The 67,585-nt window shown below is 37.8% G+C and overlaps 1 protein-coding gene and 1 long non-coding RNA gene across 3 annotated transcripts; one reads left to right on the top strand and one right to left on the bottom strand.

Moving 5' to 3' along the window:
* The first annotated feature begins 17,206 nt into the window (after positions 1-17,206).
* On the top strand, positions 17,207-17,476 carry LOC307151772. Its single transcript, XR_013819930.1, has 2 exons — positions 17,207-17,242; positions 17,368-17,476. It is a non-coding gene; the product is annotated as an uncharacterized lncRNA (long non-coding RNA).
* Positions 17,477-28,310: 10,834 nt separating this feature from the next.
* LOC307151529 (ubiquitin carboxyl-terminal hydrolase 46-like) lies at positions 28,311-46,767 on the bottom strand. 2 transcript variants are annotated; one of them, XM_079859623.1, is made up of 13 exons: positions 46,605-46,767; positions 44,050-44,143; positions 43,736-43,888; positions 39,064-39,160; positions 38,842-38,972; positions 38,477-38,547; positions 38,166-38,288; positions 36,627-36,722; positions 36,247-36,375; positions 33,776-33,919; positions 33,643-33,665; positions 33,485-33,537; positions 28,311-29,293 (listed from the first exon to the last, which is right to left on the bottom strand). In XM_079859623.1, the coding sequence occupies exons 2-13, from the start codon at positions 44,108-44,110 to the stop codon at positions 28,848-28,850; spliced, it is 1,527 nt and encodes a 508-aa protein (XP_079715749.1). In that variant the 5' UTR covers positions 44,111-44,143; positions 46,605-46,767; the 3' UTR covers positions 28,311-28,847. The 2 variants fall into 2 exon arrangements, with proteins under 2 accessions (XP_079715749.1, XP_079715748.1); XM_079859622.1 differs by lacking the exon at positions 46,605-46,767 and adding an exon at positions 46,324-46,528.
* Between the last annotated feature and the right edge of the window lie 20,818 nt (positions 46,768-67,585).

The raw sequence follows: 67,585 nt of genomic DNA, 5'->3' as shown, positions 1-67,585 counted from the left end.
TGCCAGTGAGTCCTGCTGACTTCAACATTCACACGAGTCTCTGTACATGAACATGGTAAAGTGAAAATCAAACACCTTGGAAATGAAAGGTATGTACAATGTTTTTAGGAATGGCACAAAGGTCTCTGTCTTTGGATCATTGTTTTCAATAAGTGCTTTTTTGGCATTTGTTGTGTTGTAAATAAATCCAAACAATTTAAAAGCCATTCTTTTTTAAATCTCCTCATTTACAGTATTGTGCAAGGTTGCTCAGAATGACAGGGCCTGATAGCTCCTAATAGGGCCGTTAGGGGAGGGTCTTTGTCTTTCTCAGGTGTGAAAAGCTTACATATTAACATTTTCCTATTTACATGTTGTGATCTGTATAGTCACAGCGTGTACAAATAACAAGGCTATATGAGACAGAGACCATTTTTAATCATATAAATACTGGGAACTATATTCTCACTAGGCATAGGAGCACAGCTACTTGGGCGGAGTGATTAGCGCAGCACACGAGACGCCCTGTTGATGGTTCCGTAAACTAAACAAATGTGACTAACTAGCTAGTAGCGAATGTGACTCGTGATCATGGCTGACTTTGAGGAATTGTCAGAGGAATTTTACTGTGTATCAAACCAAGATCCAGAACCATATAGTTTTGAGCCAGAATACACAGACGAGGAGTTACAAACTTTGGAAGCTGTAAGACAAGATGCCGAACAGATTGATGTCGAAGGGAGAATCAGAACGAACATGGACTGGTGGTGTAAATGTGGAACATGCCAACCTATGCCGACAGAAACCGAGTGCCTTTGTTGTAATGAATGGGACCGGGTATTGCCATCAATGTCAAGGCTTGATGACAATCAAAATATTTGCGTCACTACCAAGGAAGATTTCTCTGCCCTAATACACCCGGCAGTTGTCGTTTTTTTTCCCATTGTGACAAGATCAACTGGAAGAAACGCCCCATTAGAGATGGGACGGTATGAAAATTTTATATCACGATTATAGTGACCAAAATGATCGTGATTATCAATATTATCACGGTTTTGTTAAAACGAGATGAAAGTGTTCAAAAAGACCTGATGCTCACACTAAAAACAGTTTAATATTTGAAAATCAACAAACAACAAATAAAACAAGCAGCTCTATGCACTTTTTTAAGCAAGATTATATTCTGTGGCATTTCCTTCCTTATAATGACCGTCGTCAATAGCAACGCATTATAACACAGCGCACATCCATGTATCGCAACGGACGCGCTCTCTCGTTTCATTCACTGTTTTGTACGCTGTACAAAATGGATTTATAAACAGGTAAGATTTAAAACATTAATCTTAATTCAATATGTCCCCGTAATTATGTGCTAAAAAAAAAATAATAAGTGTACAGTGCTTAAGTACCATAACATGATTATCCCTTAAATGTCACTCTTAATAGTCTTGTTTGAACTTGATCGTTTGTCTTTGGCTGAAAGCCACTTGCTGCAAACATTTCTAAGCGGAAGCTTCACGTTTATTTCAAGTGAGTGAGATCAAATATTTCAACTCAAACCAACATTTTGTGCCCAGACGTAACTTAGTTTTGGTATTGAGGTCAAAGTTAACTTGCTTGCGTTCGCTAAGTTATAAACAGTGGGTGATGGTCACACAAGACGACTCGGCAGATTTGAAGTGTTTCCCCCCTATTGTAGTGACCATCCTCGATTAAGTTTCACTCAGGACTTTTGTAAAAGCCAAAATATGACCACACCTCAGATTTGGTCCTCTTAAAAGGCTGAAAAATCTCCCGAGCACTGTCACTGCCTTCCGCCATTCCTTCTCGAATAAAAAAAACAACATTGCGCGCTACGCCTGTGACTGCGACTGTTGTTGGCTTACACAGTGAGTTATTAAAATCGCGATAATCAAACACGGTTTTAATGATAATTAAATTTTAAACGATAATACTAACCGTCAGTACATTTTATCGTGGTTTATAGTGAAACCGGTAATCGTCCCATCCCTACGCCCCATGCCGAGTGAACCTAATGGTCAGCTACCCATGATTGTAAACTATAAATTTACTATCTAGTAATTGCTGACTCTATTACTCCAACTCTGAGCGAACTCTCTGCTCCTCACCACAGGGCATCTCGTGTGCTGCGCTAATCACTCCGCCCAAGTAGCTGTGCTCCTACGCCTAGTGAGAATATAGTTCCCAGTATTTATACGATTAAAAATGGTCTCTGTCTCATATAGCCTTGTTATTTGTACACGCTGTGACTATACAGATCACAACATGTAAATAGGAAAATGTTTGCATTATTTTGTCACTTATTGGGATTAGTATGCTACCTTATCCATTTACATCCAGTCTTTGTGCTAAGCTAGGCTAGCGGTGGGTGCGTCAAATAACACTTACAGAATGCACAGAAATGAAAAAGGTATGTATGGACTTATCTAACTCTGGGGGATACTGTGAATAAGCTAAAGTCCCAAAAAGTCGGAGTGTTCCTTTAAGAGGGAAAGGAAGCCACTACATTAAGTAAAAAAAAAACTCCCAAGAAGGACATGCAGGCATGCGGTAGGCCCAATCAAGGCCTACATTTGGAATTGACAGCTTTCAAAGGATTCTGAAACTCATCCAATGCGTGAGTAAACAAGGGTGAACTTATTTCTAAGAGCTGTGGTTGAGAATTTTGGCTTTGATCAAAGCATGGTACAAGAAGCTGATGCTTATGTGTACATTGTGGCCTGTTGATTCTATGGAAAGCTGGATACTTGATTGTGCTTGTTTGTGTCAAACATGGCTGATGAAATGTCCAAACATGGTGTGTTGAACAAAGAATTGGGTCCCTCAGTTCTATGCGTAGGGGAAAGCTTGGTGTGTGCACACGTAGGATGAATGAAGTAAAGGCATTGCTTGCTGATGGTTGTGATGTGGAATCAATAAAAAGAAGTGCAGAGAAATTTTTTGTGTCACTTGGAGAATTTAAGACTGCCCACCCACATAGCAAATTTTTTCTGGCCCAGCTCCGGGCCACACAATCACTTTTCCCTCGGCCCAAGTACCGCAAAGAATGACGGCCCTGAAGTGGCCCAGAACTGGATTAAAGACAAGGGTCACACATGGGCCATAACTGGCCCGAATCTCAGCCAGTTAGTCACCCTCAACTGGCCCTGAACTGGGCCAAAACAGGTTTTATTATTGGTATCAATTCTCAGCCATAAGTTAACCATATCGACGCCACCCTTTAACCAGAAACCCCAAAACTGAGCCATAACCCAGCCTAATCTTACCCAACCCATGTGAACAAATAAGGCACAAGAAAATTTAATTCTCAAAAATAGTTTATTTAACAATAGGCACAAGCCAATAATAATAAATTATTATTATTTTCTATTTTTTTAGTACATTCAAAGCTTAACATCTTATTACCACCTCAAAGTGCATTTAATTTCAAAATGTTCTGGTCTGTCTTAAACAGTAGTTTACTTATTGTATTAATGCACAAGCCCCCTATTTTAGTTGTAATGCACAAACACTATTTTAGTTGCCTGAACAGCCAACTATGTACAACATTTTTCAATTCTAACTAAATTAATCTATCAATGAATCTAGCACTGAAATTTAAACATATTATGATGTAATTTTACTCTCAACAAACATAGAGCAAATAAAAAAAAAATTACTTAAAACAAATTTGCACATAAGAATGTTTGTATGTTTGAGGAAGAAAGTGATGCTATTTAGGACTGTCCTCAGGAAGTAAAGTACAGCTCTGCAGCCCCTCTCTTCTCCTCAAGCGCTCCTTCCTTCATCTCTATCAGGAGCAAGCTGAAGCCATCTTTGTATTGTTGCTTCTATCTCCTGATCAGTGGCATGTGTCGGATGATTTTTTCCTCACAGCAGCTAAAAGACAAAATAGTAAATTAATAAATAGCCTACATATACAAATATTCATCCACCTAGCTGCTACTAGGTAACAAATTAAAATAAGGTTGCTTAGGTAAAACTTTATACAGGAAATGATTGCTTATAATGTGGCACTACTGAATGACCCGCAGGCCGGTTAAAATGGTGTCGATATGGTTAACTTATGGCTGAGAATTGGTACCAATAATAAAACCTGTTTTGGCCCAGTTCAGGGCCAGTTGAGGGTGACTAACTGGCTGAGATTCGGGCCAGTTATGGCCCATGTGTGACCCTTGTCTTTAATCCAGTTCTGGGCCACTTCAGGGCCGTCATTCTTTGCGGTACTTGGGCCGAGGGAAAAGTGATTGTGTGGCCCGGAGCTGGGCCAGAAAACAATTGCTATAGTTGACTAGAAAAAATAGCTATATAGTATTTTGCTAAATATGTGCACTATATTACATTTGTATTATATTTTTTACTTGTGTCATAATTGTTGTTATAATGAAAACCAAATTATATGGTAACATTATATAACTGTTAGCCTAGGCAAAAGTTCACTTCAATAAAGAACAAGAAGTTGACATCCGAGTTTGAATTCATGTAGCCTAAGTTAACGTTATTTAAAAAAGCTCCAAAAAAGAGATGTTCTTCTATTTTTTAAAGATTGCCATTACATATCCTGCCAAAATAACCTCCGTAACGTTACCCGCCACGGTCGATTTTTAATCGAGGTTAAGGTTAAATAAAAATACAAAAAAAATAACGTTAAGAGAGCTGTAAACACATCGCAGGCTTGATCTGTTTCGGCATGAGTGCAAAAGAGAACCCATGTGGTTGCATATCTGCTGTATGCATTACATCTAATGTTAGGTCGTACACAATATATAGACTGTAAAAAAAATAATAAAATAGGGTCGTGCACAAAATAACTTTAGCTTCTTACCTGAACAGCGGTTCGGTTGTCAGACGTCTTCTTCACCCTTCAGCGGGAGAAATTTCAAACGACGCATCACGTGAACCTCATCCACCAACCAGAAAGCTGCCGTTACCGTGGAGATCGCACCAAAATAAACAATAGTTCACTGCACAGTTAACTGTACATATTTAATATATACATATATATATATATATATATATATATATATATATATATATATATATATATATAAATATATATATATATATATAGTTTTAACATGATTTTGTGGTGCTTAAACTAATGAGTATGGAAAACTTAGACTATTTTGTATGTGATTAAAATAAATAATTAAAAAAAATGTAACTCAATTGTCATGTTAGGAATATGTATATTTTGTTCAGGTCAAATGGATTTTTGAATTTTTAAATGATTTTTGAATTTTGTGAACACTGCTGAAAACTAAATGCTATATTTATTAATTATTTATAATTTTTTTCTGGACATAGCTTTTTTTCACTGACTCATAAGTCAATTCATATTATTATTGTTATTAATTATTACAATCTTTACATCTCTTTCGTAGTTTTGATAACTGCACCATCCATGGACAACACTTTAAACTGTTTTATTTCTCTCATGAAAAATTGTGGTAGTGGGGGGGACAATCCTTGAATATACAGTAGCGGCCTAAATTCTTATAATTGTCCAGTACACAAAGTATGGCCCATAATTGCTACACTGATCTGGGCCACACACCTCCCATGCACAATCGGCCCAAATGTTGTCTGTCGCCATGCAGTGCCATCATTGCCACACTTGGCCCACAGTTGGCTAACATCATCTGGGCCACACACCTCCTATCCACAATCGGCCCAAATGTTGTCTGCCATGCAGTGCCATCATTGCCACACTTGGCCCACAGTTGGCTGACATGATCTGGGCCACACCCCTCCTATCCACAATCGGCCCAAATGTTGTCTGCCGTCATGCATGCAGTGCCATCATTGCCACGCATGGCCCACAGTTGGCTGACATGATGTATGCCAGTGCCGGCAACACGCCAGCAGTGCCATGATGAGGCCACATTTGGGCCAAGTCTGTTTGCTATGTGGGCATAGGCTCGTGCAAGAACAACTATCTGATGATATCAGAGAAAATGTGCGCATTGACTGGTTTGAGCCTAAAATGGCTACATTTGAGAACTTCATGAGTGAATATGAGATGTGGAAAAATGTTCAAAAGGATCCACAAACACTTATCGAGCCAAGTGATAGTGTTTCGAATGTGTCCAAGAGGTCATATAAATCTCGTAGTTCTCACAGCTCAAGTATATCATCATCGGTATCATCAATGAGGATAAAAGTAACTGCTGATAAAGCAGCCCTTCTTGCTCGCAAAGCTGCATTAAAACAAAAACATGCCCTAGAAATGGAAAAGGCTGCTTTGAATATGAGACTGGAAACAGTAAATTTGGAATGTGACATAGCTGCAAACGATGCTAAACTGAAGGTCTTTCAAGTCTACAAGTTCGATCTGTTAATTCCCAGCAATCTTATGAACCTAAGGACGGAATGAATGAGTATCTTGAAAAGTACGGCGCCGAGAATTCTAAGAAGACATCAACGAAACAGGATCAAAAATCACCAGGACCCTCGCCATCTTTAGAATTTGTTCAACTCAGAGCTATCCCAAAAACTCCGTTGCAAAGAATGTTTCAACCTCCAAAACTCAACCAAGTAGCACACTGAAAGTCCAGTGTTGAGGATGCGACAGCAACATCTGATAATCCTGTTACAACTTTTCAAAATCCATCTGTTAGTTGCACAGACATGGGGCTTACAAATATGAATCTTATGAGACTTTACTATCTGGAAAAATTTACTTCTGGCCAGTCAAAGGAACTTGTCCAAAGCTGCTTGCATATGGATACGAGAAGGGGTTATGCTGAAGCTAAGAAGCTCCTCAAATGTCATTTTGGTGATGAAGTGATAATCACCAGTGCTTATATGGAAAAGGCCCTGAGCTGGAGTAATATCAAGACCGATGATGGAAAGGCCCTTAATGCTTATGCACTTTATTTGAGAGGCTGTTGCAATGCTGCAGAAGACCTTCCTAACATGTTTGATCTTGATTTGCCTTCCAATCTTAAACAGATTATATCCAAACTCCCATATAAACTACGTGAAAAGTGGAGAAACACAGCATGTGACATTCTTGAAAGAACACACAGTAGAGCCAAATTCCAGGACGTGGTTGCTTTTATTGAAAAACAGGCTAAGATACTTCAAGACCCTCTCTTCGGCAATATTCTAGACCCTACTTCTGCAACAAAGGGCATTAGGGCCGAGACAGGGTCTCGTCCTTTCAAGTCCGGGAGTAAGAAAAGCTTTGCTACTTCCATATCACCACTGATATCCTGTACGAAAGAAATGAAGAGCCATGAGGCTATAGGTGTTGCATTAGAGGCCCCCTGCTTGTTTTGTTCTGGCAATCATGCATTGGAAGCATGTCGTCAGATAGCGTTAAAGCCTCATGGAGAGAAGATCAATTTTCTAAAGGGAAAAGGACTATGCTTTGCATGTCTTCTAAAGGGGCATATGAGCAAAGCATGTAGAAAACGTCTGAATTGTAAGACTTGTCACAAAAGCCACTCAACAATTCTCTATGTCGAAAGTATGCCCCTCAAAGAGCAACACACTTCACAGAAGGATAACGGTTGCAGTAACTTAATTACAATTGCCATGGTGTCAGCAGAACAGGCGGAGGTTGGCTCTTTAGACTACAAACTTGCTATTTTGCCAATGAAGATTAAGGCCTGCAACAGGAGTAACATAATAGAGACTTATGCTTTTCTTGATCCTGGAAGTTCTGCAACTTTCTGTACATAAATTTTAATGGAAAAGCTGCATGTGAGAGGGAGGAGAACAGAAGTTCTACTTAGGACTATGGGACAAGAAAGACCAATATATACATACAAATTGGATGGGTTGGAAGTAAGTAGCCTCGACAGTAACAATTTGCCCCTGCCAGAGGTTTTTACTCAAGCTTTTATACCAGTTGGTAAAGAAAACATTCCTACTCAAGAGAACATTCAGCACTGGCCATATCTCAAAGAGATCAGTTTGAATACCATTGAAGCGGAAGTCGGTTTGTTGATTGGAGTTAATGCTCCAAAGCTTACAGAGCCATGGAGGGTCATTAATAGTCAAGAAGACGGACCCTATGCAGTCCTAACTCAATTGGGATGGCTTATTAATATACCCTGCCAGTCAAAAGTTTGGGATCGGTAAGATTTTTAATGTTTTTAAAAGAAGTCTCTTCTGCTCACCAATACTGCATTTAATTGATTAAAAATACAAAACAAGTAATATTGTTCAATATTTTGACAATTTAAAATAACTGTTCAATATGATTCATATATATGAATATATGTAAAGATGTAATTTATTCTGTGATCAAAGCTGAATCATTACTCCAGTCTTCAGTGTCACATGATCCTTCAGAAATCACTCTAATATGATTTGATGCTCAAGAAACATTTATGACTATTAGCAATGTTTAAAAAAACGTATGTAAAAAATAAATTCAGGATACTATCTATAAGGAGCTGTGATTGCAGACTAAAATAGCTGAAAGCAGCAAATCTTAGCACCATCCTAGCTGCAAGCTGAACACACCTATATTGCAGTTACTGGTATAGACATTATGGGTGGAAGAAGAGGGTAAACTAAAGAAAGTAAGGCGAGGGCTACAGTTTTTCAGATATTAAGAAAATGCATGTTTCTTTTAGTGTAACTGTTTGAACTTTGAGTGACACGGTCAGATAGGAGTTATCTGAATTCCTTTACAACTGCATACATATCTTTATGACCCCATACAAAATTTACAGTTGTACCAGAATGACTCAAAGGGCAGGTGAATGTTTGTATGGTATTTATTTTCTAAATGATTAACAGATGGTAGTGAGCTACAATGATTCATGTTTAGTTGTATAGAAAAGTTTTTTGGCGTAGGCCCCACCGTTAATCCAAATCCTGGGGGATGAAGATCAATGATGAAGATGAAGATGAAGATTACAAACAAATCAATGTCAAGATGCAGCCCACATACATGATGAAGACAGGACGCAAGTATGTTATGTAAAGTTCTTTAGTGCGGTCTCATAATTGCAATGTGAAACCAAACCAAAACTTACCGAATGTATCAAATGTATCAAAACATGAACTTTGGTTCAGACCTTGGTGCGGACTTTCAGGTGTGAAAACAACCCTAAATGCCCTCAGCACATGCGTTAAAAATTATCCGACGCCGCCCCTGACTGCAAGAAACAGTTTGCAAGAAACTTTTTAACTGCAAGACACTAACGCGTTGGCTGTTGTCTACTGGCTATTTAAATCTAGCGGGTTTGTCTCGTGCATGGTCTCGTGTCGCAAATACAATGACACTGGTAGTGACGATTCTCTCTGACCAATCAGTGATCTTCAGTGTTTTCACGTCACATTTTAGTATCGGTAGTATCACACACATATGTGTGTGTGTGTGTATATATATATATATATATATATATATATATATTATTAATAAATTAGCAAAACTTGGCCACAAAATATTTAATATTCAATTATTTTAATGATCACAATTAAAGTTTTAATTTTATTAAATTGAACAAGCGCAAAATTCAGCATTCAATCAAATATTCAAAAAGACTTAATAATAATGTTATTTCTCTCTATAGGCGCGTTTACTACGAATATGGCGATCGTCAACTTCATCTTTGCCAGACACTGACAGAAAACACTATTTTATAAATAAAAATCAGTGCACGCGTCCCCGGATTTACAAACGCACATCTTGCTTGTTGCACGCACATTATGTCGAAATAACGAGATATTATGTTGAAATAACATTATTATTAAGTCTTTTTGAATATTTGATTGAATGCTGAATTTTGCGCTTGTTCAATTTAATAAAATTAGGCCTATATAGGCTATAGCCTATATATATACTATTAATAAATGAGCAAAACTTGGCCACAAAATATTTAATATTCAATTATTTTAATGATCACAATTAAAGTTTTAATTTTATTAAAACGCGTGCACTGATTTTTATTTATAAAATAGTGTTTTCTGTCAGTGTCTGTGCATGGCAAAGATGAAGTTGACGATCGCCATATTCGTAGTAAACGCCAACATTTTCTTGGCTGACCCAAATCTTAATGAGAGTACCTGTGGCCTCTAACTAATTAAGCCCTAGTCTCAGGCTGCATGTGAGATCACATAATTCCCTGCTATATAGATGAAAAACCGTATGTGACAGAAGAAGTATGTCTGAATTATCATAACTCATAAAAGAGTAGGCTAAGTACTGTTGTGGCAAATTCAAAGTTCTTTTTGGTTCAGGTCTCAAAAAAGCTTTCTCGGAGTCGAGGTTCCAGGTCAGAAGAATTTAATTTATTGTACAAACAACAAAGGAGAAGCCAGCTGGACATCTGACGTTATAATATTCATCATTCATTTTTATACCTTTTTCATATCATCAAGTCTCCAATGGGTACACTGTAAAAAATGATTTGTTGACACAACTTGACTTAGTCAAGTCATCTTGTTGCATTGACTCAGTTAAGTTTAGCCAACGTTAGGATTTAAGTTCACTCAACTTTTATGTATTTGTTGAAATAACTTGCAATAAATTGAGCCAACATACTGTATCAATTAATAAGCATTTATAATTTTTAGTTAAGTCAACTGAAAAACATATTGGTTGAACTTAATTTTTCATGTTTTCACAACCATTAACCAAGTCTAATTGACATAAAATAGTCATTTTTCCTCAACATCATAACTTAACTATTTGAGTTTACTGGACTTCATTGCTTGCTTTAACAATTAGTTCTAGATATCTATCTGGAACCAGATTTTTAATGAAATCAACAACTGCAAAATTGAAACTCTCAGCATTTATTTTTTTAAATAGATGCATTGCACCCAAAAGACACAGACACAGAATTATCTTGCAAAGATAAAAAAACACCACAAGAAAAACCCTCACATATATACAGCTCACACAAACAAGTGCAAACTTCTCTATGCACAGACCCATCTTAGAGCCAAAATAGTACAAATAACTCTCCTTGTCATTATCAGATATTTTCATTGCAGGAACAAGTGTACATGAAGAATTCACAATAAGCTGTATTAAAACCTTCACAGATTAAACTATTTAAAAACAGTGTCTTCAATTCCCACTCATAGAAACATGACAAGGAAAGAGCAAGCAGGACAAGGTAACAAGAAAACAGTCTGTTTGAAAATCAAGAATACCAACAACTTGCTCTTCAAAGAGTGAACTCTTGCGTTGCAAGAGTCTGATCCAACACCAATAAACAGGCGCTGTATCACTTCAAAAGTGAATTTCTTTGGGTAGTCAAGGTTTAATGCGTACACCAGGCCCATCAGGTTCAGAAAAGCATTAGGTACATCACTCAGGTGACGCATTACCACTTCTTCCTCAATCACCAGGACAACGTCATTGTAGAACGCTGACTGAGGTTCCATCACATTTTCCACAACCAGTAGGATTCCTATCACCACACTCTTGATCACTTCCTCTTCAATGTCACTGGGCTTTATAGAATGCAAACAAAACAAGGTACTATTACTTAAAACCAATTACACAAACAATTTACAGTCCCCAGACCCCTGTAATTTTTCCTTGTTTTGCCTTAAAGGTTTCAGCTTACCTCACATATCTTCATGAATTTTGAAGGAATCTCTCGCATGTACCACAGCAGGCCAAGCAATGCTGCAGTCCTCATCCTTTGGTTTGTTGTCTGTAAATTAAAGGATGGTTAAAGTACCAGCTTTATTGGTTCAATCCTTTGTTTTTCTTTATTCGTTTATCCTTTCTCCACCTCCCTCTGTCTTGTTTTTAGAAAAAATAAAAACATTCATTTCAAATTTGCACATTTACACTTGTACACTTTTGTTGTAAATAATTTACCAGTGATGTGGTGCAACAACAGTTGTTTGTTACCTTTTTGTTCAGCACCAAAATAAGATTTAATAGTGGGTGTAACACGCTCATGGCACTTAAATCAGTGTCTAAGGGTGCTTTCACACTGGCAGTTTAGTTTAGGGGGCTTTCACACTGGGCTCGTTTGCTGCGGTACGAGCCCGAGCGCGATTGTTTAGCCCTTGATTAGCTGGTTCAGGTGTGTTTAATTGGGGTTGAAGCTAAACTCTGCAGGATCTTGGATCCCCAGGAGCAGGATTGGGCACCCCTGCCTTAAATGAATTGGGGTTGTAACAACACTTAAAGGATTTAAAAGGATAGGTTACCAAAGATAATTGTCATTTACTCACCAACATGCCACTCCAAATACATGCAAAAATATTAATAAATGAACAATGGCTAGGCTGTTAAGCTCTATAAAGGACAAGTCAACACTATAAAAAATGCAGTTAAAAGTAGTGGATGAGTTATGTTGCCTATTTTAAAAGTTTTTAAACTTTGTGTAATGAACTGATCATATCAGTGTTGATGTTACTACGACATACTACAACAACAACATCAAACCTCATTAGTTCTTGTGTCATGACATTTGATCAAAAGACTTGCAAGAACCAATGCAATGAGGCTTGATATTTATGTAGTAGCTAATACAATAAAACATTATTGTAAACAAAGACTGAAATGTGTATGTTTTCATCATACAAAGAGATTGTATGATTGCAGAAGACTTTGAATATGACATACAAATCGTATAGGTTACTTTTTAGACAGTTACTCTGAAGTCATTGTATGAAAAGATGTCACTATCACTAGGTTTATGATGTGAGTAAGTGAGTAAATGATCACAGAATTGTCATTTTGGGGAGAGAAAGACTGCTTTAAAATAAATTGACTCACATCCTTATCAAGGTTCTCCAGTACTGAAGTCATTTCTGGAATGTCCTCATAACGCTTTGACCTGAATAACTGTATCAGCTTTGAGAGATGACCATCTAGGCCTTCCAAAAAGGACTTGCTCGGGTCCTTTGACACAAGCCTGGTGAATTCTTTACTGATCTATAAAAACATAAATACATTTACAAATTTAACAAAGATGCCAGGGTCTCAGTGACAGTCTTAAAACATTAACAAGTTAAAACATTTTAATTTCACTCAACATTAAAATAGGCAAAATAGGAAAATTATGATTTTTGTCATAATCATGCAGCTCTAAAACATCTTACTCCCCAAATATAATGAGGAAAAAAATATCAACACTTTTTATTTCTATGGCTGGGTGATGCATTGAATATTAAACTGATGATGTTGCTGTCAATATAAAAGTGAGCAATGCTATACATATAGCTTTTATTATGTGATGAGAATAATGTTTTCTACAAATAACGTTCTGATTTCATGATTCTTCAGAGCTTCACAGGTAACACAAATTACATATAAGTTTAATAATGTGATTATTACACTACAAAAATGTATTAACTTATATTAATAACTTACATCGCAACTTACCTTATAGGCCTCCAGAAGACACGCCGTTTGTACGTGCTCAAAAACATTCATATGGTAGCTGCTAGCCTATGTCATTTGAAAAAATAACAACAGGGTGTTTAAGAAACATAAGTCAATCAAGCATTTTATTTGTCATGTTAAACAAATATGGACTGGCGGCGCTGCTTCAGATATAAACTTAACGTTAACGTTATTGGTTATTAGGTGTTTCTAACGGTAATGAGATCCGACTAAGAACACGCTAAAAATAACTTATATGTACACTATTTTATCTATTTATAAACATTAACTTATAATGACGACTTCTCACGTCTCGACAGCAGCTCGGTGTCTCTGTCGAGCGAGCAGAAATTTGCCTGGCAGTGCGTGTGGCTCCTGATAACTAACGTTAATCGAGTTTGCCAAATGCTAATCAAAATGTGCCTGGAATCAAAACACGGACGAGGTGCGCTAACGAAACAAGCCTAATTTAACATGAAAGAAAGCACAAATTAGGGTATACTTACTCATTTCATTATTTGCAGTCCATAAAGGTCCACCTGTACTCGTTCAAACGCGGGCTCCTTCGTCTTTTCTTGCATCAGCAACTTCTCGTGCAGAAAAATGGCGATGGCGCGTCTGCCTCAAATTCGTTCAAATAGTACGTCACCATGACGTAGAGTTTCTGGCACATGCGCATTACACAGAAAGTTGATAGAACCTATGCTTTGTTGTTATATGAACACGTTATTTAAAGTTTTCCATTTCCCTTCAAGTTGAGGTTGTCATAACTCATCCTATTGTGTAGTGAGACACTGCAAGTTGACAGAACATGATTTTACTAGTCCACCTGACTAAAACTCAGAATCACTTTTTACAGTGTACCCTCAGACCTATCTTTCTTCTTCAGTTACGCCTGGTGACCTTGGCACAGTTAAACATGTCTTCTCTATTGGTCAAACCTCACACAATGGTGCTCTGTTGGTTCAGTATTTTGACACTTTGCATTGCTGATGCAAGCTGGTTATTTTCCATTCTCTCATCCTTTCTCAGACCCATTTTGTCATGCTTGTCATTTTCATTACATCATACTTAGACATGAATCAAGGAAATTCTCCAACATATCACCCCTTTGGGACTAATCCTAGTCCCACCTTCTTTTCTGTCCCAGAATGTATCTTCATGAACAGGCTTCTCTCCATTATCTTTCAATCATGGCCAATATGGACCATCCATCTCTCTTATCAATAGGCCAACTCACGAAGGTACACCCTGGAGGAATAGTGAGACCAAACATCTCCGCCCCCATTCGACTAGAGTGTAGTAAAAGATCCCACCTTCCTTTTCTATTATCAGTCTTGAAGGGATAGATTACTTCAAACATTTGATTTTTCAACATAATCAGCATATTTCAGTGTATAGACTCAAAATTAAGATTGTTTTCAGCTTAATCAACATATCTCAGTGTAAAGACTTGAAGTTAGGATTATTCCACGGTGCCAGAGGAACTGCACAGGCGCTTCCGGTGGCCTGGAGTGCTATCTGGGTTGCTCCATCGCTGCCAGAGGTGCCCTGGGCACTATCTGGTGTTGGAGCAGACAGCAGGTTTTTAAACCACCAGTTGAGTCTGCCCTTGCTGGTCCGGCAATTGGCGACCGCGCTTGTAATTAATTTCTCTGTTTTCCTGGTGGAAATATCTCCCAGTAGTCTTATGCACGTACTTCACTTTTGATTCATAAAAAAACTTTAAAATATTAAAAGTACTCTGTTATAAGAGTAAAATGATTAGTAAGTGATAAAAATAGTAAAAAACATTCTTATCTTTTCCTTTTATATCTGGTTGCATTACCTCGTACCACGGGCAATGACCTGCTTCAAACCTTGTATCGTCCCCTCTCATTCACATATTCATGTTTGTGACTGTTAGTGTGATTATATTGTTGTATAATATCAAGAAAATGCAATTACCTGCCTTCCTGTTTATTATAGATGCCTTTTTGTTACACATATTTAGCCAGTGTATTGGATATAATGCATTGCATTCAATGTTATTATTTATTTTGTTTGTAAAAGATGGCTTATATTGTTTTGGCATAGATGTACAGTAATTGGTTTTGTATGTATATGTGACTGTGCCAACTCATGTTAAGAGGAGCAGAAAAGTGCGATTATGTGTGTGCGCTAGAGGACTCCTAGAACTTTAAATGGACTCAGCCATCTTAGTTGAGTTTACTGTAGTTCAAGGACATGAAGAGGTGGACCGCTTGCACATGCCTGGAGAAGGATCTGGGAAACTTTGGAGGAGTGTCAACCTAACGTCTGTTGAAAACAACAGGAGTATAAAAGACTGAATGAACTGACTGCCTCTCGGGATACTGATACGCCAGAGCCCCCGACGCCTAGAAGCCCAGAGCTGAGGACAAGAAACCCCAAGCAGAAGATAAGAAGCCAGAGCTTACTACACCTTTGATTCAAAACGTGATTATTGTATTTTATACTAAAATGATAAAGTTCTATTTGCCTTTATATTTTTGTTTATTATAAAAAGAAAAGTAACCAATTAAAATAAATTTAATTGATTACAAAATCTGCCTTCTGAGATTTAGATTTATGATGCTGGAAGACTTTTAATGAGAACATACCACAGGGGAGTCTTCTGACCAAATTTTAAGTACCTTTTGAATGCTTATGGTTTAGGTCAGATTTGACTTTCTTTACCTTACCTGAGAATAATAAATAAATAGGTAAAAGGTGTTAAGAGTAAAGTATACACCGTAAAACAATATGTAAAAATATTCTCAGTAGGATTATAAGTGTAAAAAGAAAAAGGAAAAACACTCAGGAAGGGGTCCTTCATAAAAATCAGAGAAACAATTAAAACCCGTCTAACTAACTCCCTACTCTACTCATGTTCTAATGATCTGTCTAATTTTACCCCAAAAATAAAATACAGAGTGTTACTACCGCCCTTTCTATTAAAACAGAATCAAACTGTTAGAAATCAGAAGTAACAAGGTACCCCATTCCTTACTCCTTCACCAGACCTCCTTACAGGAAGTCTTCTAGCTCGTCCAGTCCTGGCCCAATTTGGTGCACTCTTGTGTTTGTGCACCCGATGTTAACTCCAGATGGTTTGACTGACACATTAATCATCTGTTTGGCGGCCACGTTGGTTAGCATGGATCTGAGAAAAGGCACAACACAGCAGAACAACAAAAGAAAAATGACAACAGCCACAGCTATTATTATTCCCACCTGAATGAACCATTCTTTCCAAGACCCAAATATAGAGTCAAACCAGTATCCAACGTCTCTTATCTCCCCACATTCTCAGCAACTTCTTGTCTCAGATCCTTCAGCTTCTTCATGGCCCTAGTAAAAGCTCCATCAGAGGCTGTGTTATTCGGAATAAAGGTGCAACAGTCAATTCCAAACATCACACAAACCCCTCCTTTTTCTGCCAGTAGCCAATTCAGAGCTTGTCTGTTTTGCCATGTCATTTTGCTAGTGTATTTTATCTGAAGGCCTAAGGCATCCATTGCTTGATCTTAGTCTTAATTGTTCTGTTGATTGTCAGAGCTAATCTGAGATGGTATGCCGAATCTTGGGATGACTTCTTTGGTTAAAATTTTATCAGTTTCTGCTCCTTGGTCTGCTGAGGGTTCTGCTTCGACCCATCTGCTAAATCTATTAATGAAAACTGTATCTGTATCTTTTTCCTCTTACTGATTTTATCATGTCCACATAATCCATCACTAGATGTTTGAAGGGTCCTTCTGAAACTGGGATAAAGCCTTTTGGAGTTGCTGTTCCTTTTCTGACATTATTCTGTAAATCTTTGTCTTTTTTATTTTTCTAATTTTATTTTTCTAATACTCTCCCCCCTTGCACAATGGTCAAAACCATGCGCATCTTAAATTAAAATAGTAAAAAGGGTTGCTAGTGTAATTATTTGTCTTGTAATACCTCATTTGTCCAATAGTCTGAAGTTGAGGGTTTTGCTTATGCCTTCTTGACTAATGATATAGACTTAATTTTATATTCAATTATCTATTCTAAATTTCAAGGTGCGAATACAGCTAATTGTAAATTGGTAACACAACTCTGATGACAAAAGCTACTGAATGTAGGCAATATGTCATTCCCCATGTGACAGTGTCTAAATGTTTTGAATAACACAGCTGGTCGATATCAGTTGCCATTTGATTGTGTTAAACACTGCTGTCATAAACCCCAAATTTTTCAATATCTAATAGATAAAAAATTCTGGTGGGTCTGGACATGCTGTCGTTTGAAAGAACCATAATCAATTTATCTTATCTGTTCATTTCTACTGTTCAGTGGACAACATCATCATCATCTAATTATGCATTTACCCCTAGTTGGTTAATGCAGTAGTCCCTCACTATGCAGTCCAGCGTCAGTTGTAGTTAATTATTGAGTCATGCAAACACTTCCCCTCCCAAGGCCTTTTTTTTTTAATGCTTACAGCTGGACTAATGTCTATTGAAAGAAAGCAAATAGAGAGTGTCAGCTGCACAGAACATAGAGAACTGCTGTTGGACCAGTGAATAATCAAAATACAATTAATATGGCCAATCAATGAAATTTGAAGCGGTCTCTGTAGTGATCATTGAAAACGCATCACCTGTGCCCACTCAGTAAAGGATGAAGCCCTTCTGCTTGGACCAGCGATCAGTTGAACTGGTTGGGCTGCTGTCTGAGTGTTTCCCTCCTCATCCGATGCATTTGATCTGTCAGTCTTTGTTGGCATTCAAGGGTCTGGTGTCATGTTGGGACATAGTGGTTTGACTCTGGATGCTGTTGTCTCTCTGCCTCTCCTCAGTCTGGCTTTTGGCCAAGCCATGGAGGAGGCAATTTTGCATGATGGCAGGATGTTTTTCTTGGTTGTTTCTGCATCAACACAGTCTTTGTCCATACCAACCCCTCAGAAGTTTCAGCTTCCTCTTTCAGAGGGGATGAAGGCCCACCAACCAAATGCCTCTTCTTTTCTCTGCAGTCGTGTCCTTATGTTTCTTGCTCTCACTTGTTGCACAGTCCAGTTGCTGTTGGTTATGTTGGGGTAGCCGTCCCAAAAGCTGTCTGGTGTCATCTGGAAATTGAACACTCAGAGATCCGTGTTAATCAGATTCGTCCTTTATAAATTCTTCAACCATCTCTTTCAATTGTCCCTTAATTTCAGAAGTATCATCTGGTTGATAACAGCAGTTTCCCCATGCAATTTTAATAAAGCAAGTTCTCCTTTGCAGAAAAGAGCAAGAATTTTTCTTCTTTGCAGAATGCAGAAAATAGCAGTCTTTCAGTCTGTCTGAGTTGCCTTATTTTCGGTCACATATATAGTATTTTTATCACTCGTCATATCGATCCCTACTCTCTCAAGCATTTTAGGATTAAATCAATGAGTCTCATTACTGTAAAATGTGTATAATACAGTATGGCTGTTAAAAATATCGGTTTAGCTTGGTCACCCAATCCTGCTCATTCAACACAATGCACAAGTTATTTTAAGTAACGCAATCCAAAGATCTCAATTTCTGCAATGGCTCAAATTTAAAACTGTCTCCCAGGGATAACAAGATGCATCATAGGCTACGTCTTTATATAACAGGTCAGTCATACCCACATCTAGCATGTCTATCTCTCTCTATATATTTTTATCTCTAAATGTCAGATATTTCTATAAACCTTTTTATCAATTATTTGATTTTCCTCTGGGAACTACACAAACCACTTATACTAAGGAGAAAACTCCAGTGTTTTTGATGGCCACCAGTTTGCACAATCCTCCATATCAATCCCTGTTAGGCCTGCTTATTAATTTAATTCCCCCATAGACCGGTCAACTAACATTTAAGCAATTTTTATATTTTCTTTCAGGTTAATTTCTTAGCAATTATTTTTATTGGTGTTTTCTTGGTATTTGTGAAATTAGTCTACTTTTAATTCTGACTGGATTAGCAGATTTCACCAATCTTACTTGATCTCTTAGTAAACTGTGTTTGAATACCTTTTTATTTATTTATTTTTACAAATGTTTCAGTTGGGCTTCTTTCCCCATTTTTGGAGGGTTGTCCTATAGTATCTCTGCAAATGTAATATTTTGATCTTGGTATCTCTACAGGTGTTGATGCCATTATAATCTTTATTATCAGTGTGTTTCACTCATTTCCAGTATTCCTTACTAACCCCAGCTTGCATCTATTCTTAACTAGTTTTCAGCAAGATGGTCAGGCATTTATTAAGATATCTGATTAGTCTTTCTCAGGTATTTCAGAAATGCAGTTCCTCTATTACAGGTCCACTGGTGGGGATGACAGTTACAAATAAAATCTCTCAAAGTTCAGTTCAAAGTGTATGTTGGAAATGGTTGCTCCCTCTCTGGTTTATAAGCTAGTCAGAACTAGGAAAGGTGAACTCTTTCTCTCTGTCTCCCTCCTTTCCTTCCTCACACACACACACACATGCAGTCTCACTTTCTTTTTGCAGCCCGTCCTCTCTCTGTCAGAGGCAGCCCCTCCTTTCTGCATCTCTTTCTCATATCACAGTCACTGTTTACTTTTGCTATATGAGAGAGAAAGTGTTCTTTCATAATTCTAGTTTCTCTTTATAAATGAATATCGTTCTTTTTCAAACAGTCTTAATCTGTGCATTTTACGCGCACACACACATTTAATTTTTTCTTGTAACAATGAAGAGGCAAAGCCAAATTATTTCTAATACAAATTTTTTTTGAGATTTGTCTCCGCGTTTCCACTCCTATTTGTCCATCGTTGTAACATTCTCAGTTGTTACTGACTGCTCTTTTTTGACAACTGACTGCACTTCTGTCTTTTTCATGAATTTCTACCAACATATGACTGGTATGGTTGGGGTTGCTCCTCAAAACTACCACTACCACCAGTTTTTCCAGTGTCCAATTATCTACCTGTGCTGGTCTGATTTCTCCTCCCTGTCCGACTTTAACGGTTGTGTCACTTTCCCACTTTTCTGGCCTTGAGCTCACTACCATATACATGTTCCTCAAAATCAAGGCTCCTCCGAAACCCCGAGGCCAAGTGTACCAGGCATTTCTTTTCAGGTATGGGATGTGCAATGGATTTAGCTTTATTTCTCATTTTGTCAGCAATAAATCCAAAAGGGTAGTTTTGGGAAGGTCAAATCTGTTCAAGTGTGGTCTCAGAGCTTCAAGAGTTAAGGTATTTTTTTTTATTTTTTTTTTTTATTTTTTTATCATATCATGCCAATCCACTAAGGGCCATTTTCGTTCAACCTGGTACAAATTTGTTATTCCTGTCAATTTTTTAAAAAGCTCATCCTTCCCTTGGTCTGTTAACTCCTGTCTCTGCCCTTCATTATCTATGAACTCTTTTTCTAACCAGAAGTGATTCTCAATACCTTTGGTTAGTATTAATGCTTCTTGAAAATCATTCTTCTTTCCACAATCTAGTCTCCTCTGCCTCATAATTATCTCTCACTCTAGACCACATTTGTACTTTTTTCAGGTGTCAAAAGGTGAAAAAACTCTCTTGTCACTTCTCTCCCTCCTTTTTTCTTTATCCCAATACAAACGCTTTCAGTCTGCTATAACGTACACTCATACATACAGCCGCACACAGAGCCACTCACACACACACAGTGCCACTCTGACACACGTACACTCATACACCCGGGATTTCATACACACAATCACACACACTCACACAGTGTCACACTCACACGCAAAGCCGCTCTCACACACTTATTTATTATTTTTCTTGTAACAAATGAAAAGACAAAGTCAATCAATCAAACTTTTGACAATATGGGCTGTTTCCCTATCCAAATTATTTTCCTGTCATCAATTTTTGTTTTATCATCCATTAAACTTTTAATAACACTGATTCAAAAATTATTTCTTGTAAGAGTTTTATTTTATGTGCCTTTGTCTCAGCTTTCTCAGCCTAATTTTCTCACTGAGCGGTGCCAAGGTCACTTAAATACAATTGTAACAATTTCGGGACAGTGGCTCAACTGTAATCTTTCTTTTATGCAGAGCACAGAGCTCAGTTAACAAGCACTTTCTCTGCGTCTCCGTCCTTTCTATCAATTCTGCTCAAACATGGCTATATAATTTTCTAACTTTTATTTTCTAGCACTTTTTTTTTTTTTTAGAAAAACAAATTATATTTTATTATATTATAAAGGTATCATTACTATTATCAATGCTAATTTTCTCCAAAACGATTTATCTCCTTCTACTTAAGATGAAAAAGCATTTAGACACAAACAAAAAACACTTTTCTCCTCACATAAAACAGAACAGACTAACAGATCACGTGCTTATCATTTCAAACACACTTTTCACGTAGGGCGTTGCTTTGCACGCACACTTACAACATATAAGACAAACAAATCACGTGCTTCTCGCGTGCAACGCGTCTTCTGCGTTGGGGACACGCGCCTCTCGCGTACACAAATAATCGCACCTTCTGCGTTTATGGACAATACAACATATAATCTTGCAAACGCACTTTTCGCATAAAATACTGTGACGCACACATGTACAATGCACCTTCATGCGAATGGAATACGCACTTGTTTGGACAGACAAACAGATACTGCATGCACTTTTTTCTCAAAACCTGGAACCTACCCTCCTGTTTCCTCCCTCCTTTTATCACTTTTAGGTTCTTTTTGGTGGAGTCTTTTGTTTAAGGCCGTCACCAACCGGGCGCTAGCTTAACAGGGGCAGCACAAAACAAATATAAGCAAAATTTGCTTACCTTATTTTTATGGCACCTTTGTTTTGTGAGGCCTCTGCCAGCACGCCCACCGTGGTCACCCCTCGACCCCTTGTCCCTCCTGGCTCGGCTCGACAATTATGTTGTGGCAAATTCAAAGTTCTTTTTGGTTCAGGTCTCAAAAAAGCTTTCTCGGAGTCGAGGTTCCAGGTCAGAAGAATTTAATTTATTGTACACACAACAAAGGAGAAGCCAGCTGGTCATCTGAAGTTATAATATCCAGCATTCATTTTTATACCTTTTTCATATCATCAAGTCTCCAGTGGGTACCCTCAGACCTATCTTTCTTCTTCAGTTACGCCTGGTGACCTTGGCACAGTTAAACATGTCTTCTCTATTGGTCAAACCTCACACAATGGTGCTCTGTTGGTTCAGTATTTTGACACTTTGCATTGCTGATGCAAGCTGGTTATTTTCCATTCTCTCATCCTTTCTCAGACCCATTTTGTCATGCTTGTCATTTTCATTACATCATACTTAGACATGAATCAAGGAAATTCTCCAACAGTACCTACTTAGATGACCTACTACGTCTTCCGGTTAGATTCTGAACTGTGTATATAATGGACACTTTACTATCCCATGAGGCCATGGGAGAGGGTTTATGAACGACAGTGAAGAGACGCAACTGATGCTGGTAGGTCACATGATAGTGACAACATGGCAGATGTAGTGCGTCCAGATTATACTCATACTATACAATCATACTATTTAGGACATACATTTTAAGCGGTCGTGAAGTAATTACTTATTCAAAATAAACTCAGACGTTATAATTTCAGACGCAGTCTCAATGTGTTTGGATGTAAGAGATTAAAAGCTTGGGTGATACTTTAACCCTTTCATGCATGAATTATGATAACCTCAGTCAGGATTTTTTTTCCTATGTGTTTTTATTGCTCTTAGGGCATGAAAAACAAGAATTTTTATTTCATTTTATTTTTGTACAAAATAAAGAGATCTTTAGATGTCCACTTGAGTGACAGCATGCGGTTATGGTTTAAACTGAATATATACTGTATTAAATAAGACAATAATCAAACAGATAAAGTATGTAAATTTAACAAACTAATCAATACAATTATGTTAAATCATGTGAAAACTATAAAAAATATAAATGCGAAATATTGCAAAGGCTTCATACAACTTCATACAGGTTGCACTTCGCATATCTATGATATCAGAACATGAGGACGTGATTCCATCAGAGTTTTCTACAGCCTGTCAAGGTACAACTGTGGAAACCACTCAGATGCTCCTCCAGTGCACCAGAGTATGGAGATTTACCCTTATTAGCTGATCATTCTGATTATGTTCAAGATGGACATGAACATTTCTATCATAGCCCTCCTCTGAGAAAACCTAGCGATACGTTTTTTTTCAATCTCATCTGAAATGATCAGAGTTGGGGGTAACGCATTACAAGTAACATGCATAACCCATTCAGATTACTTTTTTGATGTTACAAGTAAAGTAATGTGTTACAAGTAACATGCATTACCTAATCAGATTACTTTTTGATCTAACAAGTAATTAACTACAAGTAATGTGCATTACCTAATCAGATTACTTTTTGATGTAACAAGTAATTAACTACAAGTAATGTGCATTACCTAATCAGATTACTTTTTGATCTAACAAGTAATTAACTACAAGTAATGTGCATTACCTAATCAGATTACTTTTTGATGTAACGAGTTATTTTGGTTAAGCCCACCACAAAGTTTTTGTTCACACAACTTTGTGGTGAAATTGCAAAAAATAAAAGGATAAGGAAACATGCAAATGGGTTTTCTGAATTTATTAATGTAATCACCATGACCCTAGACCAGGGTTGTAATAGTATGAATGTGCTATATAAATACATTTGTCTTGCCTAGAAAGTAAAGAGACCCAGATCAGCAAAGACCCTGTCAATCAGAACACAGCTATTTTATGTAATTTAGCCATTCACTCAGGCATTCAAATCTGATCTTTCCTAAAAACAAAAACATATTATCTAATATTTATCTGAGAGACATACATGACTGTCTTTAAAAATATACATCTTGATTATCAGATTTGATGTCAGCATATAGTGTCCATCATTCAATGTATAATAAATGTACTGTATGTCATAAGCGTCAGGCTACATTAATCCGTATTCATTTGAAAATGGTGTTTTCATTTTAAAATATAATCCGTTCACACTAACATTTTAAAGCATTTTCCAAAAGTTTCTCGTCCACACTGAAATGTTGGAAAACGCCAAAAAATGATCTTGCTGCACAGATGTAAAACATAATAAAAGCTGAATGCGATGATACAGAGACGAGACAAAGTTCACGCTATACTTCTAGCACAATCATTTTATTAGCAAAATATCCCACCGCTTTCATCTTGCATGAATGTAATATGAAGTTTGTACAAATTAACATTCTTTTGCAACATGTTGAATGAACAGCACAGAGCATGCAGATCATTCAAAGGTTTGTATACATACACTAGTGATATCACTGAGCTTGTGTTTAGATTAGGTAGGGTGTCCAGTGGCGTCACTAGGTTTTCCAGGCCCCGTCGGTAGGAATCACAGAGGCCCCCATTGTCACAGTGTCTGGTTGTGTTTCCCCGTGTATCCACTAGATGTCCTCCTTTTCCCCACGGTGTCATGCACATGAACTTCAACTCCCACAATTCCTGTCTGTGTATTACACTCAGGTGTTAGTAATTGTAATCACCAGCTGTCTCTCGTTTTCCCCTCGTCATGCATGTATTTAATGCCCTGTTTGTCTTGTGTTCTTTGTGGATCAATGTTGTATGTCACGCCACTCCAGTTCTCGTGTTTTCGTGCCTTGCCTGTTTGTTGTTTTGATATTGTCTGTCTGTTGTTTCGATATTGCCTGTCTGGATTTTCGACCCCTGCCTATGTTTGGACCTTGATTTTTGGATTGCCCTGAAATAAAGCCTCACCACACTGCATTTGGATCCCGTGCTCTTTTCTCTCTGTGCGGTCGTGACAGATTGATCCACCAAAGATGAAGGGATCCAGCAGTTCGGTGGTTGAGGCTCCTTCCACCATCACTCAGAAGGAGAGGAGGAGGAGGTTTCAGGAATTGATGGGCTTACGCCAACGGGGTCAAGCTGTAAGTGAATTTTCTAAAACCTTCTTCAGAATGGCACAAGACCTAGGCCACAATGACGCCTCCCTGAAGGATATCCTTAATGGTTGTTTGGATGATCCATTGCCCCAATGGGAAATGAAGGGGCTGGAAATTTTGGATTTTGTGAGGTTCACGATGTATCTCCACCATCGAAGCCAGCGGGATACAACAGCCTCCCACGCATCATTGCTGCCCAGCTCAGAGAACGCTTCATCGCTGCACAGCTCAAGGAAGGCTTCATCGCTGCTCAGTTCAAAGAAAGCTGCATCGCCGCTGCCCAGCCCAGAGAGTGCATCCCCGCTGCCCAGCCCAGACACCGCTCAAACCCCAGAGCCCAGCTCAGAGCCTGCACCTCACCGCCGTAAGCGACGGAGGAGGAGGAAGACCCCCGATTCCCCCAGTGCCCTGGAAGTCGCTGTTGCTGAGAGGGAGGAAGCTGAGGAACCGGGCCAACTCCCTTCTGAGCTTTTGTTTTGTTCCTTGTCCTGTCTTGTAGTGTCTGGGAGCCACTCCGTTGAAGGGGGGTAATGTCACAGTGTTTGGTTGTGTTTCCCCGTGTATCCACTAGATGTCCTCCTTTTCCCCACGGTGTCATGCACATGAACTTCAACTCCCACAATTCCTGTCTGTGTATTACACTCAGGTGTTAGTAATTGTAATCACCAGCTGTCTCTCGTTTTCCCCTCGTCATGCATGTATTTAATGCCCTGTTTGTCTTGTGTTCTTTGTGGATCAATGTTGTATGTCACGCCACTCCAGTTCTCGTGTTTTCGTGCCTTGCCTGTTTGTTGTTTTGATATTGCCTGTCTGTTGTTTCGATATTGCCTGTCTTGATTTTCGACATCTGCCTATGTTTGGACCTTGATTTTCGGATTGCCCTGAAATAAAGCCTCACCACACTGCATTTGGATCCCGTGCTCTTTTCTCTCTGTGCGGTCGTGACACCCATGGGAGATCGATATGTGCCCTGCAATGCCTCTGGGCCCATACACAGTACTCCTTTCCCCCCCTAGTGACGCCTGTGAGGGTGTCTTAAAAGGGTCATATTGTGCGTTTTCATGTTTTCCTTTTTCTTCAGTTCAGTGTGTTATGTAGCTGTTTGTGCATGTATAAGATCTGCAAACTTACAAAGCTTAAAGTCTTCCACAAAAATATATATATATATATATATAGATATATCTAAAAGAGATCCAGACCTAATTAAAATGCCTTGATCGAATTCTCCCTCAATGACCTACATCACTCTGTGAAAATAAGGCCGTCCAAATGCATATGCAAAGAAAGAAGGCATGGCTTCAGCTGTCGTAGTAGTAGTGTTGTAGCCGCCATGTTTTGATATGCTGTGTGTTTGCAGTCAATTTATTTGGCCTTCCGAAAGTGGACGCAATCAAGAATGAGTGGTTAAGATTTAATTACAACACTGTTATAAACATTAACTAACTTCACTTAGTTAGTTCACTTCACCAACGCTTTTCCCTTTATCCTTTCACATTTTATTTATTTTCTTACATTTTTTACACCGTTTTATCGAGGTGTGGCGGATGTTGGTGAGCCTGGGTCAGGTCAGTTTGTTTCTTTTTATTAAATGGATTTTGTTTATAGCAAAGAATACACAACAACATTGATTTGGTTTAATAAACTTTATTTAAACTTTCGTTTGGAGTTAAGTGCGCACACTCTTTAACGTTTAGTTTGAGTTTATTCTTACCGGTTTTTTGTCTGTTTGTTTCATCGGAGTCCCGTGAGCCGGTGCACCATCAAAAGGGGTTCGGGTGGAAACATCGGACATATATATATGGTTCCGGCCAATGATCGGACCGCGACCATTCTGGTTTCTGCTCCGGGGGAACTCCAAGGACTATTTTGCTTTTCTTTTTGTTGTTTATGTATAAGAAGTACATTTATTAAGTGGAGTTATTTCATAGTATTATTTGAAGTGTTTGTTTATGTATATTTGATGTTTTCATATTTGTTTATTGTGAGTAATGGCCATTATATGTCTTTGTATTCCCCTTTTTGTGTTAATTGGTGCTGGACACCAATGTATAAATTTGTTAATTGTTTCAGTGTGAGGGAGTAGTGTTCTGTGAGAGAACAGGTCCTGTAGACCTTAGACCTCTGTAAATGTTTGAGAGGCAAATGCAGTGACTCACCTTTATTGTATGTTTTTTTGTTTGTTTTTTATTTTTTATTTTTTTGTTATGTTTGGTTTACCTCAGTTGGGTCAACATTTGCTTTACTTTTGTAACCCCATTCTGTGGAAATAAACCCCTAAACGTTTGCAGTAGCCTGCTGCCTCCGTGTTCCTTTTCCTTTACTGGTCACATCCATCACACAAGGGCTAAATGAACCAAATTATTAACGCTTTTACAACAAAAATAAAACATCACTGAACTTAAGCTGGAGTGTGACGCTACTTTCTTTCTGGTAACAAGCATTTTTTCCTGTTATCTCTATAAGAAACTTATTGTAAAGTGTTACCGAAACGTTATCAACAAGATGATAGAAAACTATAAATTTCTTGTCTATTACTTCCCACTGCTATTCCAAAAACGGAAAACACTGCAGTTAAAATAGCTTAATATGTGGGACTATGTTGCTGTCTGTGTAAACTTCTATAGCAGTTAATGAGAAACATTAACATTTTTTTTTCTTTTTTTGTGTGCCCATTTGCTGAAATAGCAAATGAAAGATTCCACAATAGTGTTTTCACAACATTCAGTAAAAAATAGAGAGAGTTTGATAATGGCAGTTACCCCCATCTCTGGAAATATAGTTTGACAGGCAAGTAGGACATTTTTTGGTCTTGAGATTTCTACAGAAGCTATATGTTATGTATATATATTTTTAAATATTTAGACCACTTCTATTATTGATTGCTATCAGGATGTGAAAAGAGTATCAACCAGAATAACAAAAAGTGTTTATGAAAAACATTGCCTACCCTTACTGTAATTCTTAAAGTAAGTTTTGTTGTATTTTTTCTCTGGCATCAATTCTTCCATCTTTTTGTTGTTAGTGTAGAAATGCTGTAGATGATATTCAGACCTTGCACTCTTTTTCACTTTTATATTGTAAATAAACTTGTTTATTATCATCATCCTTGTTCGTGATTTGTGATATTCAAAAAGGCTGATCTTAAACATCAGGACCAAATGAAGCACTTCAGCAGGTTATCTCAGTTACTGTGAAAGAAATGTGTTGTACTGTAGAAATGCACGCCCTGCCAGACTTCCTTCAGCTCACTTTATTTCCCCTCAAGCCAAACGCTTCTTGTAAATCACGTGATCCTCGGGGCAAAAGCAGTTTCTCTTCTGTTAATAATCTACAGCAGAGAGATCACAGCACTGACAACAACAACTCTCTCAATGCTAGCCACTGGGATTTAGAGCACTGCACAACGCTTTATTCCAGACGACTCATGGCTGTTGCTTTAATGAAAACTTTAATGAAATTAATTTAATTATGAAAAGAATGTAACTCTAATAAACCATTAACCAATACTTACCTATTCTAAAAACAATATCACCAGTAAAAACAAGTTTTGATTTAATTATATTTGTATGATATTTCTTTATTTTATATATTCTATCCACAAGTGTCAGTCTATGACTTAAAAACTAAGATAAAAATTAATACACAAACAAAAACAAGACTTAGAATAATTAAGCCAATACAAATAATCTTTCTGGTAGAATGTTTTCTTCTAGGGTTTCTACAGCATAGAGCTCGTACAGTCTCTGTTTCTGAATCATTGTATTTTCTGGAGTAATTTTCTACGGTTTCATCCATCAGTCTTTGTGAGGACCTTGTTTCAGTCTCACAGTTGTTCAGGGGATCCTGTAGATCTTGATCAGCGCTCACTGTAGACTGAGACACATGATTATCTTCATCAGGACTGTCTGTGAGTTCAGTGTGTTGATGTGCCTGAACGCAGGAGTCTTCAGGATTTATCCAGATCTGACTGCTGGTACTGTTGGTCTGAGGACCTTCAGATTCATCTGATGCCATAAATGTCAGGTTAATATCAGCCTTTTCCTGCAGAGCATTTGCTGAAAACAAATGAAAACAGAAAGAGAAAAACAGCTTAATCAAAATATTTGCAGATGCTTCTGTTGAAGTCGGTTCATGGTATTTCAAAGTCTAGCTCATTTTACAAAATCAAATGAATGACAATTACAGCATAATGAAGTATATGTAAAGAAATCTTTCTTTTTTTTGTGTTTTTTTTTTTAAAGAAAAGACACATCTGAATCGAGCATCTGTAACTGACCAACGGCAGAGAAATGAATGGAAGAAACTGAGTTTAATTATCCAGAGAAAACAAAAACGGAAGTGTTTTCAATCCAGAAAACATTAAATCTGCATATATCATATATACATACTGTACTATAGGCTAGCCATGCAAATTTATGTGTGAGTTATTCTTATCACTGGTGTCAGGATACAGTTATCAAGTAAAATACTTGTTATAAAACAGATAATTCCAGTCCTTGATTCTGATTGGCTGAGCCGCGTTTGAAGCCGTTGTAAATGACTCCACAAATAGGCCGGGAGCCAGGTCCACTCCTCAGGATGTTTTTTGCTACCTTTTTTTCACTATTATTTCCTATTATCTTATACCTTGGGCCATCACAAGTTGATAACGACCACCCCCAACTCGGCCCCGTTTGGTCTCAGGGGCCAAAAAACACCCTTTTTGAGTAAAGCTTTTGGCGGAATGATGTAATTGTGAACATTAAGGTACTGCAGCTAAATGGTCATATAACCCTAATATTTTGCATGTGTATCCTGACACATAGGGGAAACTAGCAGAAAAAGACAAAAAAATGGCAGTGATAATAAAATGCTTGAAAATGATCACTTTTGATGACAATTTGTTAGGCGGACAGACATTTTTTTGTGTTTTGGGGTATGTTGAGGGTGATATTTGACAGCAAAAAAGCAGCAATCCCCATAATCTTTTCCTGCTAGTTTCCCCTATTCCCACACTGGATGCGTGGCGTGTCCGTTTTTAATTCGGCTCCCATGTTAACAGGTTAGAGCTTGCACACTGCCTGCGTGAGACGCGCGGAAAACACGTGCATGCTAGAAATAGAACCGACGCCTATTTTTCAGTCGACACGCAATAAGCGTGTTGGAAGCGTTTCCAGGCAAAATAGAATAGGAAAAGACGTTTATATGTCATTTTGTACACAAATACATATTAATTAATGACATTTTGATATTTGAAAGTCTATAGGTTGACATAAATTCAGATATAAATGTAATTAATTCAAAAAAATAATAATAAATAATTATCAATTTTCAAATATTGCACCTGTCAAACATATTCTATTTTGCTGTCAATACTGTTGACGGTGTCCTTTATCGGTAGGTTTTATATATCCCATTATTTTTGCCTATATATAATTTCATGTCATTTTATTTTTTAAACAATCGAGTCCTGGTGTCCAATACAGAGGTCATAGCATAACATATGAATAAAATATTTTTTTTCCCCATTTGTTTCTTATGCTCTTAACAATGTGGTCACATGAAAAAAAATATGACACACTACAATAACAACGTAGTGTGTATTCTGAGTGACGATCCAACATCAGGTAGGCTAAATAAGCTCTTTAAAGCTACACAAATTTGTAAATGTTATTGAAATAAAAAGACAACCCAGAAGACAAGAGCCTGGTCTGTCGGCGGCCTCCCTCTATGTCACCTACAGCAGCAGTCAGGCACGGTTCTGGTGTGTAAAGACACAGAAAAAGCGACGCAGCCGCCACGCAGCTGACACGCAGCTGACACGCAACAGAAACGCCACGCTCACGCCACGCAGCCAGTGTGTCACCGGCCTTACTGCGCAACTGCAGTTCGTAACTCTCTGTTGCTGCATGTGTTGCTTAGCAACCTATGGAACTATAATGCTTGGCGGAGGAATACATGTGTTATAACGTTATATTTTTTTGTTGCTGGTGTTTATTTTATGAATAAAATAAATATTAAAATTAAGATTTTTATGTAGTAACCGTTTTATAAAAGCAATAAGCCTCTTGGTAAATGGTAAATGGACTGCATTTATATAGCGCTTTCACAGACCCATGGCCACCAAAGCGCTTTACATACAGCCTCACATTCACCCATTCACTCATACATACACCGACGGCGGTGTCAGCCATGCAAGGCGCCATCCAGCTCGTCGGGAGCAGCTGGGGTTAGGTGTCTTGCTCATGGACACCTCGATACTTGGTCAGGTGGAACCGGGGATTGAACCACCAACCTTTCAGTTTGTAGACAACCTACATGAACCACTGCCGCCCCAGAAACCGTGTTTTACAGTGGATTTAGAACAGCCAAGGCCAAAACGCGTTTGGTGTGATCGGGGCATAAGAGGGTTTTAGGCATTCCGTTCAGCGTCAAACAACGGCCCTCAGCTGTTCTAAATTCACTGTAAAACACGGTGTCATGGCTTATTGCTTTATTTTACTTTATTTTACAAGAGTCTCTCTCTTTGGCTCTCAACGAAGGCGGTCGCATTTTCTTACCCTCCTCTCCCTTATCTCCCCTGCTTTGCTCCTCTCGTCTCGTCTAGTCTACTGTCTTGTACTTTGAGAGACTCTCTCCGCTCTGCTCTCCAAACTAAGAAATTATGGATTTGATCAACTGGTCTCTCAACGCAATTGACACCATCTTCTCGACGAGAAGCTTGGGTTCGGGGGAACCTAACTGCCCTGCCGGAACGTTCGCAGCTGGCTACACGATGGACGCGTGGGAGAGGTGGCGGGTCGTGTGTCTGGCGGCTCTTTCCGTGGAGGACGTTGAAGATATCTACCTATTCGGAACCATGATAACAGGTTTTCTGCTGATTGGATTAGGCATTGCCCTGGTTTATCGAGGAATTAAGAAGACGGTGACAGCTGGCCAAAGCCCCACAAGGCTGCCCGTCATGATTGAAGCAGTGGCCAGAGCTGTCAGCACTCAGACTGTGACTTTGGTGACTATGAACCAAAATATTGATAACATCTTGGAGAAGCTTACAGCTTTGCAAAGGCAAATGGTTTCGGAGACCCAAATGGACCAGGAGCTGTGTAAATTGGAATGCAGCTACTCGTCCCAAGACCAAACAACCCCAATCTTATCTGCTTTCGGCCCCCCTGAACCAGCTCTGGCCTTGGCCGAGGCCGCTGCTGGAACAACAACTCCCTCTGGAGAGAGCACTGCAAAGAGACGCTCTTGCGTTCCTTCCCCCACTCCCCACTGACACCTGCTGATTGTTGACTCTGTCTGGGACCTGATCAAGGTTGTCTCCATGGCAACTGCTGTGTTTCGCTATGACATCCTGAGGACTGAGGCACCTAGATTGGGATGCCAGGCGTAGCGACTCTCGAGGCCTACACATACACGGACTCTTACATATACACAGATATGCAATCACCCTCCCCCACCCCCCATCCCTCGCCTTTGACGCTTTGTACCCCCAGTCTGACAGGCGGGTCTGTGACCAGCGCCGAAATGGCTGCAGGACCGGATGGCTGCTTGCCTGTGCTGGGTTACCTCCACCCCCCACTCCCCTCCCCTGTTGCAAGTCTTGTGTGTTGTGTTGTGTACTGATTATGTGCTAATGTTGCTGAGGTGTTTTTTTACTGTTCCCAAACTGTACTCCTTACAGGAGCATAGTCTGGGGGTTGCCTTTTTTTTCTCCTCACCTCTCCTCATGTTATGCTGTATTTTTTTCCTCATTGCTCTGTCTTCCTGTCCTGTCTACCCCCTTGTCATATTGTATGTATGTTTGTATGGACAGGTTGATGGCGGAATTTCGCTGGTACCTGTGACTAGTGACAAATAAAGCTACTACTACTACTACTACTACTAACAATGTTTATTTTTACCACTTTCTTTAGATTCCATCATATGTAGGGAGCTATTATTTAAAACGTTTAAGAAGTGTTTTGGAGAAATTTTGAAGTGGAGAAATTTCAATCAAATTTCAGTTATTTTACATATTTTAAAATAAATTAAAATGATAAATTGTGCCTTGGCAAAATAAGTGTAAGTTTATTAATATAAAATGGGGGTGTAGGCTATATTTTATTTCAAGCAGCATACATTTTTTAAATTTTTAAAAAATGTTTTTAGTTAACTATAATAACCCTGCTTTAAATTTATCTAAAATATGCCAAAAAACTGATACAAATACATTTATATGTAAATGTTACATACTGATATTACACAACATTATAACATTTGCTTACATTTTCTGAAGAAGAGCAAGCATGCAGTCTCAGAGACAACATTATCTGAGTGCCTGTTAAAAATAAATGCAAAATTAAAAAAGAAAGGTTCATGGCTCCCAATAAAACACTAGTAGTATATTTGTTGAAGTTCTTTGAATAAGTGACTGTAAACTTACCTGACATCATAAAGATTCTGAATCTGCAAAACACAAGGCCAGAGATAACATATGTTGAACATCATGTTTACATAATATTATATCAGCTTTGGACCATTCACACACAAATTAATCAGGAAATCAGGAAACTCACCCTTTCCACAATGAAGTCATTAAATCGAGACCACTGTTTATCCTCAAATGACTTGATGTCAGCAAAGTAGTGTCCACCACTGAGGGAACCAGTGTGATTGACTATAGCGTACAGGTCATAGACATGATGAACACCACCCTCTTCCTGAAATAACAGATACGACTTATATTTAAAACATCAAAACATTCTAAATATTGCCACTGTGCTTATTAATGCTAAGTATAAGTGATACAATATGTATATGCTTGTAATACTGAAAAGGAGGGAAAGCAGGCCGAGATGAGGATGAGGTGCAGTAATCTGAGATGAGATTTAGTAATCGAGTATTCTACCGATTATTCCATTGATTAATCGAGTAATCGGATAAACAATTGTAGTAATAAAATTGGATCTGAGTGAACAACAACCTTTAAAATAACTTAAAATACGAATATATAATAAAAAGCAATAATAATTGGTTCAAATAAAGTATCAAAGTAAGTAACCATATGGGTTTTATTGAACAACAATGTTAAAGGACAATTCCAGTGAAAAATGAACCTAGGGGTAATGAACACATGGTTACCGAGTCGACTGTTCTCTGGGATGCGTTTTCATGATAATCGAATATAAAGAGTTTTATTTATAAAAACAGATTAGCTTATAACACTAGTATATGGGGCAGATTGTAAGTAAAAGAAATCACTGGTTGATACCACTAACAAGGCTCAAAATAGCCTCACACTAACAAGGTAGCATAATGAGGGTCCCTACATGCAAACCGAAGCATTGAGAACTTTGTAAGTGTACAGACAGTTTAATAAGAAGATACTTTATAAAGCCAGTACATTACGCGTATACAGGCAGGAGCCATCTTGGAAAACAGTCTGTTGGCACTCTCTGCAGGCATCTGTTAAAATACATAATGTACATACTTATGTACATTATGTATTTTAACAGATGCCTGCAGAGAGTGCCAACAGCCTGGTGTTAGTTGTTGTTGCACTACCGCATGATCAAATCTTTGTTTAATATTGTCCAAACAACATTTAATTCAAATGTCCACTTAATCTTTACTATTTGGTCACTTCTGTATGATAGAAATGCAACAGCCGCTGTAATTTCTTCAACAAGAACATGTGCACATCAAAACATGCAAACTCAGAGTGAGAGTTTAAACTTTTATTATGAAATTGCGATGAACAACAATTAGCATATTTAGACACATATTTATGTTTTCTCTTGTGCTGGTGTGGATTTACAAATGTTGCATTACAAATGTTGTGAAATGGCGCACACTGTGTTCCCAGATGAACGTTATAAGCAACACAAACTCACAGCATGCAGAGATGGAGTTTGAGAAACCCGAGACGCTCCACGTATATAAATGATAATAGAGCAACTATGAAAAGACAAACCGCGTCCGACTTCACCGCAGCCAGTTGAGCTTCCGAGGAGTGGTCCATCTAAACGATGTGTACCAGTCGTTTCCTTCGGGGCTCCAGCCGATGATCGGATGTTGATGCAACTGTGCCCTAACTCCACCAAACGGGGCAATCCGTGTCTCCCTTCCCGAGCCTGTAAGTATTCATCGCCTCTGACCGGCAAGGCTTATCAGGCTTGTGGGGAAGCGGCCTCTGCTTTAAACGCTATGGTGTTATTGCAGGTCCACCAGGCCAAGGCACTGAGGGACCTGCACGAGGGTGGTCACGGCCCAGAACTTCTCCAAGAGCTTCGTTCCACAACGGACCTCGCGCTTTGTGCGACGAAGGTTACGGCGTGATGTCCAAGCTGGTGGTCCAGGAACGCCACCTGTGGCTGTGCCTTGCTGACATGCGGGATGCCAACAAGACCTTGTTCTTAAAATCCCGTCTCCCAGGCCGGCCCTCTTCCGCGACACGGGCGAGAGCAGTGCCCAGTAGGAGACGGAGGCCATAAAACAAGTGTTGCACCGGCGGCCAGCTGCTGGACATGCCGATGATAATTTCTATTGAATTATGTGCCGATTGGTCAAATACTTTAAAAGATATTGTCATTTATGACAAAATCCAAATCTGTATCCCCGAACTCAGCATGAAATCCATAGAAACCAACTCCACAATTGGTCAAACCACTAATAATTACCTTCTCTACAATTGTGGCAAATTTCATCATTTTCTCATGTTCCATTAATAGGGCTGCCATAGACTCCCATTCGCAAAGAAAATTATTAGTGCAGAAAACTAACGGATACAAAGGTTTACGACCCACAAGTTAAGCGGCGTTAGGGGTGAACCTTCATGCTTGAAAATCAGAAGTTTTTGTATACAAATCAAATTGTGAAAATTTAAACGCATTCACCAACTTGTAAAATAGTTATGTTTTATCATTAGATCGAGTTGCAAATCCAGTTATATAAATGTAAACTGCAAGAATCAGATATAAAGAAGAAATGAATAAAATAAAAATAAATAAAAAAAATCACAGGGATTTAAAGGACAAAGTAATCAAACCTGAGCTGATAACTGGAGAGGAATTTCAATATGACGCTTGTTCTTCTTGTAAGTCATGTTGTTGTAATCAAAGTAGAACCTCTGCAAATGTAGAGTCAGAACGTCTGGCAGCTCAAGAATAGAGCAGCTCTGGAAGAAATAAAGTCAAACTTAGAATAAAGCCAGCATGTTTTTAACTGCATGACCCTCATGAAAATATTATAATCTGTAGCCAAAATTATTCTGATCATGTTTCTCAACTAACAATATCTCACAGTTAAAAGCTGTTGATATTTCAAATATTTATATTGCTATTAACACTTGTCAGAGTTAGACCATCTTTTTGTAAAAGAAACTTCAAGAAAAAAAAAAACAATTCAAATGTAAAATGTAAATCTCACCATTTCCATGTCAGTCATAGTGTTGCAGTTTGCACAGAACAGCTGATCCTCTCCCTCCATGAGCATTACTTCAAACTGTGCAGCAAAACTATTTTGCTGAAACAAGCAAAACAATAAAACTGATCACATGGAAATAACGTGACTCTATTAGTGATTTCTGTTCTTATGTTGAATAATGTGGAAAAAAAATGTTAAGATACAGTACATTTCATGCAAACTTGGGCTTTTAAATTGAAACATATCATCCAAAACCCAACCCTGCCAAAGTTTTGATTTCAATAAATCTATAATTCATACTCAGAAGAGACTACAACATATTTTATTGCTCAGAAGTTGCTCTTTTATTACCCAGGAGACGTAACGGAGAAACAAACAGTCCCAAATGAGTCACTAAAATTGTCGTCCAGTAAAGTAATAATTATGTTCAACCATAAAAACAATATTTTGACAAAAAAAGTAAATAAAATAAAATAAAAATAAAAATAGATAGGCCTATAAAACAAACAAATCGATGTAGTGAGAATCTTCGTCTGATTTTCCCTTCAGCATGTCGATCGGAGTATCAGGCAGTAAAACAGTGTGAACTTTTTGTGGTTGGCGTGCTCGATTACGGACAAAAAGAGTGAATTAAATATAAGATAAGATGACAAATAAGAGCAGTGTTTTACTTTCTATTTGCACACATGCATCAAAATGAGTGTCTGGTAGAATTAAACAGTGAGAGATCTTGAGGCAGGCAAGAATGCTTAGTAGATGATATGATGATATATATAACTCTGATATGAGTGATCCCATGGATTTAGACCTATATTGTATTTATATAAAGCGTTCACAGGCAAATGTGCTTTATGTATTTCCCCGGTGTTGAAATCAGGCTCATATAAATATCAGGAAACACTATTCCTGCTGCATTTCAATATCCATGATCACCGGATCTTTGGTTAATTGTAAGGAACACTATATCGGGTCCAACCTTTAGTTTAAACTGAAATTAATTTGTTTGCAGTTTAAATCCATTAAATATATTACATTTAGTCACTCAGCAGCTCTTCTGTCACTCAGTCCATCTGAGGGAGTGTGAAGTCACGTCAATGCATAACCTTTATTTGAAGGTTGAACATGCAAGCTCACTGGCTAATGATACAGCAGGAACCAATCAGCTGTGCCCTGTAGATATGTAATGATATGATTGCAAGCAGGTTGAGTTAAGGACTGTGCCATCTAGAGTTTCATGACAGAACTTTGCATTTAATGATCAGAATTTACATTTAGGGTAAGGATGCAGAGGTAGGCCTAAGAATTAGTTTTCTTTCAATGAAGTACTGTATTCAAAGCTGTCAAATTTGATTTGAAATTTCCGATTTTACAGTTTCTTCACCTGGTAAACTGCAATGAATTCTGTGAAATCCTAACCTCTGGTAGTGTATTTCAGCTTTTGCAAATGTATGTAAATACATGCTTTTCTCCGGGTTGCAACTTGCAACCAATAGTTTATTTGAAATTTTATGTATGTATATTGTTGAATTTATTAATACTTACTACATTGGTTTCAGTGATATCAGAGTCCACAGCAATAGCCAAAGAAAAAAATGAATTTTCTGTAATATATTCATGGTAGCCATGTAGACAGATGTTTGAGTGTTTTATCTTTCCTTGGAATATCTGTAAAATATTGTATAAATCCATAATGGTGTTTTAATTGTATATATTTATAATATTTTAACTTTTTCAGCATATAATTCCATTTTTAGCAGATAAGAGTCTCTCTTCAGACAACGACAGTGTATTTTACTGTTTTTGTTATCACACTCAGCACCTTATCAATGGAGCATCATGAGTTCAGATCGTACCTTGGCTGTTTCAGGTTCAATCTCACTCAGAATCTTCTGATAATATTCTGCTGCATCCTGTTGCACATGAACTAAAATAAAACAGTGATTAAATTTGAATTTATTTATTAAAGGATAGCCTCTTGAGATGCATCATCTCATTTTCAAGAGGGTCCTATAAGCACAAATACAGAATACAAAAGACAAATCATAAGCAAAAACAATACATAACATACATTACAGATACACCTACAAATTCATTCGGTGGTTAAATCTTCTTTGATTCAAACTCATCCAAATAAAAGTGGATAACACTTTTAAGTGGATAAAACAATGGATAATACTGAAACTGTATCTATAGCTCATGCACATAATTTTTAACTTACCATCTGTAATGTTTAGAGCTTTTGTCATTCCCTTTGTAGTAACATTTTCTGTGCTAGACGTTAAACATTTAAATATAATTTGAAGTTCACGAGAAACACTTTCTATTTCTTTTCCATTGTGTTCTTTCAACCTGTAGAACATCATAGTGTTTATTAATAACACACACTACTTACTATGAGAGTATTATGAAAGATCATGATATAAGACAAAAGTAGACTTACTCCATGACAGCTCCTCTGAACTCCTCTGTCATGAAGAGCGTTTGCAGCACTGCATTCAGATAACATGTGGCTCCTTGATTCCTCAATCCACAGTAATCTTCAGAACAAAAGGAACAATTAAAAATTATTTTATATTTCAGCAGTGCAGCAAAGTAAAAATTGTAGTTTTTAATCCACAATAAATTGATTTAAATGCAATGTCTTAATTAAATATAAGAAAGCTCCACTCTGATTCAATATTTGCAAATAATTTAATGAAAATTAAGTTACAAACGTCACAAGAGAAAAGACTATATCAAAAAATAAATATAAATTAGCAAAATACATGACTAATCACATTTTAAAAAGTAAAACAAAATAAATATAAATAATAATGGATACACTTAAATAACACATAGGCCTATCTTTATATTGAGCAATAAGAAGAACTGTCCAAATATGTAAATACAGTAGTGTCCAAAAGTGATGTCCGGAGGAGATTTTTATTTACTGACCCTAGTTTGATTTAACCATCAAAATCAAAATATGAGGACAACATAATCAGTTATGAAAATGTTGTTGGTTCTCTATTGTTTTTGCATGCGTTCATAGATTATTTGTATGACAGCCTAGACAAATATTATGTTGGCACAATTTGTAAGATTATGTTCTTGTTTTATTTAAGATATCCTTTGCCTACCTCATCTTCATCCTCAGCCTAACGGTGCCATTAACATGTTTCATTGCATTATCACAAATAAAACAACTTAAACTAGGGTTTTATTTTAGAATCAAATCCTGTCTCTCATTCGAATCTAAAAAGAGGTTAGTTGCTGGTACTTTTATGTCTATTATTGACTATGGTGATGTTTTATATATGCATGCTTCGTCTCAAAGTTTACATGCACTGGACACTATATACCATGGAGCTTTGAGGTTCATCACTGGTCTTAAAGTCCTCACTCACCACTGTGAACTGTATGAACGTGTTGGATGGTCTTCTCTGTCAACACGGAGACTTCAACACTGGTATGTTTTTATATATAAGGCTATTTTAGGTCTTCTTCCATCCTACCTTCTGACTTACATCAGTGTAAAAAATATTGGGACTTACAATCTTCGGTCCCAGGATCTTGTTCTTCTGTCTGTACCAAATGTAAGAACTGAGCTGGGGAAAAAGGCGTTTAACTTTGCTGCTCCCTCTGCATGGAACAAGTTACAGAAAAATTTGAAACTTAATAAGCTTGTCTCATTGGTTACTTTTAAGAGGATATTAACTGACTCGGAAGCAGCCACATCTGGCTGTAGTTGTTCTGCATGATATGCTAAGTAGTCTAGATGGAAATAGGGGTCCACGCGCACCCCCTGGCTTTTTTTATGCCACCTGATTTTTTAAAATCTTTAAAGTGTCTATTTTCAGAATCTGCCAGGTACCAAGCTGAAATAATGTCCCAAAGGCTTCATTTTTAACCCTTTGCGGAACCCGACCGGAACTCGTAAAATAAAAAACTTATATAGAAAGTGGCTTAACATTTGAAGTAAACGACATACAGAGACAAATGAACACATTTTCCCATACAATTCTGACCCCAGGAATTTAATGGAATGGTTATTTTTAACATTTGATAACATATTGACCCTATTTCTGGACAAAAATAGCAAAAAATGGCCAAAAATGTGTAGAGGATCAACTATATTTTCATTTTCTGAAGCGCATAGGGTGATTTCTTTTTCACAAACTGTTATTTCTTTATCATTCAAGTGTCTATTTTAAAATTAAATTGGGTACCAAGCTGAAATAATGTCCAAAATGCTTTATTTTTAACCCTTTGCACCAAACCCGAAAAATCGAATGTGATTTAAAGTGCCATAACTTTTGATGTAAACAACTCACAGAGACAAATGGACACATTTTTCCATACAATTCTGACCCAGGGAAATTGTTATTTGTTATATTTTACAACATCTTGACCATCTATGGTCAAAAACAGCAAAAAAAAAGCTAATTTGACACCATTTTCACCATCTAATAGCAGGCTGAAATGGGGTTTATTTGAACCTTTTACTGCACCTATCCTGAACCTTAAGAAATTCAAAATAGCTTTACTTTTGAAGTAAACAAAACAAAACAAAACAAAACAAAACAAAACAAAGCAAATTAACTTAAAAAAAAAAATCCAAAAAGGTCCAAAAAGTTGACTAACTGCCAGTTTGGGAATGTTGGGGCTTTGCAGTTGGCAGTTGTGGTACCTACAGATCGCCATCTCACACTGCTCTCTCTTTTGGAACAATTTCAGTACGTATTTGAAACTATAATTAAGATATACCTTTGTAGTCATAACTAAGTCATAAGTCATTTTTCAACAGTTTTTACTATAATCACAGGCTTTCGGAAAGCGAGAAGCTATCATATCTGCACAGTATCCGAGATATGAGACTCTGTGAAGCAGCCAGTTCACCATACCGCAAGATGGATATTTGTGAACAGATTCCATTTACATTAGAGGACTTGCCTTTGGATACAATTGGCTATCACCAATACTGCTATAAAAGCTTTACAGGGAAAATAGATTGTTTACAAGTGTCAAAGGCTTCTACATCTGGTGAATCATCATCATTGAAAAAGGACTCTCTGCGCCATGTCAAATCTCTGTCAATTCAATCTGAAGGAGCTCCAAGAAGGTGTTCCTTCTTGTTTCCCAATCAGTGACAAAGCAAAATTCAAGTTCAAGGGCAAGACTGAAAAGCTTACAAAGTTTCAGAGTTGGAAACACAAGGAACTAGCCTGGAAAGTTATTGAACCTAGGGCACAGGAATTAAAGAAAGAGGCTCTTTATTGCAAGGTGTAGGACAAGGACCTTTTTGCAATGGAAGCTAAGTATCATCTATCATACAGAAACAACTTCAACACAGAGTACCAAACCCATGAGCATGGAAGGGAGAGAGCAGAAAAGGCAGCAGACACAGCCTGCAGGCCCAGAAGATAGCAGCACTTTATCTTTAATTCCTGTGCCCTAGGTTCAATAACTTTCCAGGCTAGTTCCTTGTGTTTCCAATGATGATGATTCACCAGATGTAGAAGCCTTTGACACTTGTAAACAAATCTATTTTCCCTGTAAAGCTTTTATAGCAGTATTGGTGATAGCCAATTGTATCCAAAGGCAAGTCCTCTAATGTAAATGGAATCTGTTCACAAATATCCATCTTGCGGTATGGTGAACTGGCTGCTTCACAGAGTCTCATATCTCGGATACTGTGCAGATATGATAGCTTCTCGCTTTCCGAAAGCCTGTGATTATAGTAAAAACTGTTGAAAAATGACTTATGACTTAGTTATGACTACAAAGGTATATCTTAATTATAGTTTCAAATACGTACTGAAATTGTTCCAAAAGAGAGAGCAGTGTGAGATGGCGATCTGTAGGTACCACAACTGCCAACTGCAAAGCCCCAACATTCCCAAACTGGCAGTTAGTCAACTTTTTGGACCTTTTTGGATTTTTTTTTTTTTTAAGTTAATTTGCTTTGTTTTGTTTTGTTTTGTTTTGTTTTGTTTTGTTTACTTCAAAAGTAAAGCTATTTTGAATTTCTTAAGGTTCAGGATAGGTGCAGTAAAAGGTTCAAATAAACCCCATTTCAGCCTGCTATTAGATGGTGAAAATGGTGTCAAATTAGCTTTTTTTTTGCTGTTTTTGACCATAGATGGTCAAGATGTTGTAAAATATAACAAATAACAATTTCCCTGGGTCAGAATTGTATGGAAAAATGTGTCCATTTGTCTCTGTGAGTTGTTTACATCAAAAGTTATGGCACTTTAAATCACATTCGATTTTTCGGGTTTGGTGCAAAGGGTTAAAAATAAAGCATTTTGGACATTATTTCAGCTTGGTACCCAATTTAATTTTAAAATAGACACTTGAATGATAAAGAAATAACAGTTTGTGAAAAAGAAATCACCCTATGCGCTTCAGAAAATGAAAATATAGTTGATCCTCTACACATTTTTGGCCATTTTTTGCTATTTTTGTCCAGAAATAGGGTCAATATGTTATCAAATGTTAAAAATAACCATTCCATTAAATTCCTGGGGTCAGAATTGTATGGGAAAATGTGTTCATTTGTCTCTGTATGTCGTTTACTTCAAATGTTAAGCCACTTTCTATATAAGTTTTTTATTTTACGAGTTCCGGTCGGGTTCCGCAAAGGGTTAAAAATGAAGCCTTTGGGACATTATTTCAGCTTGGTACCTGGCAGATTCTGAAAATAGACACTTTAAAGATTTTAAAAAATCAGGTGGCATAAAAAAAGCCGGGGGGTGCGCGTGGACCCCTATTTCCATCTAGACTAAAGGATTTGTTGTTGATGTATCTGCTATTTTAGTTGTTTAATGTTATTGTGTATTCTGTGTTGTATGTATGGTTGTACTGCTGCCTATCTTGGCCAGGACACTCTTGAAAAAGAGATTTTTAATCTCAACGAGTACTTTCCTGGTTAAATAAAGGTAAAATAAAAAAAATTGACTGCAAGCATAGCTACGCAATATGCTTACAAATCTTTAACACATTTTCAATGATATTTTAAGTCAAATTTCCCAGGCCGGACACCACTTTTGGCCTCTTCTGTATAAATATTTATGCATAATCTCTGTACATATTTTCAGTATCAAATTAGAGGAAAACATTTTATAACTTACTTTTAAATCTTGAAGCTTCATTTACGATATAACACTTGTCCTTGCTGATGGTTGTACTGTCTGTGTTGTATTCAGTGTCATTTCCAGCTTTGTTCTGAAAACTCGGTAAAATATCGTGTTGTCTAATCTTATCTAAAGTTGTAAGAGTATCATCTATACAAAACATATATAAAAAAAAAACATTTATATTTTAATATGCTAGTACCAGTTAAAGATAGTTGTCCACAATTTCAAAATGACTGTTTTTAAATACTGGTAGTCAGATTTATTTTATTTGCACAATACAAAGTTTAACCAGTTTATCATGAGCTTACTGTTAGAAGCTGCATCAGTTTCAGTGCAGTGAAGATTTGTTTTGCTCAACACTGATGCCATCAGAAGTGCTGTTGCCCTCCTTCACCTGCATAACTGTGGGGGATAAAATAGTGTAGACATAAAAGACCATTTGAATATAAAAACAAATGTTAATACTATCCTGGTAACTTAAGAGAGAACAAATGTTAATTGCATGTTAATTGAACAATCATAAAACTTTGTTGAAGTCAGAAGAAGCAACTTAAGAATGGTTCACACTGTACAATGTACTGTTATAGACTTTTACGACTTTTGCTTGTCAGATTTATGAACATGATCCACGCTGTAAGCCATGTCACACTAGGATCTCAGATGTCATTTATGTCAGACTGTAGGCTACAGCAAAAAATGGATGCATGCATGAAGTTTCGTCTGGAGTTTTACATCATCAATCTGTGACACATTCAGTGACGTGAGCTGTATTTACATGTGGGATAGAAATGGTGGCTAGCAAACAAAAACAGTATCTAGCATTCATTTTGATCATGGCTTGTTTAAAAAAAAAAAAAAAAAAAACGATAACTGTGTGTGGACAACAGGTTGTTGTCTCATTTATTGGGTCATCAGGTTAAACGCTCCTATTGGTTTTTAATTTAAAGTTTGCTGCAGGAGAAATCACACTGCAGGGCTGTGTGTCAAATCTTCTGACACTACCAGAATTTCATCAGAGGTAAAATCAGATTGCAATGGTCATTAATCGACTGTCGGTGAACATGACAAACTAGCGATCAGATTTTGGCCTAGGATCAGGGAGATGTGGATGCTGCTCTGCTGAGCACTTAATTTGCATGGTGGCTCTGACAAGGTATTTAGAATTGATGCCATGGGCCAAATTTAAATAAAAAATAAAACAATGTCTTGCAAAAGAGCACTTATATAGCAAGAGGCCAAAAAGGCAGGTGCTTGAGCATCACTTGGGCTCTTTGTGCCTGGCTGTAACATTACTTTGGGTAAAAATAGTGGATACCAAACACACAAGATGCCAGAGCATTGCTATGGCTAACATAGTGTCGATCATCGCAATTTCGGAAGCGAGTCATGTTCCGTACATAAACTAAACAAAAATTATATATTTTTACAGTTTACAGTATGTGTGTAGTCTATACCTCTTATTTAATAAACTTATGGACGCACGTGGAAGAATTTTATTTTCCAAAATGCATTACCTATTAAATTTCTCTGAATTCAATCAATTCCACTTCCTATCATTTCAATTCAACATGGGTGTGTGGTCATTTCAGTTAAAATTCTGAAACACAAATGGAATCCAAATCTTCAGTTCTGAACTTCGCTATTTGTTTTCACCTCTCTGTACACTATTCCTCATTGTCAGACCAGAATCTTTACACTCAGGTTAGTGGGGACAAATGATGTTGAGTTAAAGAGATAGTTCACTTTAAAATGAAAATTCTGTCATCATATACTCACCCTCATGTTGTTTCAATCCTGTATGAATTTCTTTCTTCTGCTGAACAGAAAGGAAGATATTTAGGAGAATGTCAGTAACCAGACAGTTTCTGATCCCATTGACTTCCATAGGAGGAAAAAAATGTATACTATGGAAGTCAATGAGACCAGAAACTGTCTGGTTACTGATAATCTTCTAAATATCTTCCTTTCTGTTCAGCAGAAGAAAGAAATTCATACAGGATTGAAACAACATGAGGGTGAGTATATGATGACAGAATTTTCATTTTAAAGTGAACTATCTCTTTAACTATTAAAATCTGACTTTCTTTCTTTCTTTCTTTATACCATTTTCTAAGAAAGGAATTTAATCAATTTGACTTTAAGTAGCCTAGTCTTAGTTATGATAATTCAACCTTACAATCTTTTCAGATGCATTTTTGTGAGGAATCTTTGAGCCAGTCCCAGCTAACAAAAATGGGTTAAGGACGTTTTGCTAACATTCCCATTAATGAAATTATGAAAACTCTATTTCTAAATGTTCTATGAACATTCAAAATGTACAAAATGTAAAAAGGGAACATTCCATTTAATCATTCTTCAAACATTATGTGAACGTTACTTTTGATTTCTGAACGTTCTGAAACAACTAGTAGCCTAACATTTAAAAGGCTTAGATGAACGTCGAATCAAAAAAAAAAAAAAAAGAAAAATTATATATATATATATATATATATATATATATATATATATATATATATATATATATATAACAACCAAACGTTTTGTTGTAACATTTCATAACCTTTCATAATATTTTCACTTACCAGTCGTTCTCTTTAGCGCTTCCGCATCAGCTAAAGGAGAACTCGTGTTTGACTTCTAGTTCTTTTGAAAGATTGTGATTCGTTAGGAAAGTACGATTATAAATCATTAGATATTACCGTCCGTAAAGTCACATATACATTATTTCCCACTGTTTGTATAGCATTCAATTCAAGAGAGAAAAATTATGTCCTTTTCTGTTTCCGTGTTTTTTTTTTTTCACTTTCAGATTTAGTTAAAGGGATAGTTCACCAAAAAATGGAAAGAAGCCCATTTTACTCACCCTCAAGCCATCCAAGGTGTATGATTATCTTCTTTCAGACAAATACCATCGGAGTTATACTATATCCTGGCTCTTCCAAGCTTGATAATGGGAATGAACGGGGGACGAGATTTTGAAGCCCAAAAAACTGCATCCATCCTTATGAAAAATAATCCATACGGCCAGCGGCGGCTGGTGAATAATTTTCTAGGTGGGGCTGTATATCAAGCAACTGCAAGCGTTGCAAGTTACAGTATGATATAGGCCTATTGCAGAACAGGCAAAGTTAAACTAACTTCTCCTTGACACCTGGTTATTCATAAAATCAGCTATGAAGAGTAAATTTACTTGTTTCAATTACATTTTGAACACCTCTATGACCGATTTAAACAAATGAGACAGAGGACAACTGTGTGGAAAATCAGTAACCCTTAATAATGTTTCATTAGTTAAAATTAGTAAACTAATTAACATTAACTAATAATGAACAATTCTACAGCAATTTATTAATGTTAGTTCATGTTAATTTCAACATTAATGCACTGTGAAGTAACATGAACAAACAATGAACAACTATTTGTATTAACTAACATTAAGAAAGATAAAAAATACTGTTACAAATATATACTTGAAATTCAAATAGTATGTTTATTGTTTATAATACATTTGTATTTCCAACATGCTTATTTGAAGTGCATTAAAAATTTATTGAACTGCATTTTAATATATTTCTAAAAAATTATAAGTACATTGGTAATACATATGCTTAGTTAAACTTTTAAGAAATATGCTAAACAAATATTTTAGTTAAGTTTTAGTGTTTTTACAGAAAACATACTTATGTTACTCTTACTTAATGGTTCGGAGTAAACTCAACATAGGGTCCCTCCTTTGCACCATGACCTCGAGCCAAACACACGTCTCGACACACGCTCCGAAGCCTCGGCACAGAACGTAACATCACTATCTGTCAGTTGTTGAAGGTGATGGTCCCTGTTTTGTCCTTTGTTTTGAGTGTTGCTTATCGTTTTTTTTGGCTACTTGTTTATTTATTAAATACCCTTGCACATAGAGCCTGCCCCAGTCTGCTTCCTTAGGACATCACATGTTTACACTAACATGATGAATATTAAAATGTTTAGAACAGTGTTTCCTGAGTGATTACTGTGAATTACGTGTTCGTGGATATCTGCTCAAACGTAGATCTACATACTGTGCTAAACAATGTATCATACGAGGAGCGGCTCGATCGCTTCAGTAAATGGTCTCTGCAAGAGAAGTTTGGAAATCTTGCGCTGTGCATTTGAAAAGCAAAACACGCTAAACATTACATGTTTTACTCTAAACTCACTTTAAGAAGTAATCCATATGTTTTATCTGTAGTGTGCTGAAGTGTTCCTTTCTAATGATTTATCGTTATAGGCCGCCTGCATTTTATTTTATTCAGCCCTAGGCAAAACATACCTGGTGTTCTTATATATATTTTTTGTGAATTTTAAAATCACAATTTTAAAGGTCCTATATTGTCAAATCTGAAATTTCCTGGCTTTTTTTCATGATAACAGAGGTCTAGAGGCGACGAAACTACCATATTTCACAGCCCCTATTTTCAAAACAGTCAATCAACAGACACATAAAGTAGCTGTGCCTTTTCACAAGCCGTTGTGACTTCTGTATAAATGTGATGTCAGAACTACTCAGTCTCCGCCTTCAGTCATCACCCCCAGTAATGGTGGGTCACTCAGAAAACAACAGGCCAATCAGAAGAGAGGCTCATGAATATTAAGTGGACAGGCCAAAATCGACCTGTTCTTGGCAGAGCTCCTGAGAAAGGAGCTGTAAAAATATATTGAGATGGTTTTTGGTACTTATACCGCAAAGATATATTTCTTAAGGACATCAAAACCTACAATTTTGGAAATTTCAGAAAGGTGTACAATATGGGACCTTTAACCAGAAAAATCACACAATTAGTTTGTTTTCCCCAAATCGTGCAACCCTAGTTGCTCCTGATATCAGCATGTTCACAGTTGTTTTGTTGTTTTTTATAGTGACATTTATAAACGTGGCTCAGAGTTTACGTACAGCTGTGCACATTCTCCTGTCAAGTTCGTCTTTAATCTTTATTTGTCTTTAAGCAATCCTTGCTGTAGTTAAAACATTATAACACAGCATGCCACAGGAAAAGTGTTCAAAAGCATTGCATCCACTACAAATATTTCTATTTATTAGAATATAATTTTTTTTGTAAATTCTCTGTAATTATTTAATGTAATATAAGTGCTTATCTCTATAACTGTGAATGGCATATTTAATCTGTTATTGTGAACATGCACTGTATTTATGATTAGGAATCATAATGAGGATTTAAAGTGATTTTCCTTCATCTGCCGTCAGTCCCTCAGCTCACCATCGGTGTCACCAAACTTCTTTGTTTTCAAAATGTGCGTATGCATGGCTCAGAGTTTACTTGCAGATGTAGGAAAATGACTAAATGGTTTATTTGTATGCATTAATAAAAGTCAAGTTCAAAGTAATTTAAACTGGGAAACAAACAGCAGAACAATATCAAATGTAATCTTCATTCTGAACTAAAATGCTACATAAATAAAATTGTAGCATAATGACAAAAGTTCATGAAGGGACACATATGATGTGCATTCACATTTTCTTACATTTAATGAGCTGACTGACACTGCATTGTTTCCACAAGAGAGGTATATGCTGGTGTGTATGCACTTAGGTTCACTCTTATGCAATCATTCAAATGTTCATCTGTCTTGTTCTGAATTTATATTTGATCATATTCATATCAGAAATTTTTGCTTCACATAGGTATGTAAATCAAAATAAAGCAGATGCTTTAAGTGACCACGCTGCACTTAAAGCATCTGCTTTATTTTGATTTACATACCTATGTGAAGCAAAAAATTCTGATATGAATATGATCAAATATAAATGTTCTTGTAGACTTCTAAATGTTGCTGATATTTCAACTGGATATTATTTTGGAGATTAATAACTTCCATCTCCATCTCTAAAGCAGTGGCATTGAAGAGTTCAGCTATCTGCTTTGAAATGTCATCAATGTCTCTCTCCGTAAAAGGGTTGGCAAGAAATGCCACACATGGCTCAAGTTTTTCAAAATCACTGAACCGTCCTTCAAATTCCTGCCCAAGCCTGGACAGGAGGTCACAGTACTTGAGTACAAAACTTCAGTTGCATCTGCCTGGCTTTTTAATATCTTCAACACTGAAGGGAAGTGCTGCAATCTGTTGTTTCCTTTCAAGGGAATTCGAGTTGTGTCGAGGTGCTGTGGGAACGCCCCTGCATGATTGCGTCATGAAGCACGTATGAAATCAGTCCAATGGTGTGACGTCATAGACCAGGAAACTAGTATTCCCAGAAACAGACCACGCTAGCTTCTGTGTCTTTAGCAAGTGCTCTCTGTGGTACTGTCTCTGTCTATTAGGTGTTGTATTGTCATTGCAAATCACACACACACACACACACACACACATATACATATATATATATATGACACAGACTTCATTAGACAGCACCTGTACACACAGCCCCTTCCTTTTGCTCATGCCACATGGAGGAATCCTTGTGTGTTGCTGTTGGAAATGCCGTGTCTCCTGCCTTGTTAGTCCAGTCATTTTATGAAAAAAGGTTGAACAAATTGCAACAGAAGCAAACTCAACTGATTTTGTATCCTCAGTATGTCCTGAGTAAGAAAAAAAAAGTCCTGAAGAATCCCATTAGGGGAAAGTTTCGAAAAAGACCCAAATATAGCCTATAGATAGATTTACGATGACGTCACATTTCTCCCGCAACTCCTTACGGCGCCATCTTGTGTGTCAAGTGGGTCAAGCGTTTGTGTTACGGAGCATGATAATATCCTGAAAATCACACGATTATTCTCCGTGTGGCTGGAGTTAATGTTCAGTGCTGCTCTTGTGAACATTTAGAGGTTTTGTGCTCTGGAGATGTGACACTTTATCTAGTCATTTCCAAGATGGGCTAGCTAAATGCTCTAGCTTGCATCGGCTGTCAAATCGCTGTACCCAGGCGGCTACTATCGATACAGCCCTTGAGAGGTGTTGGCTGGGCAGAAGCACACTCTGACGATTGTCCACCTTCATCACTTTCTCTGTGGCCACATCAGATGATCGAGCCAGAGGCAGAGGCTACACCTGGAGCACATCGCTCCGTGCCTCTCCTCTCCATCTCTCTCCTACACTTTAGTTCAGAGCGTTGTGTTGTTTTTTTACCCAGATTGTGTTGTCTTGACACTGAGTCTAAATGTACCGTATAATAAAGGCTGTGCAGATATCAGCCGCCTGGCTACAGCGATGTGAACCGTCAATGCAGGACTCCAGAATAACTTTTCCACGAGGGAGAGAGAGCAAGACAGCGCTTAGTTTGGAGACGGTGAAGTCTTGTTTACACTTTTGCCCGGCTCCGAAGAGAGAGAGTGCGCGCGCGCGACCGGCTCTTTCTGCTCGTTCTTTCAGTTAAACATGCGCCCCCTGTCACAAATCTACATTACTCACCGATCAAATAAGACTTTGGCGGGACAAAAATTCACTTTGGCGGGCGCTAAAACAAGTTCAATACAGGAGAATTCATGCGTGAATTTAACTGAGTAGTACATTACCATGCACTCGCATAAATGCTTTGACACACAACATGGCGGCGCGCCGCAGAGGATAATGGGTAATTCGAGAAACGGAAACCCATCTATTCATACGCCTTTAGAGACAGAGCGCAACGCATCATAATCTGAAGGCCACTCCCACCAAGGGGGAAAACAATCCAACCGTCTCCATTGACTTTGCATTGCGAGAGGCTGCCTCCTTGTCAATTCTTGTTTCTAACAAAAGACAGAATAATGCCTAAAAGCTGCTGTGTGACAAGCTGTACAGCAAACAAGCTAAGAAACACAGAAATAAGTTTTCATAAGCTGTCGACCCCAAAAATCGAGCGTTTGAGCACATAAAAGTGGATACAGGCTGGAACAAATGGGTCCCATTCGTTCCAGGCCCATGTGGGATCCTGACACTCAGTATGCACTAAAAATACACTATGTGTGCAGTAAGTTAAACATTTGGTCACTGGTGAGTCAAATATCCAAATGTCAGTTTTATATATTATATTTCTGTAAGATAAACTATCCTGTGTTGCCGATTACAGTCTCCTCCAGCGGGCATACGTTAGTTCTCAGAGTAATGAGACACGTGACGCTCTGTCTCAACTGTCTGTATCCACTTTCATGTCCTAAAACACTTGTTTTTTGGAGTCGAGAGCTAATAAAAACTTATTTCTGTTTTTTTTTTCTTAGCTTGTTTGCTGTACAGCTTGTCACACAGCAGCTTTTAGGCATTTTTCTGTCTTTTGTTAGAAGCAAGAAATGACAAGGATGCAGCCTCTCGCAATGCAAAGTCAATGGAGAGGGTTGGATTGTTTTCCCCCTCGGTGTGGGCGTGCGCTCTGTCTCTATTCTTTCTTATTCTCACGTGAATAGAGTAACATTTTTAACCTTTAGATATCACCATGAAAATTACTGAGTTGATTACTTACATCAAGACAAACAAAAAAATGTATTACAAGTTTTTTTTAATTGTTTGTTAACATGGACAAATGGTGCATAATCTAATTACAGATGTGCTAATTTGCATAAATACCACGACAGATCTAAACATTGGGTATAGCCAGGTGAAAATGTCTTGTTTAATCTAGTTGACACATAACAGTGAAATACTTAATGTTAAGGTCTGAATGGGACCCATTTAGGCAACCCATGAGCATTAATACATAGAGGCAGGAAGAAGTACTTTAGAAACCAGCCTTTATTCATTATTATTGCAGAGATGGGGTTTGGGGCTGGGTCCGTGGGACTGTTTCTGGGGATTCACTTTTTATTTTGTCTACCTTTTGTCTTCTGCATTCTCCTTACCATTGTCTCCTGTTCTTCCCTTAGACTCGTCCCCCAGAAACAGTCCCACAGACCCAGACCCAAACCCAATCTCTTAATAATTAATAAAGGCTGGTTTCTAAACTTTTTACACTTGCCTGTGTAAGGTTGAAAATGATCAAACATATTTGAAAATGAACAAAGACATATGCGTTACTGTTTTCAACCCCCTCTTTCTTACCCCAATGACCATTTGGAATTCCTAAAGGCAGAGGTGCTGATAGCGATCAAGGCCTGTATGCCAAGATGTGTGGGTGGACATCGATTGTCTGGCCCTGGAAATCAGATCTGGGGGCAAATTTTGCCCCTGAATGGAAATATTAATTTCTGATCCTGGTGCCAAACTTCACAGACAAACGATTACAACAACAATCAGTTTCTAATGGGAACACATACAGAAGATCTTCAATCTGGCCATCGGCATCACTCCCCATTTACAGACTGCACAACCAGAATCCCTCACTTTCAAGGTCTACAAAAGAGACTTTCACTCCTCACTCTGTAGCATGCATCCCAATTCAGAGGCTGCATCCTTCGAAGGCCACGAAAGTTGGACTGAGCGTTGTTAAATGGGATGGTCTAACCTATGGAGGATTGTTCTTGTTGCTTAGCCACTGTGACAGCTGCCGTTGATGATTGACAATAACTTTTGACAATAACCCTGTTTTAAAAACAAAATAGGGTTCAAAGTCTAAATATGTTAACAATGATCTATTTATGTACATAATAAGTATAAACTATATAAAATGCATCTTATTAAGATATGTCAACATTTTAACAGCTTTATATATATATATATATGTGGGACATTCTACCAGAAACGTACATTTCCACTTATAAAAAATCTGAATGTTGAGTCATATGGAGGACATGTTAAACTATGAGAAACACATATCATGCCATCTCAGCATGTTTTTATGATTGAATAAAATACAGTTTTATACGCATTTCACCCCTAAAATGTCAGGCCCTGTCACAGACAAATTTGTATTTGTTAGAATGGTTTCCTAATGAATTTCTTTGATACAGATAGCATTTTCTTATTGATCACATGTCCCTGATTGTATCTAACATGGTTTTATAATTCCTTTAAGAAATATAAGTAACTTTTCGGTCAACTGTAGTACACAAAATCACAGAATACCCGCCAGGCACTCATATAGTTGTAAAATAACTACCTTTACATAGGAGATTTTTACAAAAACATAGTAGTGGATTATGGATATATATACCCCCACCTTCATCTACACAGTTAAAGAGATTAATTAATTAATATTTCCTCAAATAGTACACTTTTATCATAATTTCCTGTGTGACAGGACTGACGGTACTGTGACAGGACTGACTTTATGGATTTTGATGATGCAGAAAAAGTTATGTTTTGTGTTCTTTATTTAAGTTTTGATTGCCATTTCTTTTTTAAATTATTATTATAATTGTAATGTTAATGTAATATTAGACTATGGTAAAATTCAGCCAAGGACATACACAATATTGCCAAAAGTATTGGGACAGCCCTCCAAATAATTTAATTCAGGTGTTTAAATCACTTCCATGGCCACAGTTGTATAAAACTCAAGCACCTGGGCCTTCATTTTACTATTGCATGCGTTAAATACATAATATATGCAATAAATGTAATAAAAAAGAACAATAACATTAATTTGTAAGGCCGTGTCACACAGGAATGTGACAGGGCCTGACGGTTGGCCATTGTAAACTGCCATTACTCAGCCTGCTAGCATGCTAGCATAAAAACTGTTAACATGCAAGCAAGGAATTTCAGTAACCTTTTCAGACATGTTTTGGATTTAAAACATTTTCATTATTTTCTGGAATGTTTAACCGTGACAGGGCCTGACCCTTTAGCTCGTCTTCCTAAAAAAAAACATACAAAAACAAGCTTAAAATCATACAATTCAATGAAAGAATTCAGCCTTGATCAATGTTAGCTTCACCTGGGTCAAATGATGTCACTTCCTCTGAGTGATTCCCTTAAAGGCGTATTTCACACATTTTACGTAGAGTTTTATGTAAACGTGACAGGACTGACCAAAACATGGGGACAGTTGTAAAATAGAATTTATTTGTAGAATTTATATATAATTTCATGTTTTTGATCAGTTGATGTGAATGATAACAGCTTAAACTTGTTATTGATGGAGTTTTTTTTCCTAAATAACAGTTTTTAGCATAACAAAACTATGAAAGCTGTAGCTCCAATTTGGCTGAGGACAAGGGCATGGACAGGATTTGTAATTTTCAAAAGTGTTTTTAATAAAGAAAAAAATATCTGAGAACCTAATGAATGACATATTCCTTTACAGGACAACTCACAGAAATCAACTATGAGCCCGTTTTAGAAATTTTTATATGAAATACTTTTTTATTCACTGAAACAATTCAAGGACAGATAATGTACGTTTCTGGTAGAATGTCCCATGTGTATATATATAAAGCTGTTAAAATGTTGACATATCTTAATAAGATGCGTTTTATATAGTGTGTGGCCCGGTATATATATATATATACCGGGCCACACACTAGAGGTGACATATTGACACATGAATACTGTGTTTTTACAACCTGGCTTGTTACTCAAGGTGTCAACATAAAAAGGAACACAAACAAACAGTTTAGGCTCTTTGGGGTCAATATGACCCCAATGGACTTTTCCTTCATTTTTTAAAAATGTTACCTTCATCTCAGGGGCATGAAACTCTGTGACTTTTCCTAAATAATCTATCTAAACATGCACAAAAAAACTGGGCTTGATTTGGTTGTTCTAAAGGTGTGTAAAAATTTTTTTACCTTTTAAGGTCTTTGGGGTCAAAATGACCCCACATTGAAAATGAATGGGAAAATGAAAAAAATGACTTTTTTTTATTTTGTTTGTCAAAAAAATAAAATTAAATCCATTATAAATCTGAAAATTTCTACATATAAACCAAGGTCTGGTCCTAGAGCATAAATAAAAAGTAGAACGAACTTTCTATCTCATACACACACACACACACACACACACAAACACATAAACAAACACACAAATGTATGTGTTTGCAACAGAGAGCATTTTTACAGAAATTGGCAAATAAAATAAACAAAACTGGCATAAATTTAAAAAAAATGTACATTTAAATCAAGGTCTGGTCCTAGAGCATAAACCCAAAGTGGAACGAACTTTCTATCTCATACACACACACACACAAACACACACAAACACACACAAACACACACATGTATGTCACTGCAACAGAGAGCATTTTTATAGAAATTGGCAAATAAAATAAATAAAACTGGCATAAATCTAAAAAAAATTTACATTTAAATCAAGGTCTGGTCCTAGAGCATAAACCCAAAGTGGAACAAACTTTCTATCTCATACACACACACACACAAACACACACAAACACACACGTGTATGTCCCTGCAACAGAGAGCATTTTTATAGAAATTGGCAAATAAAATAAACAAAACTGGCATAAATCTAAAAAAAATTACATTTAAATCAAGGTCTGGTCCTAGAGAATAAACCCAAAGTGGAACAAACTTTCTATCTCATACACACACTCACACAAACACACACAAACACACACATGTATGTCAATGCAACAGAGAGCATTTTTATAGAAATTGGCAAATAAAATCAACTAAACTGCCATAAATCTGAAAAATGTCACATATGCAACATGGAACAAGCTTGTACACACACACACACACACACACACACACACACACACACACACACACACACACACACACACACACACACACACACACACACACCACAGTCATGTCATAGTGGTGACTTGTAATGGTTCTGCAAATGTATGTATAATAATTTGCAAAAGCAGATAATTCAAAATATATCAGAAAACAACAAATTCTAACTCTGACAAAAATACAGATTTTTTATGTATTTCAAAATGTTTAAATAAATATTCACAAAATATATATCATAAAGTTGTGAGGAGAAGTTGAAGCATCAAGAACAATGAAGTGAAAATGAATGAGTCTCTATGGCCCTCTATTGGATATATGTGGTCATTGCACTTTCTTTCTTTAATTATAATTTCTAAAGTTTTTCCACAAACCAGCAGATGTCAGTATTCTATCCCTTACACATAGAGCAATGTCCAAAAACTATTTAGATTTAATTAAGATCATCATTTAAGTGATTTTTTCTTTAAAAAATCATTTTTCATGAGACAATTTATGGCCTAGTTATGTAATTGTGCAGTAAATAGGTAAAAAAATTCAAAATTTCCACAAAAACACAGCATAAATGTATAGTTGAGAAGTAAATAAAAAAAATGATATATAGTTTCCATATAAAAAATGTATATTTCCTTATGCAATCGCTCTTTAAAAGTTTGGGGTCAAAATGACCCCAAAGACCTTAAGTGTTGTCCTTTTTTAGGAGTGATTAAGGGTTAAATAAAGACCTGTTTATTATTAAAGTAAAAAGTGTCTAGATGGTACGAATTAAATACAATGTCAGTTGTGTGTGTTTACAAAGAGTCAGGTTAATAACTGGAACTGCAAGCCCAACCCTGCCCGTGCACTGGAACGGCAGGCCTGCAGGTGGCACAGGGGGTAACAGTGTGTAGCCTATTTCTAACTCACCTATAATATGAAGAACATTACACTCAGTGGGAGCAGTGATGCTGTCCTTTGGATTGAAGGATGGCTGACATGTCAGGAGAAAGTCTGGTGATTGAGACACGAAGGACTTCACAGAGATGGCTATCAGCCATTCTGGTTCTCAGTCTGCTTTTGTTCTGATTTAACAGAGAAAATGTTTGTTCACATATTTATGTTGAGCTGAACAGGCTCATCATTCTTTTTGCGTGGCGTCTCATCAGAGGAAACTTGGCACTATCTAAACTCGGAGAGAAGCTGATGTTGACTCTTCAGAGAATCATCACATTGCATTTCAATCAGTTCTAACTGCAGACTCTCTTCCACTTCTTCTGCATCCACCAGGAAGGGGGTCGAGAACAGCTTGATTCGTTTTTCAATGACAGAAAATCTTGGAAGCACTGGTTGAATTCTGTCACGAGAGATGCAATCACAGACACATATTTCTCCTTTTTAGCAGAAAAGTCAGCCTTTGGAAAAGCAGACTTGATTTCAGACAGCGCAGGGAAGTGTGCAGCATTAAAGCTTCGTAGTGGTGTCTTTCATGACACCAGCTGTTCTTTGCCTTAAAGGTCCCGTATTATGCCCCTTTTCACAAGATGTAAAATAAGTCTCTGATGTCCCCAGAGTGTGTATGTGAAGTTTGAGCTCAAAATACCCAACAGATCATTTTTTACAGCATGTTTAAATTGACATTTTTTGGGGCTCAGAAAAACGAGCTGTTTCAGTGTGTGCCCTTTAAATGCAAATGAGCTGCTGCTGGACGACCCAGGGGGCGGAGCTTCACGAGCTCGCGCTCAGTCTGTCAGGACAAATTCATCTCATGGAATGATGATAATATCAGAAACTCTCAGTAATGGCGTTCATTTCGAGTCGGACAATAATGCCTACAGAGTCAGAGTGCTGTATAGAGATGAAACAGGTATGGTTTAGTAGTTTAATTACGGTTATTATAACGTATTTGTCATCTGCTTGTAGGCTATATCCATTATTTATTAATAGCCTACAAGTCTGCTGTCTGAATGATGATCAAACATGTACTGATGAGTTTAATAAAGTTTATTGTACATCACACAAAAGATGAAGCGTCAGTTTTACTTCAGAAAATCACCGTAAGAGCTGAGTAAACACTGTGTTGTTTTGCTTATGCTCTTAATAAGCAGTCGAGGCGTGATAGCTGATTTTTCATCTTTATTTCACCACTCTCTTGTATCAACAACCCTGTGCTACTCCCATGGCAACCTTAACCCCTTCCTTACATGGGGCTTCCGCCCATGCTCACAACTACTGTGGCATGCTGGGTAATGGAGTTCTTAACATAATGTACTCATAACATCACATCTTTCCCCCTATAAAGAAATAAAATGTACTCTTATAAAACATAGCCATCTTAAAGTGCTGTTATTTACTTATGTGTATAAACTTTACTTTTACTTATTTAACTATTATGAAACTTTACTTGTAAACAACTTTTACAATATTAAATTTTTTTTTTTTTTATTTTTTTTTTTTTATATATATATATAGACTAACTTCAGGGTCCATGTAGCTCCTTCATTCTGCAAAACGAATTAAAGAAACTTTAGCAACTCTCGATTAACCTCTGAGGTGGCTGAACATGTCTCTTAGGTCTAGCCTGTCTTTCAGCAGCTGGCGACTTCGACAGTTTGGAAGGTGTCGCAACAGACGGTGACGAAGACACTGCTGTCAGACCACTGTCAGTTAGCTCTGTAGATTCAGTTATGTCCTGCTGAACCACCTCTTGAGCTGTAATGTCCATTTCAGTCGGCTGTAGTTGAAGATCCGTGCGGTTCCTCCTCAGAGACAACCCATTCTCCGTCTGGATCCTGTAGGAGCGTGGAGCAACTTCCTCTTCCACCTGTCCCTTTTGTCTCCACGTGCCTGTAGAGATGTCCCTGAGACGCACCATGTCTCCAGGCCTCAACATTGGCAGGTGTTTTGCCGTTCGATCATACAGCTGTTTTTGTTTCGCTTTTTGTGCCTCCTTTACTTTTTTGACTTTGAACGCGCTTTTGGGCGTAAGCAAGTCCTCATTTACTGGAAGGTTAGAGCGAATGCGTCTACCCATCAGCATTTGAGCTGGTGATAGTCCGTTCTGTAAAGGTGCACTCCTATAGATCAGTAAGCTTTTCTGAAAGTCATCTCTGTCAAGGGCTTTTTTCATCATAGTTTTTACTGTTTTCACAGAGCTTTCTGCCAAGCCATTGGACTTTGGATAGGTTGGGCTCGACGTAGAGTGTTGAAACCCCCATTCCTTGGCAAAGGCAGCAAACTCACAGCTGGAAAACTGGGGCCCATTGTCCGAAAACAGCTCACATGGGACACCATGTCTGGCGAAGACAGTCTTGAGGTAGCTGATGACTGCCTTGCTTGACGTTGACTGCAGCACTCCAACTTCTGGATAGTTTGAAAAGTAGTCGGTGACCACTATGTAACTCTTTCCATCACAGTCAAATAAGTCAGTTCCAACCTTATAGTAAGGTCTGTGGGGCACCGGATGAGTCATCAGCGGCTCAGCTTGTTGTTTTGGCCTGTGGATGCGACAAAGTTCACATGACGCTGTTGTCTGGCTGATATCATAGTTGATTCTTGGCCAGTACATTACTTCTCTCGCCCGTCGTTTACACTTGACTTCTCCTAGGTGGCCTTCGTGTATCTTTTGGAGCATTTGTTTACGTAATGATGATGGAATAACAAACTTGTTCCCCTTCAACACTATGTCATCCACCACGGTGAGCTCTGCTCTGCAGTTCCAGTAGTCTTGTATTTTCGCGGGGCAATCCTTCTTGTTTTTGGGCCAACCTCTCTGTACTGTGCGCTTGAGTTCTTCCATCGTTTCGTCTGCATTTGTCTCTTTCCGTATTTGTTCTGTTTTGTCAGCTGTTACTGGCAGAGACGTCACTATCATGTCCACATATGCCTGTATTTCTGCAGTTTTTTCGCTGTCCGCACGTTCCTCCTTATCCACTGCTCTAGACAAGGTGTCGGCGGTGTACATGTATTTGCCTTGTGTATATATCATGTGCACGTCATATTTTTGCAGCCTGATTAGCATGCGCTGTATCCGTACGGGACAGTCATTCAGAGGTTTGGACATGATGGACACCAGAGGTTTATGGTCTGTTTCTACTTCAAAAGCTTGACCATAGACATATTGGTGAAAACGTTCACATGCATACATGCTCGCTAGCAGCTCCTTCTCAATTTGAGCGTACCTGGACTCGGCGCTTGTCAAGGCCCTGGATGCATAGGCGACAGGTAGCCACTGCTCGTCGTGTTGCTGCAGCAGCACCGCTCCCAGGCCGTACTGCGACGCATCTGCTGAGATCCTCGTTCTCTTCTCTGGGTCGTAAAACTTTAACACTGGCTCCTGTGTCAGAGTCTCTTTCAGCTTCACAAAACATTGTTCCTGCTCATGGGACCAGATCCATTCATTCTTCTGTTCAAGAAGACTCCTTAGAGGTGCTGACTGCTCTGACAGCTGTGGGACAAACTTGGCAAGATAGGTGACCATTCCCAGGAACCGTCTGACCTCATCTTTGTTGTTTGGTCTTTCCATGTTGTTGATTGCTGACGTTTTTCTCGGGTCGGGCTTCACCCCCTCTTCACTGACAACGTCTCCAACAAAGGTAAGTGTTTTTACTCCAAACTCACATTTGTCTTTGTTAAGCTTCAGATTCACTTCCCTTGTCTTGTCTAGCACTTTTCTCAGTCTTTCGTCGTGTTCTTCTCGATTCGACCCCCAGACTATGATGTCATCCATCATTGTCTCTACTCCTGGTATGTGCTCGAAGATCATGTGAATAGTCTTATGGTAGACTTCAGGCGCTGATAAGATACCATACGGCAGACGAAGAAACCTGTACCTGCCCTCAGGTGTGTTAAACGTGCACAGCTTCGAACTCTCCTCATCCAGCTTCAGCTGCCAGAAACCTGACGAAGCGTCTAGTTTACTGAACCATTTAGCTCCAGCAAACTGTGCCATGATTTCTTCTCTGGTTGGTAACTTAAAGTGTTCTCTTTTGATTGCTTTGTTTAAGTCCCTTGGGTCCAAACACGTTCTCAGAGCACCGGTTTTCTTTTGCAAAACAACCAGCGAGCTGACCCATTCAGTTGGCTCATCTATTTTCTGGATCACCTTTAATTTTTCCATGCGCGCTAGTTCCTCTTTCAGTTTTCCACGCAATGCAAAAGGGATTTTCCTACAAGGATGCACAACAGGAGAGACACTTTTATCCACGCATATTTTGTGTTCTCCAGGTAGACATCCAAGTCCTTCAAAACAGTCTTTATACTCCTCCATGAGTGAGTCATGATCATTTGCAGTATCTGATGATGTCACTACAAACACTCTTTTTACCAGATTGAGCTTTGTACATGTCTTGAGTCCCAGGATTGGTTGTGCACTCGTATCCACGATCAGTAGCAGTGCTCGTATCTGCTGTCCTCTGTGTTTGAAGGTTGCAATGCATCCGCCTTTAACAGGTACACGTTCTCCAGTGTATCCTGTCACCTTTGTTTTTATAGGATGAATTTTGCTTTTCACCATCAGTTTTTTGTAGTCTTCAAAAGATAACAGGTTTACGTGGGCACCTGTATCTAACTTGAATGGTATTGTCGTCTCATTCACTTCGATTGGCACAATCCATTCCTCTTTTTCTTTTGTACGAGCCTGCACCACATCCACAATGAACTCCTCATCATCATCCTCTTCCTCGTCAACTGCGTGAACTCTCTGTTTAACAGCTGATTTGCAACATCTTGCATAATGATTGCTTCTTCCACAGTTGTTACAGGATTTTCCATATGCAGGACATGATTTTGGCTTGTGACTGCTTCCACATTTACCACATTTAAACTCTGTAGATTTCTCTTTCTGGTCTTTTTGTTTGGTAAATGTTTTCTTTTTTCTCTGTTCTTTATTTATGGCATGCACTGCTGTTTCACCTCTCCGAAGCTCTTTTGCTTGTGCTCGAGTGGTTTCTGCTGCTCTACACATAGTGACACACTTATCTAGTGTCAGTCCTGTCTCTCTGAGCAGTCTTTCTCTGAGTGCATTGTCCACTGTGCCACAAACGATCCTGTCTCTCACTAGTGAATCTCTCAGGGTGCCAAATTCACATGTTTTGCTTAATGTGTGTAGCTCTGCTAAGTACTGATCAAAAGGTACTCCTTGTTTTTGGTCATGGGTGAAAAACTTGTACCTCTCAAAGGTTACATTCTGACTAGGCACAAAGTACTCTTCAAACTTTGTCATCAGCTCTGCTAACGTCAGATTAGCTTCATCCAGCTGAAAGCTATTATATATGTCCAAAGCATCTTCTCCCATAACATGCAAAAGGATGTGAGCTTTCAGTTTTTCATCCTCACCCCCTGCTCCGCTTGCTGCTAAATATATATTAAATCGTTGCTTAAAACGCTTCCAATTATCAGCAAGATTACCAGTCAGTTGCATGGAAGTGGGTGGACTCAGCCTCTCCATTACTGCACGTCGGGGTACCGGGACTTCCACAGCCCTCTCCTGTTGCTGGTTGTCCTCCGATTCGGGCACAAAATCCTCTTCTATTTGTTCGATCTGTCCCTCGTCACCCGTTTCACTTCCACTGCCACTTGTAGCCATCACACGCCGTAGCAAACACTTTTAGCATGTTGCGTTATTAGCCCGTTACACTCACGCGACCGGAGATTTTTTTTTTCCCCATTTTTCGTGGCTCTCCCGCGGCGAATCTTCCTTCCGTAGCTGCCACGGCCACTTCTGACACCATGTGTTGTTTTGCTTATGCTCTTAATAAGCAGTCGAGGCGTGATAGCTGATTTTTCATCTTTATTTCACCACTCTCTTGTATCAACAACCCTGTGCTACTCCCATGGCAACCTTAACCCCTTCCTTACATGGGGCTTCCGCCCATGCTCACAACTACTGTGGCATGCTGGGTAATGGAGTTCTTAACATAATGTACTCATAACATCACAAACACAGTAGCCTAAGTTATAAGAAGTGCGCAAGTAGCCAGTAGAGTTGAGGGAGCATTCCTGTGGGCGGAGGTTAGTCAAGAAACGGTTCTACTGACGTCATTAAAGAAGGAAGTAGAGGGGTGTAGTCCAATCGAGCCGTTTTTTGTAGTCAACTTCTGTTAAATAAAATATCTCGCTTGGCATTGAACTTTGAGCTTTATAATTTTACAGATAATATTTATGCTCTAACAGCAACATTACACACTAACTAAAGTTTGAAACATGGGATCACGCAGAACGGGACCTTTAAGGGTCTTGTTCAGTGTATTCAGATGATGAGTAAGATCAACTAAAAATGCCAGGGCGGCCAGCCACAGAGGGTCACTCAGTTCATGAAGAGGTCGGCCCTTCTCTTTCATAAACTGATCGATTTCTGATCTCAGCAAATAAAACCGCTGCAGCACATAGCCGCGGCTCAGCCAGCGCACCTCAGAGTGGTAGAGTACATCCCCGTATTCAGCATCCACATCAGAAAGGAAAGCTTGAAATTCTCTGTGGTAGAGTCCTCTAGCTCGAATTAGAGGTATATTTCTTATATCAAAAACACTCCTGACCTATTTATTACTAGTTTTCTATAAACTTTAAATACTAATAAAATCAATATACATTCAGTTAGCAGATGCTTTTGTTTCTCACACTAGTGTTCATCGGCTAGTACTGTAGGTGAGGAGACTTGTGCATACAGCAGCCATGTCACCCTGTTGCCCACTGAAGCTAAGCAGGGCTGAGCCTGGTCAGTACCTGGATGGGAGACCTCCTGAGGAAACCAGGTTGCTGCTGGAAGAGGTGTTAGTGAGGCCAGCAGGGGGCGCTCACCCTGTGGTCTGTGTGGGTCCTAACGCCCCAGTGTAGTGATGGGGACACTATACTGTCAATGAGCACCTTCCTTCGGATGAGACGTTAAACCGAGGTCCTGACTCTCTGTGGTCATTAAAAATCCCAGGATGTCTTTCGAAAAAGTAGAGGTGTAACCCCGGCATTCTGGCCAAATTTGCCCCTTGGCCTCTGTCCATCATGGCCTCCTAATCATCCCCATATACTGATTGGCTTCATCACTGTCTCCTCTCCACCAGTAAGCTGGTGTGTGGTGAGCGTTCTGGCGCAATATGGCTGCCGTCGCATCATCCAGGTGGATGCTGCACATTGGTGGTGGTTGAGGAGATTCCCCCCTTCCACGTGTGAAGCACTTTGAGGACTCAGAAAAAGCGCTATATAAATGTGACGAATTATTATTAATATTATAGTGATCAGACAGACATCAACAGACAGCTGGCACATGGCAGGATGACAATCAGTCTACATCTACATCTTTGGAGGCAGTTTTTCCATGGAATCAGTCCTGCGAATTCCCTTACTAGATGAGTTTGGGTCTATGAAAGAGGAAAACATATAAAGACATCAGTCATAAATGCTGTCCTTTTGCTCATATATTATATTTATACCTAGTTATACAGTATATTAATTATATTATTAATTATTATATTAATATATCTAAAACCATATAACTTCATAGAATGAAATGAATGAATTTTGATTACATCTATCTGTTCTGGTGATAAATAAACAATATCAAAACAATATAAAATGCAAATAGTTGAGGGCATAAGTTTGAACACCCCTTTTGCTTATACTGTACATTTGCAGAATGCATCACACTTAAATAAATAAAATTTGTATTTGTTAAAATAAAGAAGTAGGTATCTCAGTTATTAATCTTGGTTAATGGTAATATATTAAAGTATAATTGTTAGTTATTTCACATATTATATTAAAACCAAAAGAATATTTTTCATCGGCAATTTTATTTTCAACAATAAATTCACTTACCTTTAAAATCTGCACCATAAACGAGCTGTTGCATTTTCTGCTTGGTGAGCTGTCTTTGTTTGAGATCCATTTGCTTTAGTGCAGGCAGCAAACTTTGAAGAAACTGCTGGTCTTCGTCCAGTTGCCCAGCTGGAACAGGACAATCAGAGGATTATCAAAAACTATAAAAGTACTGTATCAATATTCCTCATTGGTTCTTGCTGAAGCTCCCACGTGCTGCGTGACAAATGAGAATGAAACACATTGGTTCTTGCACACATGGGCGTCGAACCATTGTATATGGGTGGGACAGGACCCAGGAGTTTAGTTTACTTGTTTTAATTAAAAGGCACCAGAATAGCCTACATGAAATGGTATTTACTCCAGTAACATTTTTTGGAGGGAGACCCACCCACTTTTTATTTTCTTCCGACGCCCATGCTTGCACATCAAGCAAGCATACTTGAGCTTTCATTAAGAGATTGAGAACGTTTGAGCTTCGACACGAACCAATGAGTTTCATTCTCGTGTGTTACCCTCATATTACACAGCACGTTTGAGCTTCAGCAAGAACATTCTCGTGTTAGGCAGCATGCATAAGAGTTTCCATAAGAGCCAATGAGGTTCATTATGGAAGTAAAATAATGCCAAATGTTTTTGAAACAAAAAAAAAAGCCTGTTGAATTGCTCTACTTGAAAAAAATATGTATGCTTGCATTTTAATGCATTGTACTTTTAGGGCTTGCATTTTTTTATGATCTGAACTCAAAGATCTAAGACTTTTTCTATGTACACAAAAGGTCTATTTCTCTCGAATATTGTTCACATGTTTGTGAAGAAAGTGGCCTTTTATTGTGGCCAGCCTAAGGCACACCTGTGCAATTATTTAATAATTGATTAACTTACTAACTTACTGACTTATTGTTATTGAACTGAAATGAATCAATACTAATCTGAATTTATCTGAATAATACACTATTGTATTCTGTACATCCTTTACATCAGAATCTGATTTTGTCTCATATTTGATGAAGTTTGCATCCTTGATTCTGTTATTTTCTTGTTTGTACTACTATTAAGCTTTGAAACAATCCGTGTTGTATAAAGCGCTATAAATTGACTAATTTGTGCACTAATATAATAAATGTTGTATTGTATACTATGAGTATTGTTGCTCTCATGACAAATGGCATGATTTAAAGTCTAGACAAAGTGTAAGCAATAGAAAATATGTAATACCTTCTGCAGGGGGCATTGTCATCACAAAGACAAGAACAGATAAATGTTTAATGTCATAAATCCCAAGTGTTCGATGGTCTTCCAGTTGATCTTTCCCGAAAAACACCCTCAAGTGATCTGGGCCTGACAAAAGAAAAATATCAATAATAAATAAAAACCTTTTACAAAGATCCCTGAAACAAATACTGTGGTTACACTTTGTTTGTATGGTCCCCTTTACACATTCTAAAGTAACTTTGCAAGTATATGTCAACTTATTCTACTAACTCGAACCCTATCCCTACCCATCTACTAATGCTCTTATAAGAGTTAGTTGGCATGTACAGTAGTTGCTACATTATTGGTTTTCACACTTGGTTCTTTTCAGGGGTCTGAGCACAGTTCACGTGATTTTTGGGCCCAAGAACATGTTTTAGTTTTTCATTTGATTATTCCATTTCTTACTTGAATGCTGCTTTTAGGTATACCTTTAAAGTTTAAAGCAGTTTATTTAATTTGCATCTTTTATTGTATTTGTCCTATTGTTTTCTCTTTTTTTGTATTTTATTTTTTTCACATGCTGATGTTATCATTGCCTTCTGCAATAAAACTTTATTTAAGGAAAACAATTCAAATTGTAAATTTTTGTGCAAAAAAAGAGAGATAAACTTAAGTTAAGCTCATTATCAGCATTTGCAGCAATGTCGTTTTACAACATAATAGACATAATAATTAATAATAATGATAATCTTTACAAACAAATACCTTGATTAGGCACATACAATGTAAGTGAATGGGATCAAATTTTAGAGCCTATAGGGTCAGCCATCAAACACTGTAGGCCTACTATGAACAAAAAAAAGTTCTGAGACCACATTACTACTTAAGTGGACCAAAAAAATATATCCCTCTTTCAGGGACAGGGGCAGTGTGAACGTTAAGAGAACTGGGTCTTTTTTCACTTGGTTCATGTCTTGGTCCTTAGTCTTAAGGGCGTTTTCACACCTATAGATCGTTTGTTTAGTTCAGAAACAGACACGTTGTATTTTCTTCTTGGTACAGTTCGCTTTCACAAGGCAACCTTTCAAAGCGTACCGAAATGTGTTCACGCAAGTCACAAGCGAGTGACTGTCCTCTTTTTGCGCAGTTTCCTCTGCGTCATCCATCAAGATGATTGACATGTTCGCTGCATGAGGTTGCTGTGGTTTTATTTTTAACTATCGAGACACACGCAAACACTGTAGCCTATGAAAGAAGCCGTTGTGAAAATGCCCTTAGTTCGGTTCTTTTAAAGACGACTCAAGTGTGCAAACAGTCAACA

This window comes from Squalius cephalus (assembly GCF_949319135.1).
Source record: "Squalius cephalus genome assembly, chromosome: 23".
NCBI classification, from domain to species: Eukaryota; Metazoa; Chordata; class Actinopteri; order Cypriniformes; family Leuciscidae; genus Squalius; species Squalius cephalus.
Note: the sequence above shows the minus strand (reverse complement) of the source record. Positions and strands in the feature narration are given on the sequence as shown.

Bases quoted from the DNA above. Each gene is read 5' to 3' on its own strand.
- LOC307151529 (XM_079859623.1), bottom strand. From the start codon at position 44,110: ATGGCATCAGTGTTGAGCAAAACAAATCTTCACTGCACTGAAACTGAT. The intron at 43,889-44,049 runs GTAAGCTCATGA...TGTTTTGTATAG, and splicing joins AACTGATGCAGCTTCTAACA to ATGATACTCTTACAACTTTA. The intron at 38,289-38,476 runs GTACGATCTGAA...AATATTTTACAG, and splicing joins TTGAACCTGAAACAGCCAAG to ATATTCCAAGGAAAGATAAA.